The 72,089-nt window shown below is 37.4% G+C and overlaps 3 protein-coding genes, 1 long non-coding RNA gene and 1 pseudogene across 4 annotated transcripts; 3 read left to right on the plus strand and 2 right to left on the minus strand.

The window, feature by feature from the left end:
• Positions 1 to 23,995: 23,995 nt before the first annotated feature.
• On the plus strand, positions 23,996 to 26,132 carry LOC116286324 (uncharacterized; annotated as a pseudogene).
• A 394-nt stretch (positions 26,133 to 26,526) lies between these two features.
• Positions 26,527 to 27,424, minus strand: LOC148909606 (uncharacterized). Its single transcript, XM_089034209.1, has 2 exons — positions 27,248 to 27,424; positions 26,527 to 27,000 (listed from the first exon to the last, which is right to left on the minus strand). Exons 1-2 carry the CDS (start codon positions 27,422 to 27,424, stop codon positions 26,527 to 26,529), a joined length of 651 nt encoding a protein of 216 aa, XP_088890335.1.
• A 2,679-nt stretch (positions 27,425 to 30,103) lies between these two features.
• Positions 30,104 to 38,726, minus strand: LOC116286322 (uncharacterized). Its single transcript, XR_004195951.2, has 3 exons — positions 38,648 to 38,726; positions 31,201 to 31,273; positions 30,104 to 30,199 (listed from the first exon to the last, which is right to left on the minus strand). It is a non-coding gene; the product is annotated as an uncharacterized LOC116286322 (long non-coding RNA).
• A 5,860-nt stretch (positions 38,727 to 44,586) lies between these two features.
• Positions 44,587 to 47,454, plus strand: LOC148909607 (uncharacterized). Its single transcript, XM_089034210.1, has 2 exons — positions 44,587 to 45,154; positions 45,367 to 47,454. Exons 1-2 carry the CDS (start codon positions 44,591 to 44,593, stop codon positions 47,452 to 47,454), a joined length of 2,652 nt encoding a protein of 883 aa, XP_088890336.1. The 5' UTR covers positions 44,587 to 44,590.
• A 2,871-nt stretch (positions 47,455 to 50,325) lies between these two features.
• Positions 50,326 to 57,451, plus strand: LOC148909608 (uncharacterized). The gene is made up of 4 exons (XM_089034211.1): positions 50,326 to 50,437; positions 50,505 to 52,740; positions 53,035 to 57,294; positions 57,362 to 57,451. Exons 2-3 carry the CDS (start codon positions 50,806 to 50,808, stop codon positions 57,019 to 57,021), a joined length of 5,922 nt encoding a protein of 1,973 aa, XP_088890337.1. The 5' UTR covers positions 50,326 to 50,437; positions 50,505 to 50,805; the 3' UTR covers positions 57,022 to 57,294; positions 57,362 to 57,451.
• Positions 57,452 to 72,089: the final 14,638 nt, after the last annotated feature.

Consider the following 72,089-nt stretch of genomic DNA (forward strand, 5'->3'; position numbering starts at 1 on the left):
GTATTTCCTATATTAACTTGTGTAAAAATACTACTTGTATATGTTGTGTTCCAATATAGTGGCACACCAACATCCCATTGGTGATTGTTGCACCTAGAGTAAACATTTCCCCATCCATGGTGAGAACAGTTTCCAAACGAGGCCTCCGAACCTGTGCATTGCATGTTGTCTAACCATACTTTACCCGTCCCTCGTCCATAGTTCCACGTTCCGACAGTTTTAGGGAAACCAAGTTGACGACATGCGACCTTAGTATCAGGCATATCCCAGGGACCACGCGCATGGCACACTGTTCCCCACTGACCTAAGTTTTTACTGATCAAGAATAAATAGTAAATAGCGTACAAATCCAATGCTAAGAAGTAACTAAGATGAAGCTTCGTTGAATACTATGAAACACGATCTGTATCTCTTTATGGTTGGATGCCTTGTAGTGACGTTCTTGTAATCCAAGCTAATCCAAGGATAAAAAAATATATATGCCGAGTCGTGACGTATAGAAAAGTATATGTTCTAAAAGATTTGTATTAGTTACTTACTTTCCTGTTGAACCTTGTACAAGATAGTTTTTGCCCTGCTTCTTGACATCGTCCTAGTAGTAACTTGATATCCCTGTTGTGGAAAAAAATCATTATTCGTCATTATTAATAATTATCTCATTATTCAAGAATTTCGCGTACCATTATATTACGTTCATTCTTGGAAAAGTAAATGAATACATCCTTATAGTGTGCATTGGCACACGAACATCTTGTGTGTAACAATTAAAGTAAAAGTAAACGCTTCTCCATCCAAAACTATTGTGGTGAGACTTGAACCATAATCAGGTGAATGGAAGAATAGACTTATCAGTTATTCAAAAAAGAAATAATGTTTTGTTGCTGTTATAGGTGTAATTGCTGACCTCCTGCATAAAACAAAAACGTGACCACTTCCTTCATCTGAGATCACCGAGATAATATAATTCATGATACTTGTTTATTATGTTTAAATATATATAATGACACACCAACATCCCATGTGTGACCGTTGCACCTAAAGTCAACGCTTCCCCATGTGCCGCGAGAACAACTTCCTAGTGAAAACTCTGAGCCTGTACATCGCATTTCATCTAACCATACTTTACCCGTCCCTCGTCCATAGTACCAATATCCTACAGCTTTGGAATAACCAAGTTGTTGACATGCAACCTTAGCATCTCTTATATCAAACCAACCATATTGACAAATTGTTCCCCATTGACCACTGTGGTAGACTTGTATAATAATCTTTAATGACAATCACACGTCACACAGTGAGTAACTAATCTATACTCTGAAGAAGCTCAACTTATTTTGTTTGTCTTTGCGAGAAAACAATTAGGTTACTAGGTCCCTTAAGTCATAGGATGAAAAACTGTTTTCTAGTGTTGTCTTCCACAAACTGTGGGATGGCTTTTAAGCTATTATGTTAAACATGAGACGTGAAAATAGACTTGCGACGTTCAACCGAGATAACCGGACGTCCATAGAATTAATGCAAAGACTGGAGTCGTGTTAACAAAATGTTGTAAGCCAATGATAGTGACACACCAACATCATATGTGTGACCGTTGCAGCTAGATGAAACACTTCCCCATCCATTGTGAGAACAACTTCCAAGTGAGACCTCTGAGTCTTTACAGTGCATGTTCTCCAGCCATACTTTACCCGTTCCTCGTCCGTAGTACCAATATCCTACAGCTTTGGAAAAACCAAGTTGTCGACACGCAACCTTGGCATCATTCATGTCCCATTCCCAGCTAGAATGACACACTGTTCCCCATTGACCACTGTGGTATACTTGTATATTGTGATTAGTAAATCTATACTATATAGAAGCTGAACTTATGTTCATAATGAATAAATGGTTTACTTTATGAACCCAATGATTGCGTTTTATTATTTGATTTAAGACTTATGTTGTTTGTCTTTGCGAAGAAATAATTAGTTAACTACCTATGTCAAAAGATATTGCTTTTACCAGGCCCTTTAAGTGACAGCTACCATCACAGACTTTTCCCATTATTGTCTTGCACAAACTGTGGCATAACTTTGATTGAATATACATTACAGCGATTTCCACTTGAGCGCGCCGCGCTTCAAATTGGTTGATTTTGAAGCATTTATTAATTAGCGTGTTTGAACTGTCCGACAGTCTGTCTCGGTCGGCCCAACGCTGCTCGATCGTTAAGTGAACGTTGACGTTTGATGGTGGGAACGATTGTGTTGTATCAGCTGAAGTAGGATATTCTCCATAAAAGTTTGTCAAATTCTGTTTGCATGTAGATGTTATCGATGGCCTGTTCGATTAGGCTGCGTTCATATGTATACCACTAGGGGGCCAGAAGAAATTTGGGGGGGTCATAATTTTTTTCAGGTGTTCAAGGGGGGACGTTAAGAGGCTGTCTCTGTAAGAACCTCATAACCATTTTGGGTGAAAAAACAGATTTCTTTCAAACTTTGTGTGTGAGTGTGCCCTTCCAAGGTTACTTCCAAAACACATTTTGTTTTGGGTCTCGGCGCTATTTTTGCAAAGTTTCAGGGAGGGGTCCCCTTGGGGGCCAAATTAGTGATTTTGACTACTTCTCATTCATGAAATTTGGGCGATGTTTAAAAATTCGTACATCCATAAGAAATCATCATAGCACTAAATCCTTCCATATTATAGTAGATATATATCTTATGCAAAGATGAGTTGCCTTAAAGTTAAATATGAACTTATTAATATCTAGATATTTCAATTTTACCGAACATCGATAATCAATTTTGGCCAGTTTGCTAAAATATGGCTTAGGAAAAAAAAATCAAAACTCAAAGTTAGACTTCGTAGGACTATAATATTAGAGTAGTGGAGAGATAAAAGGTAGTTCTTACAAAAAACAAAATAATATTTTGCGGCCAGAAGTGAACAGGTCGACAAACTGTCAGTATTTTGGCAATTTAATGTATTATGTCGAAAAGGATGCAAATAGTTTTGAATGCGATTTTTATTTTCAATGTATATAATTTCACTGTTTAAACTGGTCTTATATATTTTAAAAAACATTTTAACCTCAAATTTTGTAAAACAGGTTTTAGAAAACAGTTTTGGAATCGAAAGACTGATTTCACAACATGCCATAACTTAAGGTAAAATGCTGTACCCTGTCATAAAAAAACAACGATAATTTCCCTCGAAATAGATAACTGTAAATTATTTGAGCGATGCACAAACATCAATTGATGTACAAATCTCAAGATTATTTTTTCATATCTTGCCAACAAACAAGAAAACTCCAAATAATCTAGATAAAACTTGCCTTTGAAAACGAGTCATCACTTGCAGTTCGATACAACTGTCATGTTGATACGTTTAGGCCCAGAAGTATCCACTTTTAGTCTTCAATTTCGTCGTGGTGAGGGAGGGGGGGGGGGGGGGATTTTATGCTATGATATACTTTTTTATTTTATATCATGTTTTATATATGCTGTCCTATTTGATGCTATACAATTCTATACTTTCCCATGTTATTTTCATATATATATATATATACTTTTCATATGTATACTTTTGTATGCTATCCTATGCTATGTTATACTACATCATTCTATCTCAAGTTATGTAATGCCACGCTAACTCATGCTATTCTATTTTACGCTAATCCATGCTTTTCTATGCTATGCTAACAGTTTCATGTTATGCAATTCAGTTTATATCATGTTATGCCATACAATGTTGCCCCATGCTATTCTGTTATATATTAGACTATCCCATATAATGTTATCCCATTCAATGCTACAACATAATATTATAGCCGTAGGAGCACTATAGTTTTAAGAAATTGGTCCTACGTGGGCTGCAGAAGAGGTGGGGCGCACACACACACACTTTTTCCCTTTCCCATACTATTCTCTTATATTTTCCAATCTTAGCTAATTTTCATTTTTCAATAATACTTTCAAACTTAGCCTATCTTCTACTTTAGGTTGCTTCTCAGCCGCTGTGCTATATAAGAAGTTGTAGCCGAACGCTTAATTTTTTGGCTTCAGTACACTGATGTCTCCATATTGTCAACATGCTAAAACCTTTATAACACTTTCAGCCATTTGCTGTCCATGCCGTAAAAAGTTGAATCACCTCATAAAAGCAAATAATTTGGATAACGATCACGACCTACTCGAATCTCCTGGCGCAGCTTCTAAAAGGTATAAGCTCTTATCATTTTCAATTTCTGTACGTTAATTTTATTTTTTATTAGTTTGGTAACTGACTAGGTAATTTTCCTGTTTGCTTTTCTCAGGTCAGCAAAACAAGATGCTGCTGAGTTAATTAAAGACGTTTTCCTCTCGCCATCACCGGCAACACATTATGAAGATTCTGAATGGATGCCAGAGACTTCAGACCTTGGTTTTGCAAATAGAGATGTTTTTCGACTCTTTCTTCTCTACTTCCTAGTTCTTGTGAGTTTATACCTCTCCAATCAAGAATTAAATCAACCTGGGATGAGACATCAAAGAAAGAACAAACTCGGTGTTTAAAGGCAGCTGTGACTACCTGCCAAATGATGTGCGAAGTTATTGCTCCCAAAGCCAGAGACGAACTTCTCGAGTCCCTTGCTAAAGTAAAACAGGATTCAATTTCTGTTTCAAGAGAATTGGAAGCTTTAATGTCTGCATATAAAAATGCGCCATCGAAATCTCTTAAGACTCAGATACTGAGTGTCTACGTCGATTGGTATCCAGTAAAAACTCTTTTTAAATTGAACGAAAAATACGAAAGGATTACCGAATGGCAGGTGCGGAAAGCTAAAGAACATGCAAAAAATGCCGGTCCAGGAATTCCTATTGAAAAAGTAACAAAGCATCGCGTGCGCATAGATATGGAAAAAGTGGATCATTTTCTTGACTTCGTGAACAGACCACACTTTTATCAAGATGTCGCATTTGGTACTCGCAAGCTGGAATTGGAAAGTGGAGAAATACTTTCAATGCCTAACGTTGTACGTACAGTCACTAGATCTACAATGATTAGCCAGTTTTTCAGCTTTTGTGAAGAAGAGGAACTTGAACCCTTAAGTCGATCGATTCTGTTTAGAATCTTAGAAGTAAGAAAGGCGTCACAGCGGAAGTCCCTTCAAGGACTGGATAATACAGCTGCAGATGGTGCAGCCGCCTCTGATGCATTAGAGACAATTGCAGACCAGTTAGAGAAGTTTGGAACTTCAAGTGAGTGGACGAAAACCACAAAATCATCTCTAAGAGACAGACAATGATATCTCAAAACCCAGTACAAAGTGCATTGTAGAGAAAGCAGCTCTTGTGCCGATCACTGTTACACTTTTGCTCTAAGTGACGAGAAGAACAAAGATTTTCAAGAATCTTGTCATGATGATCATAACTTCGTTTGCGGAAATTGCGAAGAACTCAAAAATGTGTTTCAAGAAATTGAAAGTAAAGGTCAGGATAAAACCATACAATGCGATGACCAGAGTCGCGAAGATCTTCTTCATGATATAAAGAATTCAAAGAGACATATTGAAGATTGGAAAGCTCATATACTAAGATCTGAAAACCAAGATCGTGCCAAACAAGATGTCTTAAAATGTGTCGACGAAAAGGTAATTTGGTTCCAAACGGAAGTAAATGGTTTTATGCCATTCGAGGCTTTATTTCCGGTCACGTGATGACCTCCCTGGACTTTGGATGGTGCAATCTAGCGACCTTCCTTTCCCTCGATAGACATCAAGGGAAAACATTCCCTCCTCCTCCCCATTCACCTCCAAGTGGGAGATTAACATGTGAAGGCGTTTATGCCTCACCTTTGCTGTGAACATTTGTAAGAACTGGGTTTAAATCCCAGGTTAGGTTTAACTTTTAATAAACGGCCACAAGAGTGGCCAAAAAGTTCCAACCCTGTCTACTCATCTTCTCTGCTCACAGCAAACACAGCTACGCCCATGCAACTCCCCTTGGCATTCTAGCCCAAAGCTCGTTATATAATGCATGCGTCAGAGGGCATAAATACCATCGTGATCTTAATAGACTGGGCAATGAAATTTACACAAATATGGGAAGAGAGGCTTAAACTGGCATATCAGTAGTGTTGTATCTATGAATAATGCTGGCAAACTACAAATCACCTATTATGCACACCTGTTTAACTCTTGTACGCAAGATTGGTTTGCCATTATTTCAATTCTTTTGGATACGATTAAAGCTGCAAACCCTTCTATAGGCAAGGCATGTATTCGTTCTGACGAAGCAGGTTGTTACCATAACAACTTCATCATTGCCACATTAACGGATGTTTGTCAACGTGTTGGAATCAAAGTACAACGCTATGACTTCTCTGAACCTCAGCATGGAAAAGATTTGTGTGACAGGATATTATTATGTCCAATGAAAGCATCTCTTAGAAAAGTTTGCAATGAAGGAAATGACGTTACAACGGCTATAGAAATGAGAAATGCTCTCAAAGAAAGGCCTGTCAAAGGAACCACAGCTTCGGTGAACACTGTGGATATTAAGGCAAAAGAGCTAGAAGTAACAAAGCTTGAAGGTTTTAGTTTTTTAAATTTTGGTTTCGAAGATGCTGGAGTACGTGTTTGGAAAGCATATGGTATTGGGAACGGAAAGTTAATTCCATACGAAAAATGGCAAAGCAACCCACAGGGTCCTACAATGCTGAGAGTAGAACCGTGACCTCAGCCCTAGCTCAACTCGAATACTGAAATAACCACCTGGCACTAAAGAAGGTAGTACCTATCAGTGTTCTGAAGAGGACTGTTATGCAGTGTTTACAAAGCTAGAAGATCTCGAGTTACATATGGCAATTGGACAGCACACGAAGAAAACAGACCTGGGCCTATATGATCAACTCAAGCTTGATTGGGTATCAAAATTCACAGAATTGACACTTGAAGAACAAAGCACGGGAAGGTCACAACTCCACGAACGGAAAGGAATCACAAATTTGTCAATGGGATGGCAATCCATAAAACAAAGGGTGGCGTTAGAAGATATCCAAAGGATGTTAAAGACTATCTAATTGCTAAGTACGATCAGGGGGAAAAGACCGGCAACAAATGCGATCCTCAGCAAGTGGCAGACGACATGAGGAAAGCAAAGACAGAAAATGGTGAAAGACGATTCGCAAGAGAAGTTTGGCTTAACAAAGCTCAAATAAGAAGCTTCTTTTCTAGGATTGCAGCAGCTAGAAGAAAGCAAAGTCAACAACAACTTGAGATGCCAATTTCTATAGATCCTGAAGATGACGACCTGGATCAGTGGCTAGAAGAAGTAGAGGAAAATGAAGATGTAGACGAGCGAAACACCATAAAGGATCAAATATTAAAAGAAATTGCACTTCAGCATCCTGTAATTTATGATACTTACAACCTATGTGAACTAAACAAAAGAAAAGAGCTAAACATATTCAGTGTCAAGATGCTCAATGAAATCTGCGGCGAGTTAGACAAAACAATCAAGTCTCGAGATAAAAAAAATGCTTATAATTGATAAGCTTACCAAAGAGCTTAGGAAGTGTTTATGCAATAATTAAAAACAGCATTAAACATTAACAGTTATACGTCCATAAAGAACAAATAAACCTCCAAAATTCCTGTGGTAGTCCACTTGTGACCTGTGCTTTATTTAGCTGGTCAGCGGCTTTCACTAATAGGTTACTAGAAAAGAGTATAACTACCAGGTGAACTCAGGAAAATAACTAGACAGTTTTTTTAAATTAATCTCCTCGAAAGAGTTACAAGAATGATGTTTTAGTATGGTACTATATTCAAAGACTTCAATGAGGACCAAATTGAAGACTAAAAGTGGATACTTCTGGGCCTAAACGTATCAACATGACAAGTGTATCGAACTGCAGATGATGACTCGTTTTCAAAGGCAAGTTTTATCTAGATTATTTGGAGTTTTCTTGTTTGTTGGCAAGATATGAAAAAATAATCTTGTGATTTGTTCATCAATTGATGTTTGTGCATCGCTCAAGTAATTTACAGTTATCTATTTCGAGTGAACCTATCGTTGTTTTATGACAGGGTACAGCATTTTACCTTAAGTTATGGCATGTTGTGAAATCAGTCTTTCGATTCCAAAACTGTTTTCTAAAACCTGTTTTACAATTTGTGAGGTTAAAATATGTTTTTAAAATATATAAGACCAGTTTAAACAGTGAAATTATATACATTGAAAGTATTTTTATTATTGAAACTATTTTCATTCTTTTCGACGCATTACATTACATCTCCAAAATACTGAACGTTTGTCGACCTGTTCACTTCTCAAAACCTGCTGGCCGCAAAATATTATTTTGTTTTTTGTAAGAACTACCTTTTATCTCTATACTACTCTAATATTATAGTCCTACGAAGTCTAACTTTTGAGTTTTGATTTTTTCCCCCTAAGCCATATTTTAGCAAACTGGCCAAAGTTAATTATCGACGGTAGGTACAATTGAAAAATCTAGATATAAATAAGTTCATATTTAACTTTAAGGCAACTCATCTTTGCATAAGATATATATCTACTGTAATATAGAAGGATTTAGTGTTGTGATGATTTGTTATGGATTTACGAATTTTTAAACATCGCCCAAATTTCATGAATGAGAAGTAGTCAAAATCACTAATTTGGCCCCCAAGGGGACCCCCCTGAAACTTTGCAAGAAAGCGCCGAGACACACAAAAAAAAGTGTTTTGAAAATAACCTTGGAAGGGCACACTCACACACAAAGTTTGAAAGAAATCTTTTTTTCACCCAAAATGGTTATGAGGTTTTTACAGAGACAGCCTCTTAATTATGTTATGGACATTAAAAAACTGCAATAAAAAGATGTGGTGACCATTTTCGCTTTTTCGCTAGATGCTCTCCAAATATGTCAAATTATGGGTTTTATGTGAAATGCGGAAGCAACCTGAAGCTGTAAACAAGAAATTTAATTCACAGTTAAAAGTACTTTCATAAAACAAAACGTACAGCAGCATCCCTCGTGTGATAATTGCAGTATGAGCTAACACGTCCCAATCCATAGTGAGAACAGCTTCCAAGTGAGGACTCTGAGCCTGAACATCCCATGCCGTACAGCCATACTTTACCCGTTCCATGTCCAAAGTACCAATAGCCTACAGCTTTGGTAAAACCAATTTGTCGGCACGCAACCTTTGCATCTCTCATATCAAAGTAATCGGAACGACCACCTTGACACACTGTTCCCCATTGAACAATGTGGTAGACTTGTATAATGTCAGCGATGCGTTAATCTGTTATGATGAATCTATACTCTAAAGCTGAACTTATATTGATTGTGTGTGTGGAAAAAATTAGTTTACTACCGACAAATAAAAAATTGCAACTTTAGCAGGTCCCTTAACTATTGACTTGCACAAACTATTTGCGGTTTCTAATTATTCCCAATTTGAATATACGTGGACTTTATTAATGATGGTAGTTAAACACAGTGGAGCTCAATTTATGATTGTAATAGGACTGAGTGGAGTCTAATTTGGTTTGTAATTATACGAAGGATAAACTAAATTGGTCATGTTATCGATTTATCATAACTTTTACCATTTCCGAGAAAATTATTTTCACGATAAACAATGCTAACCAGTAAAATGACCAAAAACAATGACAAATTTGATGAAAAAGGGAAGAAAAACTTAGTAAAAAATCTCAAGAGCGCACACTCAATGTCGTATTAATTGCGTGTTCAAGTTATGGGCGGCGGAAGCTAAAAATCTTTGGGAGGGCATGGCAAAAATCTTTGGGGCGGCAATGAAGATTATAATTTAACGCTATGTGATAATGACAATGTTTTGTTTGATTGCAGACGCGTGCACCGCAAAACAATGACTAAGAACCAATATTTTTTGGTGGGGGTGCATGCAGACGGATGCACCGTAAAACAATGCCTAAGAACCAATTTTTTTTGGAGTGGGTGCAAGTCCTATTATTAGAACAATAATCACAGTACTGTTCCCCATTGATGGAATCTTCGAATCCTGGAATGTAATGGTTGTATACACTGAATCCTAAACTTATATAGAAAACTAGGATAGAAATTGCGTTTCCGAGCTCCTAGATTTAAAAATTTCACACCAACATCCAACGTATGTCTGCTGCATATGAATGAGTCAACATGTTCCATTCATTATGCGTAAAGGTTCCAAGAAAGGATTTTAAATCTGTGTATTGCATGTCATCATTCATATTTAAACCGCAATCGGAAAGTAAAAAGTTTTACCATCGCCCTGACTTTGTCGAATATATATATTTTTTTTAGTACAGTGTGATAAGGTTTCAAACTATATCAACACGACACCAGCATCATATGTGTGACCGTTGCAGTAAAAGCTAACACTTCCCCATCTATCGTGAGTACAGCTTCCAAGCGAGGACTCTGAGCCTGTACACCGCATATAGTACAGCCATATTTTACCAGTCCCTCGTCCAAGATCCCAATATCCTACAGTTTTGGTAAAACCAAGTTGTCGACATGCAACTTTCGCATCTCATATCCCAGCTACCATAACTACACACTGTAACCCCCATTGACTACTGTGGTAGACTTGAATAATGCCGCCGACAACTGAATCATTGCACAGAAGGATTCCGTGTGTGACCTTTGCAGCTAGAGTGCAGAGTGCAGCTAGTTTCGGCCTTAAGCCCGGTTCAGACGTCGATCTTTTGCCATGTCGAATTTAATCGGAATTGAAGTCTACTCAAATTTCATTAAAATTCGACGTCCGTTTCAAACTTCGATTTTAATGTTGCCGGTCACAATTGACACAAAAAAAAAAAAAAAAACCGCTGAAATCTTAAGCCTTTTTAATTTATGCATTAGATTCGAATCGACAAAAGATCGACGTTTGAATCAACGCCGGTCTTTTGCCGTTTCGCGCGACTCGAGCAGTCGATTTTAATTTTTTGCCGACTTTAATTAAATCTGTAGATCACAATTGATTCAAACGCCCCCAAACGCCGCTCTTTGCATGCACTAAATGTAAATAATTAGATTCGGCGCGGCAAAAGATCGACGTCTGAACCGGACCTAAGACTGAAAATTAAATAATTTTCTATTCCAAGGATAAGAAGAAATTAAGTTTGCTGCAGGCTTTTAATTCGTGGAATGCTATGAAAATCGAAGTTTCTCTATTTCTTGGTATTGACATTGAACTGATATGCTTGTAATCTGGGACTAATCCAATAATGAAGGAAAGATATGTTGAGAGACAAATGACTAAAAAACATACCAAATCATGCATCAAATTCTACCAAAAATTAAATTCTGAATAAAGTGAAACCACGTACTAGCGCAATCTTTCCATCATATTCTGACACCATTCCATGTTCTTCTCCATCTCCATCTGTGAGAAGTGAGAAAATCTATCTTGGTGAGAAAATAATTAGCTTTCTACCTATGTTTCAACAGGGTGACGTAATACGCATGGCTGTTTATGACTCCCAAAGTCTGGGAGTTTCTATAAATTCAGTCAAAACTGACACAACTAAAGTTACTTCCAAAGATTTTTATAAAGAATTCGCTTCGAAACTATTTGTGGTGTCTACAGCTCAAGAGAGACACAATGCAATTTACTCAAATTATTCTTTTCATTGGGAAAAAAATCTATGCTTTGCCTTTCCGAGTTGCTTTAGACACTCGGACAAGGGAATTTTAATTCAAGATCCTAAATAGGATTTTGTACACAAATATTCAGTTAAAGAAGTTTGGTTATTGTGAATCAGCATAAAAATGACAAATAATAATCAAAAATGTTGAACAACAACAACAGCAAAAAAATCATGTGTGACCATTGCAGCTAGATGAAACACTCCCCCATCCATTATGAGTACAGCTTCCAAGTGAGGATTCTGAACCTGAACAATACATGCCACGCAGCCATACTTTACCCGTCCCTCGTCCGCGGTACGAATATCCAAAAGTCTTGTTAAAACCAAGTTGTCGACATGCAACCTTAGCAGTATTTACATCGCTTGAGCTATAGCTGTAATCACAAACCGTTCCCCATTTACCATTATTAGAGTGTTGTCTTGACCTTCGATTTCCTGCTTATGGTTGCCCTAAGAACTTTAAGAACTAATGAATTAATAAACAAACAATACATCGTCTTTGTATTGAAAAACAAAAACAAGAAAAAGTTGAAAAGTTGAGAAGTTGAGAAGTTAAACTTGATACTGTAAAGTGAGAAAGTCACCCACAGAGCCGTAACCATTTGTACATATTGTGTTGAATATACAGCACCATCAAAATTTTTAAGCCTTTTGTTTCGGTGGTGCTTGAGAGTCCACAACCTACCCGCATGACAAACCAACGAAATGCTAAAATTATCAGCAACAAACTTCGAAGTAGAATATAATCCTTGCAAAAAGGTAAGTTATGGTATTACTGTATATGTTCTGAAAAAATAAAAAATACCCAAAGCACACACCGACGTCATATATGCGACGGTTACAGCTAGAGTGCTCAAGACTGAGTGAATGCTCAAGGTTACTCCAGACTAAATAGTAAATAGCGTCAAAATCCAATGCTAGGAAGTAACTAAGATAAATATTCGTTGAAAACTAAGAGCTAATCCAAGGATAAGAAGGAAAAAATGAACTAAACCCTTCGCAAGATACCAAACAGCAAAGTGTGACTAAGAAAAATAGCTACGATATCGCTGTTTGTACAACAAAGAATGACTTGATTACAGATGACTAAATGCACATTGGAAATGATACTGAATTGAATCTCGAACAAGCAAGAGGTCCAAGTGTCATCACACACTGTTCCACATGCGTCCTCTGGTACTGATAGTATATCTTCTGGGATACTAAAGATTTCTTAATCTGCAATTGCTAAATCCCTAACAGCTATCATCAACAAGATTATTAACGATGGCTGAGGTCCTTCCGATTGGATACGACCTAACGTTTTTAAGAAGGACGATTAGAACGGATAAGACCAACTATTAGAGAAGCTCCGTGTAAGCGCACTAAGCTCACTTTTTATGATAATGAGTCAACTAAATATTCAAATGAGTTTACAAACCACCCAATTTATTCAGCTCATACAAAATATGATATAGTTAGACGGTTTTAAATGTAATTCATTGGAAGGAACGAAACAACGCAATTCTTACTTAACGTGTATGGGTGACTGTCAACAACGATTACTCTTGCGATGTTTACATTGCCTGGAATAATTCTATGTGTCGCTCTGCAAGGAATGTGCAGAGCTCAACAACAAGTGGTTGGAACCAGCGTGGTGGCGCCAAAGAGATCCTATAGCTTTGTACGTCTTTACATGTTTGATTGCATGTTCGACTGTAATACGATAGTGACTAAGGCGTCTGTTGAATTTCCGGGCACGCTGTCGCATGATCACTGCTTCCATTCCCCTGATTTGCTGTTGCCTAAATGGAGTCACAAGTGGCAGTGCATCGGGATATCCTTGATCGGCCAAAAGAATGACCCCAGGAGGTAAATCAAGTGCTTGCCCAGGTCCTACTTGAGTCATAAGTCTGTATGCCATTGAATCAACCATGCTTCCAACAAATCCAGCTTGCAAAAATCTGTTATTTTCATTGTCAGTGATAATTTGAGTACTCATGAGATGGTAATGGCGATGTGCGCTATAAAACTCACGCTGCGGTTCTTGCTCTGGCCTATATATCCTATGGGGCGTTCCATCAATACACCCTACAACATCTGGAAACGATGGCCAATTACCTCGCATAGTATTCCATTCTGCAACCGATGGCCATGTAATTTGGCTTTCGAAATAACTCCAGAGGACAGGAACCACATGATATATAATTGCTGACACAGTCTGTATGCTTATGTAGAATAACAATGCCAGGCTATCCAGATAAGGGCATTTACGGAGCCACATCATCACTAACAACACTTGATTTTTCAAATTTAATTTTCCTCTTCTTTGCCTTTGTCGAATATTCCCATCTCTATTATGACGACGCATTTCCCGTGCAATATCGTACACGAACTGTTCAAGGTTCTCTGGTAATTCGCCGGTATTAAGCCAAAACAAATATCTTTGACGATGGTGCATGGTGAACAAGTCACGCCCATAGAAGGGGAAGTCAGGTTGAAATGGAAGGCGATTTATCAAAGGAACTGTTGAATATGTGAACGGACACCCAAGGAAAAACGGAAGAGTAGCAGAGGGACCAAACATTGTAAAACGTCTTGCAAAGGCATTGACGAACGTACATGAGGGACCATGAGTGGTAGCGTATTTGTCAGTAATAAAGAAATATGAAGTAAACGTCTCTTTTTTCTTGTACCTCTTGGTATATTTCTTCTTTTCGTATTTTTGGTTGAAGCCACACGCGACATGGCGTCAACATATGAGTTAATCAAATCGTTGTTCATACGTCATGATGAATAGTTTCATGGGCTCGTGTGAATAATTGAAAGAACAACCATCAGCCGAGCTTTGGTAAACTGCTTGTTTATTTGCCGCAATACTCTTCCTGCTGTGGGTGCAATTACACTTGGCTGTACCCTAAGGATAAAGCTGAAAACTAGAAGGAAGCAAACCTACGATCAATAAGAACGATAAAGGTATTGTAATCTCGGTATTTTATACTACAGGTCCATCACATGCACAAAGACGTGTACGAATAACTGAACCAGAAAAAGCATTGGTTCTTCAGTGTTGTGAAGAAAATAGCGGACAAAGTTGGGAATATGTTCTTCAACATGTTAAGAAGAATCTTGAATCGCTTCATTGTCTTTTCCAGTTGTAAAGTTTTATCTTGAACAAGAGAGTCAGCAAGCAATTAATCGTATTGGCCGTATCGTAAGAAGTCAACTTAAAGCTGCTAGCGAATCTTCTATTCCTGTGTCAGGACCTATGTCGGGGATTCTGGCATCAAAAATGAGGTATGCGAAAAAGGTGAGCCCCGAAGATCGATGGAAGACCAAGTTGAGTCATATGTCTACTAATATAAGTGGTGAATCAAGCTTGAATGAGGAAAGCGATGTACAGGAAGTCGTGAAGAAAGCTGAAAGCGAAAGTCCAAAAGAAAAGCGAAAACGATTTAAAGGGAAAGGAAAACGAAAGGCTGAAGATGCACATGTGGCAATGTGTAATAAGGCAATGGCTACTTTGGATAAGATGAACTATCTTCTGGACAAATATGCCGCAGACAGTTCGAGTTCAAGTGAATGACAATAGCCGATTGCGTATATCTAAGTCAGGCAATCCTGACGGTATATTAATGTGAATGTTCTTTAGATAATTGGATAAGCCGATAACCAAGAGAAGTTTACTTTTGCCAAAGCCCTAAAATAAATGTCGAAAAATATATGCAAAGACTCACAAAGAAAAGAAAATACAAGTATAATTAGAATTGATATCTCCAGTCGAATTGTAAGCCCTGTATAGAACTGTATATCTAGCATTCATCGTTATTAACTGTGCTGACACTCTATTCGCAGTCACCCACGTTATGTCAGACTTTTGGTTTCGTTCCTTCCAATAAAATACATAAATTTTGTATGAGCTGGATAAATTGGGTGGTTTGTAAACGCATTTGAATATTTAGTTGACTTATTATCATAAATAGTGAGGTAAGTGCGCTTACACGGAACTTCTCTAGTGAGCAATATCTTTACTGCCTAGAACTTCAAAGATCGCCGAATGGGATATGTATGACCAGATGTATAAGTGGGTAAAAGAAGGGCTTAGCAACTCTTTCTCTGCCTTCCTTCCTGTTGCACACAGATTTAATTACAGATTCACTTATTAAAATGACTAAGGACTAGCGTTCCTCCTTTGATCAGAAACAGTGTTGCAGATACTACCATCGATCTTAGCAAAGCCTTTGATTCTATCAGTTATGGATTACTTACTGCCGAGCTATGTGCGTATGGTTTCAAAATGGCGAATTGTTAAAATGGGGTCCTTCAAGGACCAATATATAAGTATTCTTTCATACCCACCATAAATATATAGATGCTCCGCATATTTGCTGTGGGTGTGATGTTTCTCGTATTGCTTCCACGTATTCTCTATGCGTGCTGGCTGTATTGGCGCCGTGTAAATTCGTGGCGGGTGTGTGACGTAATTATAGGATTCGATCTATCTATTTCACATATTTACCATTAGTATTTCTCATAATCACTACGAATAGGTATCTCACAATATTTAATGTCACAGCACGCTAGTTTTTTTCTCAATATCCCCCTATAGAACTTAGATATCTTGACTCCCTTAACTTAATTAATAGCGCCATAATAATAACCAGTAGCACATCGTGCTAATGTAACATTTACCAACATTAAATTGCATTTAGTTATATTCTAGATGTGTCCAACATTTCTTTTTAATAATATGAAGTTTAATATCATCCACCAAGAACTTCTCTATACAAAAACATCTCAGTAATCTATTATGAGTATGAATGTTTCACATAATCGCTGTGGGTTTGCGCGACTCTCATATAGCTACTATATTTATTGTGTGGTGTCTTTGTGGGAGTGGTGTGCACTCGTGGTGCATGTGTGTGGTATTTATATTCAACATATCTATTGCACACCTTTACATATTCACTATGAATACATTATTTATTCACGTAATATTTATATACCTTAGATATCTACCTTGTATCCATAGTAGCAAAATATTTGTATTCATATATTTTTACATTAAATTTTATATCAGTTCAAATGTATTTATAACAAGTCTTTAGCTCATTGTACATATCAACGTTAAATAAAGCCTGTCCAACCGTTTTGGTAAAACCAAGTTGTCGACAAGCAACCTTGGCATCATTCATATCCCCGTACCTATTATAATAATCACATACTGTTCCCCATTGGCCACTGTGATAGAGAAGTATAATACTACCTATACGTCATAATTTCTGAATATTGAATCTTTTCGTTGAAAACGATGCTTTTTCGTAAGTTACTCTTTCTGAGAAAACGATTATGAGGCTTTCATTAGGAGGCTGATCAAAAAAGGTGGGATGTGCCACTCCCGCAAGCAGTTGTTTATGACATTTTTTAAAAGACATTTAGATATTTTCATCGTCAAACCAAATCTAAGATTAATTTATTACCGTTATTTCTCCAAAAATTGACCACAAGCAATCTTTGCATCATTCTTATTCTAGTAATAACCATTGTAATCACATACCTTTATTTCCCACTTGTATAATGCAACCGACACTTGAGTCTCAAAGAAGTGCATCTACATAAAGGACGATTCCTTTTTCCTTCCTTACTTGACATCATTGATTGAATAAAAGTACCGTTATGGTGGCTCTAATAACTCAAGGATTTACAGCCAGAACTGAAAATGTTATCAACATAGAACTTGATATTTGAATTTGTCCTTCACCTGTGTACTAGGTGGTGAAAAGAGCCAAAGTGAACCTAAGTGAAACCGTTTACAGGTAGTTTCTGATAAATGGAAACATAAACTAATTATATATTTTAAAACACCCGAGTGTTATAAGTGTCATTAATGACAGATGTGATCAGTTCAACCACACAAGATTACTAAGCGACAATAGAATGTAGTAATGAGACACCAATGTGTCATCATATGTGTGACTGTATTAGCTAAAAACTATTAATACAGTATAGGGTAATACTACGGCATATTACGAGAAAATTTTAAAATTGAATCCGAAATTTGCTTCATTCGTAAAGAAACGCTAAAATTAGTTTCGGGGGCCATCACACTTTACAACAACATTAGTCTCGGTAGGAAGATGTAATTTTGTTTGGATGGTTATGAATAAATTAAGGTTGAATGGTGATAAAACTGAGATACTGGTACTCTCTTCAACTCATCGTCCATGTCCATCAATTGACTTATTTAACAATTCTGGCTTTGATGTTCGCTCATCCTCTTCTGTTCGTAATATTGGTGTTATTTGTGACGAAAGACTCTCTCTTCAGGCTCATATTACGGCTATCTGTAGATCTTGCTTTTTTCACCTCCATAACATCAGAAAAACCCCGAAGGTCTTAGTGCATGTGAAATCCTTGTGCATGCATTAATTTCTTCTAGACTTGATTTTTGTATCTCTTTACCTTATGGTCTCCCGAAGACTTATCTAAATAAACTAAAGCATGTGCAAAATGCTGCAGCGAGACTTGTTAGCTTCTCTCGCAAGCATGAGCACATTACTCCCATTTCTTTTAATTTACACTGGTTGTCAGTGGAACATCGCATTGAATTCAAAATCCTTTTAATGACGTATAAGGCTTTAAACAACGTACAGTACTCCTTATAAAATTCTATGTTCATATTCGTCCTTTAGAATCTTCATCATTAAACCTGTTATGTAAACCATCTTACAATCTCAATCTTTGTGGAAAAAGAGCTTTCTCTTTTGCTGCTCCTGAATTGTGGAATTCCTTGCCAGTTAAAACCAGGTCTGGTACATCTATCTTTACTTTTGAAACAAAAATTGATGAACTGGCTTTTCAAGAAGGGATATGATTAATCTAGTTGACTTTTATTATTTTATATTAAAGTTTTTACTTGAGTTTTATTATATGATTTTTATTGAATTTGATGAAATGTAAATGTTTTTAATGTTATTAAAGTGTTAATTTTTGTTATATTGCAAAGTGTTTTTTACTATGTATTAATTGAGTCATATTCATTTGTTTATAACATCCTAACAACTTTTTTTAAACATTTTAGAAACAAAGTTGAATGTTCTTATTTAAAAAACTGTAAACCGTTATTGAACTAGCGGATACTAACGCTATAGAAAATTTAAATAATAATAATAATAATAATAATAATATATTATTATTATTATTATTATTATTATTATTATTATTATTATTATTATTATTATTATTATTATTATTATTATTATTTAAACTTCTGGGTCCAGCCTATTTTATCCTTTTTTTTTCTGTATACGTAAGACCCACCTACAACAGATTATTCCCATGCAACACATCAGTTTGTTACTTGAGCGAGACATCTGATTCTAAAAACGACATGGAGTAGCGAGGCATCTGATTCTAAAAACGACATGGAACAGTCCTGTTAAAACAAAATTATCGACAAAACACTTGGCCATCAGTCCAATCATTTGCTCAGGCTAATCATATCATCAAACGTTACTTAAACAGCTTCAATCGCACTTCATTCACACTTCAGAAGAAAAATAAAACTTATATTTGTATTTATAAATGTCCCTTTTAATTAAGGCAGTTGGTGACATGCGTTGGAATCTGGCATATTACCACTGGGGTGCCAAAAATGTATTTAATCGGTCCAATCTTATCGACATTGACCAACATCCCAAGTGTGACTGTTGCACCCAGAATTAACATTTCCCCATCCATCATGAGTACAGCTTCCAAGGGAGGACTCTAAACCAGTACATTGCATGTGGTCTATCCATACTTTACCCGTCCCTCTTCCACCCCACCAATATCCTACAGTTTTGGTAAAACCAAGTTGTCGACATGCAACCTTGGCGTCATTCATGTCCCAGTAATAATGATAATCATCACAAACTGTTCCCCATTTACTATATCTTAGCAACAACAGTATTGGCATACATATTGACCAATAATAATACACAACATAACACCAGCATCATATTGGTGAGTATTGCAGTGAGAGTACAAGTTTCGCCATTCATAAAGGGTGAAAGGCCAAGGATAATATAGAGTGCTTAAAAAAAGTGAAGTCATGGTATTTCTGTATGTTGTGATAAGAATAGCACACCAACATCATATGTTATTCTTGTTAGCTATAGTGAGCGACTAATCAGAAGAAGTGTGTCTCTCATATTTGCCTCTCACCAATGCGACCCGAGTTCGAGCCAAGCCGTGCTCGGTTTCGTATGTGAGTAGAGTTGCTTTTTTGGTTCTCTCCTGTGCTTCGATGGTTTTACTCCGGGTTCTCAGGTTTTCCTCCCTCCGCAAAAATCAACTTCTAGAAATTTCAATTCGATCTTGGGCTTTCACCTAGCATGCATCTGTGGTGCCGTTCGTGAATTTGTTTCTTTATTTGGTTTTAAAGTCATAAAAACTCATTGCGAAATACAAAAAAAACCCACTTATAATAATAGTTATTTCACCATTGTTTATAGAACAGATAAGTTTTTGATAAGACTGAACTGATCAACTTTGTCCTAGGAATATTTCTGGCCATTGGCCTTTGAGTTATGGTCCACACAATTTATAACATCCTATTTTAAGATTAAGATCCTCACTTATCAATTGCATACTTGTTTGCTTAATTTGCTTGTTTTTTTAAGTCTATTTTAGAAGTCTGTTTATTAGATAAAGGTAGAGTATGGCATAGGCAGTTGAATTTAAATCACTAACATTTAAACTGTATGTAACTAAAATGAAGCTATAGAACTAGTCAAAGGTTTAGGAAATGTTTTAAACGCTTTTAACAAAAGAAAAAAATACACATTGACTTACTTTGGCGAAAAAAGAATGGGCTAAAAGAAAAGGTTCTACAAGAATTATATAAGTTACTTACATTCCAGTTGAACCTTAGACCAGATTGTTCTTGGAGCTACTTCCTATCCCTGTCGTTTAAAAAATGTTATTAATCAGCTAGATATAGCGCGTGTTCAAAAATTAAAAAATGACGTTAGCTTTCATATTGGAAAGCCATTAAAACAACAACAACAAAAAAAAGAGGCTAGTAAATAAAATAGCTTTAGCTGTGATCTACACTATAGTTTGTTTCGGCTACTCATCAGTTTTTTAAAGCTGTGCATGCAATCCAAACTTATATGGAAAGAAAGTTATACTAATCAATTTTTCAAAAAACGTAGTGTCGTTGGTGCCACAGGTCGAATCCATGAGCTCCTGCAAAATACACGAATGTGATCAGCTACATCAACTGAGATCATCAAGAGGTATTTCAATTTATGTTATTAATATGTGTTATGTTCAACTATACATAATGACAACCAACATCCCTCGTGTGACTGTTGCACCCAGAGTCAACGTTTCCCCATCCACCGTGAGAACAGCTTCCAAGTGAAGACTCTAAGCCTGAACATCCCATGCTGTACAGCCATATTTTATCCGTTCCTCGTCCAAAGTACCAGTAACCTAGAGTTTTGGTAAAACCAAGTTGTCGGCATGCGACTTTGGCATCTCTCATATCAAAGTCATAAGAACCATATTGACACACTGTTCCCCACTGGCCACTGTGGTAGACTTGTATAATGCCACTGACTAATCATGAAGTAAGACGTGAATCTTTACGCTGAAGCTGAACTTATTTTGTTTGTCTTTGCGAGGAAATATGCGAAAAGATATTGCAACCTTATCAGACCCAGTACATCACAGCTACCATAGAAGATTGTTTGTCATTGTTGTCTTGAGCAAACTTGCTTGACTGTGGTTTCATGCAACACGAAAAAGGTTGTAGCCTTTTGAAAACATGTTTTAATATCGTACGACAATGCTGGGGGAAATCAACATAGCGGATGTGAACATTGCAAAAAAGATATTGCAGTAATTTTAGTAAAATATAATTTGAAAATATGACGAATCGTATTGCTGCAAATATACTACAAATGTTGTTGTATCTTGATAAATCCCCTTACTCGTTCTTCGATGTAAACACTCTTTTTCCCAGACAGATATGGCATGTCACAAACGTTTGTTTCGCCTCAGCACGATTGATGCTGTCCGCCAATTTGTTTGATGTTGTTCCCAGTCTCTCATGTGGCAAACCGAAGGAATTGTACAAGATTTTATGGTGTCGTAAGCTAAAAGTTGCGTGCGAGTAAATAGCCGCTAATCTGTTGGGTGGGATAGTTGTAGGGAAAAGTTGTTCCGTGTAATTATAAATGTGCCTTAAGAATGAAGACATGTTTGAGAAACATGTTACATAAAATAAAATATTTTACTTCCAAGGAGATTTTATGCTGCATATACTAGTAAAGCAGTGGAGTTTAAAATCTAGCATTGGATTACGGGTAATTTCTCTGGTTCAACAGACAAATCTTCCCGTGATTTACACTCTCCATCTCTCCACTTCTTTATGTCAGCACTGGGCGGTTGCTTGCCTTTACCTTCGTATGGCAGTATTACAAGGCACTAAATGAATACAGCTATTTCAAAATACGTTGATTACTTAATACTGCATAATAAACAGCCAAGTTTGTCAAATGCAGGTGGTGTGGGATTTTATATATCTAGTGAATTGAATTATTTTGCTAGAGATGACTTGTCTGCAGTAACAAAAGATTTCGAATCCCTATGGATCGAAATTCAAAGTGACCTGAATCATAATATTATTTGTGGTGTAATCTATAGACATCCAAATAGTAGTATTGATGCATTCATGACTTATCTTAATAGTACCTTAGATAATATTAATAGAGAAAACAAATATTGCACAATAATGGGAGACTTTAACATTAATCTTTTGAACTCAGAAAACCACCCTGCAACAGATGAGTTTCTTAGCAACCTCGGATCTTTCTTTTATAGTCCTCATATATTGAAACCTACACGAATAACCCTTCACTCGGCTACTCTCATTGATAATATATTTTTTTAACTCCCTGGCACATCATAACATAAGTGGTAACTTTATTTATGACTTAAGCGATCACCTCCCAAATTTTTTGATAGTTAATAAATTTTCAACACTTCCCAAAGATTTCAAAATTGCACGTAGAGATTATTCTAAATTTAACGAATCTGATTTTATATCTGAAATAAATTCTATAGATTGGACTGATCAAAGCAACGATATCAACACTAAATTTAGTTCTTTTTATTCTAATTTGACAAAAGTAATTGATAAACACATTCCATATAAGCAATTGAGTAAAAAATCTATCAAAAATTTATCAAAACCATGGATTACCCAAGCTATTAGAAAATCAATTAATATAAAGCATAATTTGTATAAAAAATATTTACCAACTAAATCTATGTATTATTATACCAAATTTAAAATCTATCGTAATATGTTGAAACAATTAATAAAAACTAGTAAGATAGATTACTACAATAAACACTTTAATAGGAATATGAAAAACATTAAGAATGTTTGGAGGGGTATTAGAAGCATTGTTTCTCTTGGACCAATAAGAAACAATATACCATCCAAAATTCTCGTAAATGACAATGAACTAACTGATTGTAAATCTATTGCAAATGCTTTTAATCATTTTTTAATTAACATTAGTCATAATCTTACTTCAACCATTCCTTCAGTCAATAAATCTCCTATGAGTTTCATGCCTTCAAAAATTCAAGATTCATTTTTAAATTAATCCGGTCTCAACCAAAGAAATAGAAAAGAAATAAATAAATTAAATCCTACCAAAGCTGTCGGCCCTTATAGCATACCAGTCTATATACTAAAATTAATAAAAGATAGAATATCTAAACCCCTCCAGTCAATCTTTAATTTTTCTTTTTCAAACTGGCCTGTGTCATCCCTATCTTTAAAAAGGGCTCTCATATTAGCCTTGATAATTATAGACCGATATCTTTATTGTCTGTATTTAATCGCATAATTGAAAGATTAATGTATAAGAGATTATTAAATTTTATTACCAAACATAATTTACTGTATGATAAACAACTGGGTTTCAGAAGTCATCACTCTGCTTTAATGGCAATACTCTTAATCACAGATAAAATCCAGAAATCTATCGATAGCGGATATTATGCATCTGGAATTTTCCTAGACCTTAGTAAAGCCTTCGATACAGTTGACCACAAGATACTACTACAAAAAACTAGAATATTATGGTGTAAGAGGAATAGCATATGACTGGTTTAGATCATACTTGGTTAAAAGGAAACAATATGTTATTATAGGAGATATTAAATCAGACTCGTTACAAATCAATTGTGGGGTTCCACAGAGTTCAATTCTGGGACCTCTTCTCTTTTTACTTTACATTAATGATTTCCACAACTCAACTAGATTGCCCGCTACAAAATCGAGTGGCGCCCTGGGCACTAGAATGGCCGTGTTAGGCCTGGAGAGAGCGTGGGTAGACGGCTTTTACATAAGCATGAACGAAATGGCGTCTTTAACTACTAGTAATGTAAATTTGAGCAATATTCTGACTGAATCAGACATTCCAGGGGCTCTACTACCTCAAAAAAGTCCAGAATTATGTAGTGTTGTGCAGCTGAAAAGGTGGTTGACATGTCGAGGTGCCTGTACAACGGGAAGAAAAGTCGAACTTGTTTCAAGGTTAGTTGAAGCTTTGTTGGCCTCCTTAAATGTTTTGATTGATGAATCACGAACTATTCGCATTATGAATGCTGTTTAATCGATAGTTTATGCTTACATTTTGCTTCATTGATCTTTAGGGTCAAGAATTACATGAAATGTGGACTCGATAAGAAAGAATTACGAGATCCTGATGGTGGCGTGCACCTGGCGCTAAAGAAAGCAGAACTTGGCATTTTAGAGGAGCATACTCCTGATTGTACATCGTTGTTACCAACTACTGGGTTTACTGAATCGCTTGATGGGCTTCCAAATATCACATTTAAGACTGTTTGGACTTATATGGTTACTTGTGTTGGCGCTAAAAAGCAGTTATCCACTGCTAAACCGTTGGTCAAAGGCTTCAATTTTTACAAATCAGGACATGTTTTGACTGTGAAATCATGCAATGGTGAAAATGGAACAAGATACTTTATCAAGCCACAAGTATTGCCATCTATGAAGAAATCATCTGCATATTTATGTCAAATAGTAGTAAGAAGTAATGGTCTTGTGCAGAAAGCATGCTGTGGATGCCCAGCTGGCATAGATGGACGCTGTAACCATGTTGCAGCAACACTGTTCTCCCTAGAGGAGTTCTGTAAAGTCAGGGAGAAGCAAGAAAATGAAGAGGCGTCTACTTCTCAAAAATGCAAATGGAATGTACCTAGGAAGCGCAAAATTGATCTCGTACCGATTGCAAATTTTAAGTTCCGTAAACATGAGCATGGAAAAGAGAAGAAGTTAAGACATCCAGTTATTTCACCTGGACATGATGTGAGACCAGCTAGTCACCACAACACTGACACTAACAAGAATACAAAACTTTATAACATTTACTCTAAAGTTATTGATTTTCAAGACAAGACTGGTAAACTTATTGGTCTTAGTCATATCTTACAAAGACATACAACAGATAACATCAAAGGTGCTGTAAGCTTAGACCATAATTATTCCAAACTGCCCCCTAATGATGATGATGAGCCATTAAGAAGTGATGGTCAACCTACAGATGATAAAGAGTCAATCAGTGATTTCAACTTGATCTCTCCAATTAAAGTCCATCCTGTATCTCTATCAGAAATCCAGAAGAGATGTGAAGCTGTCATTGATAAACTACAAATAACAGAAGAAAAAGTACACAACATTGAGCTTCAAACTAGAAAGCAATCGCAGTGTAGTGAATGGTTTAACCATAGAAAATACAGGATCACTGCCTCTAAGGCTTACCGTTGTGCCTCACTAAAACAATCAACTTCACCAACAAAAGCAGTTGAAGAAGTTTTGGGTTACAAGAAAGGTTATTCCTCAAAAGCAATGGAAGATGGTCTTAAACAAGAGCCAATTATAATCAATGAATACATCAAAGAGAAAGAGAAGAATGGTCTAAGTGTTGCTGTGAAAGATTGTGGCCTTTTTGTTAGTTCAACACATGGTTTCCTTGGGGCAAGTCCCGATAGCTTAATCACTAAACATGATGGTAACTCTGAATCGACTGGTTTGCTGGAAATAAAGTTCATTCAAGTAGATGAGTCCGAAACACTCGCAGATGCACTAGTACGAAAGAGAATTTGTGTCTCTATCAATGATTGTGTTGAAGTTAATACAAAGCACAAATATTATTATCAAGTCCAACATCAGATGTTTGTAACAGGCAAGACATGGAATGATTTTGTTGTAAAGGGCTCATTGGATAGCACACTGTAAATAGAGAGAGCTAAGTTTAATTCTGTTTTTTGGGATGAAGTCCTCCCTAAGCTTTTAAGCTAACTTAAAAGTTATTGTTTGATAAGTACATGCTTCCAGAAATTGTGTATCCTAGTATAAAGTATGGACAGGGACGACGAATTTTAAATATGGAAACAACTTCAAGACAAATCTAGATCTAGTTTCATGATAACTATCCTAATTTACTATGAAACCACTTCTAAACAACTTATTGACACTTATCTGAAAACCATTGGAAAATGTTAGTAATAAACTGTCATGAAGCATTTGTTAATTTTTCATTTGCAACTACTACTTTTGTAATTCATTTATATGCAGTTTCAGTAGAATTGAACTTTGTTTTTATTATAAGGATAGTTTTTACAGTGGAAACTCTGAAACACTCATTCATTGACCTTTTTTATAAGAAAGTACATAGAATGAAATAAAAATAAATTTAAAATGGTTGGAGCGTAAACACTGTTCTTAAAGTCATAAATTCAACACAAAAAAGTTGGAGTGCATTTGCAAGTAAATTGAAAACCCCTCTATTTTGAAAAAATGAATGAATTAAGATATTAAAGGGGGTGAAAAATTGGTGAAAGCTGACAAAACAATAACTATGTCTGAAGCAAGTGGAGCTGAAGTAATGGTAAGTTTCCTGTCTAAGATATGCCAATTCTTAATTCGCTCCATGCACCGTTCGACGTGAACCCGTAGACTTGCAACCTTCTTGTTATGCGCTGCCTCCTCAATGTTAAATTGCTTCTTGCTTTGTAGAAATCTGGGCATAACAAATGTGGCTCCAACAGATGCTAACTCATCCTTAATTGAAAACCCTTTGTCTGCCATGATTTCATCACCAGACTGCAAGGTATCCAGCAAACCACTTCTTTTCACTATCTCCTTATCTGATATGCTTCCTGGGTACATCTCACTGACAAAAGCTGTGGCTCCACTTGGAGTTATACCAATCAAGGCCTTCATAGTTGTTCTTGACTTATATTGGGAATAACATGCAGACTGGTTATCCAGAGAGGATAACTAAAATAGATCATTTAAAAATTGATTGATTTATTGAAATAGCGTATTCCAAGACCGAGATGCATTAATGGTCTTATGTAATATTGTCTAAAGAAAAATAAATAATAATAACTCATTTTAGTTTTGGTGCACTGCATCCGAAACAAGATATTAGATACATACAGAGAGCCAATCGACGACGTAAGTTATCGACAAGACATAAGAAAAATAAAATTAATATTTTTTCGCTTCAGTTAGTACCGCAAACGATCCCAACATCATATGTGTGACTGTTGCATCCAGAGTAAACGTTTCCCCATCCGTTGTGAGAACTTCCAAGTGACGTCTCTGAACCGGAACATCCCATGCGGTACAGCCATACTTTACCCGTTCCTTGTCCATAGATCCAAACTCCTACAGCTTTGGTAAACCAAGTTGTCGACATACAACCTTAACATCTTTCGTATCCCAGTACCAATAACCACCTGCGCAATCACACACAAAGTCCGGAAAAGTTTTAGCGAAAGCAAGTCAACCAAATCCTATTATGCGATTCCTTGCACACTGTTACCAAATGTTACAATCTGTTCCCCAATGACCATGTTTGATTTTATATTTATATTATAATTTTTGTTTTATATTTTAAAATGTATATGGATAATAGGCGTTGAGAAGTCAAACATCCCCAAGTCAACGTTTCCCTAGCCGTTATGCATACAACAAAATCTCCGAAATATGAACACTGCATATAGTTCAGCCATATTCTACCAATATCCCACAGCCTTGGTGAAAGCAAGAAAAAAATAAAAAGGTTCTTGAGGAAATAATTTTAATATATTTATTGGTTGGCTTATTGTGGAAAAAGAACAGGATTCAGCCTTGAACAAAACCTAAGAATGATAGAAATGTGTTGATCATCACAGTGAATGAGCGATCTAAGCGAACGCTGTAAAGAAAGACCTGAAAAAATGATGCGATGACGCGATGCCGGTGCGATGCTCTACCAACCTTAGCTATGAAGCCAATCCTGTTGGCGAACGGTCATTTTTGTTGGGTTCATCAATTCACTATATGTAATAAGTGTGAAACAGTTTGTTGACTCCTGTCTATGAATATTGAGGCGACACCAACGTCACACCAATTCCAATGATACACTGTTCCCAATAGGCAGCGACTGTGGTGGCACAAAACAAATAATAAACTTCGCTCGAACAAGATGAACATACGTACATACTCGCGCAAGTTAATAAGAAAATAAAAATTTCATCTCAGAATGCTAACATATTTTATTTTTTAAAGTTATAATGAAGAGATAAAGTTCAAAGATAATTGTTGTTTAAAATCTCTCAATCGTTTCCTTTATATATTAAGTTCAAGCTTTGATGATAGCATAGGTCGGGTGCCTTGTTATGAGTTGGTCGTAATCAGAGTTTAAACTAAGGATAAAGGAAAAATAAATCGATTTTTCACCAAGAGTCGTGTATTTCACTTTGAAAAAAGTTTAACATTATCGGTAGTTTAGAACAGCTCGCATAACAGAGAATAAGAAAATGATCCTGAACCTCAAAGAATCAATACTCCAATCATAAGACACTATTCTATATGCATCAACCATAATTGTGATATACTAGCTACTTATAGAGAGCCAATCGACGATGTATGTTAACATTTTATTTCGAAACGAGATCAATAATGCTTTTTGGTCTTGGAATGCGCTGTTCTTATACATTATTCAGTATTCAAAATTTTAGCTGCATACTTTAAAGCTCTTGAAAGCATGAATTTTCGAGTAAGCATTCCTAACCGCTATTGTTTCAAATAATCGAAGGAGACCAAATGCTTTTGGCTCTACCATCGTACTTTTGGACTACTCACGGATATCACGAACTCAATTTACATATGTTAAACTTTCACCACTCCTTTAATCTATTTCAACCTATTATTAATCCAACTCGGCACGTTAGATGTCACTTTTTTATATTTGGAACTAAGCACTGACAAACCCGTTGATCTGAAAAGTAAACTTATTCATTTCAGTCATTCAATGGACTAAGTGCTGTTAATGTCCTAAATCTAACCATGATTTCACTAATTTACAACCGTTAGGACTGAAAAAATAGTCATTATACCACTTTAGCTTTATTCACTTAGGTTTTGTAAATCATAAATTGTACGACACCAACATCCCATTGGTGATTGTTGCACCCAGAGTAAACGTTTCCCCATCCATCGTGAGTACAGCTTCCAATTGAGGATTCTGAGCCTGTGCATTGCATGTCGTCTAGCCATACTTTACCCGTCCCTTGTCCATAGACCCAATATCCTACAGTTTTGGCAAAACCAAGTTGACGACATGCGACCTTTGCATCATTCATATCCCAGTGACCACTGTAATGACACACTGTTCCCCATTGACCACTGTGGTACACATTGCGCTGACACCGAAACTTTGAATATGTCATATGTATATTAAGATGAAATACTGTTGTTTGTCTTTTCTAATTAAAATGTCTTGATTGATTGCATTACTGACGGCCACTGTGGTGCACATTGCTCTGGCACCGAAACTTTGAATATGTAATATTATGTTAAGATGAAATACTGTTGTTTGTCTTTTCTAATTAAAATGTCTTGATTGATTGCATAACTGATAGTTGTGGTAAGGCTTTGTTTTGAGCGATATAGTTATGAAATAATAAAACTACAAATAAAAGATCAGACCTAAAACTAATAATCAAACATACATTGCCTAGTTAAGCATATTAGTAAACACTATAACAAAGGGTAACATATCAGTGAACAATAATTAAATATTTGAAACTTAGCGATTTGAACCCTTGCGCCGTTTGGAAATTTGGAGTTAAAGATAAATGGGGTCGTAATCTAATAAGTTATTCAATAAACTGAGTGATGGTACCTGTTACAAAGCGGGTCAAATTACTAACCTTCCTAGTAACAGAAATGCAACCGAGATGACGGAGTGACAATGAAAAGTGTGCAATTTACATATGTTGTGTTCAAATACATATAGTGATACACCAGCATCCAACGTGTGACCGTTGCAGCGGTCCATTCCACCAATATCCTACAGCTTTGGTAAAACCAAGTTGACGGCATGCGACCTTGGAATCATTCATATCAAAGTGATAAGAATAATATGCACACACGGTTCCCCACTGATTACTGTGGTACACTTGCATAATGCCACCCAAACCTAAATCTAAGAAAAGGGAATATATATGTTGAAGAATCAGAAGCTTATTTTGTTTGTCGTTGCGAGAAAAGAATTAGTTTACTCTCTATGAAAAAGATATTGCAACCTTAGCAGGTCCCCTATATCACAGGCACCATGGCAGACTGTTTCCCGTTAATGTCTCGCTCAAAGAGAGGGATAACTTCGTTCTCCTTCCCAGAGTTACCGCTGCTATGTACTGCAAGGTCAAAACATTTGCTAGAATATCTCAGAATTAAAACTGTGATCACGGAAAATTGCTTATAAATTGTTTCAATTGTTTAATGCCTGTCGAAAATACAATAAAAGTGCCTATTAATCCTTGCAGTACTCTTTAAAACACATAGCTGTTTGCGGGACAAGATTTCAGTTCATCTGGAGATTTTCTATGTTAAATAATCTCTTGCAGTAATATAGTTGCTACTGTTTCAAATTAAACATTCGAAGTAATCCAAAAGGCTTTTTGCTAACTCTACTATCGTGCTCTGCGACTACTATGTATATTAAGAAATTGATTAATATATAATATGCCTCGACTACTTCTTGAGTCTATTTCGATATCCAATTATTAATTTCGATATCCAATTATTAATAGTAAACTATAAAGTACAAAATACAAACTTTTAAAACTAATTAACTAGGTTAAGCTTCGTGCAATCAGTTCTATGAAGAACAGTTTTTCTTTTTCGTTCTTTGTTGTTGGTTGTACGTTTGTTGTTGAGAATAAACCAAGAATGAAGCAAATATATGTTTAGTGGCACTTTGAGGCCATAAAAGTCCATAGCAAAATTGTTAGATAAAGATGGGGTTTTGTCAAAGGTAGCTGGATTTAAATAGTCATTAACATTTCAAACTTTATATGATCAAAACAAAGCTTTTAAACTAATCAAAGGTCCTGCACACCTTCTAATAAAATATTACGCAGTCTTAACTTGGCGGGTTGAGAATGGAATAAAAGAAAAGGTTTTTAAAATAATTATGTTACTTACTTTCCTGTTGAACCTTTTACAGGATACTTTTTGTGTTGCTTCATGACATCTTCCTAGCAGAACCTTTCTATCACTGTTAGGAAGAAAAAGGCATTAAGGATGTGAAAAAAGGCGTCAAGGATGAGTAAAAAGGGGTGAAAGAAAAATTAAATCCATTCAGTTACATCTCCAATATAGCTTAGCTGATTATAGATGAATAAAGATATGGAGTACAGTAAAAACCTGAAAAGAACAAGTGGGTTAAGAACACCCAGCCTGAATTTGGGCGTTTTAAGTACCATATAAATAAGAACACAATCAGCCTGAAAAATTAGAAAGTGTCCTTTTAAAAAAACAAGATCAATATTTATGCCTCCTCATCAGTACTGTTGTATACGCTGATGGGGGGGGGGGGATGGAGACGGTTTCGATTACAGTATTATCAGTAGCAGACTCCAAGCCTGACCCGACAATATTTCTTTTTCTACTGTTTTGGTACAGTTATTATTGCAGTCAAGATTTTTTAAAATAACATTTTTGAACTTACACATTGATATCATCTACATATTGGTAGTCTATATAGTAATACTGTAATATATATTTTAGAAACATTTATTTTTAGAACACCTTAAGAACACCTTCAGGCTGATTTTTCAGTAAACACCAGTTAAATAAGAACAAAATCAGCCTCAACTCCAAAAATGGGTGTTCTTTTATGTGGGTTTTTACTGTAACTATAAAGTTATATTATTTTTGTATAGATTGTTTTTGTATATATACATCATAGTACAAAGACATCCCATTTGTGATTGTTGCAGTAAGAGTTCACATTTCCCCATACACTGTCAAAACAGATTCAAAGTAAAGGCTTCTGAGCCATAATAAAACAATAATGAGATTATGAATATAAAATAACAAATATATGTACAAATTACTTATTTATCGATGAAAACATATTTGTAAAATAAGTTAATAGCTCAAAACACGAGTCCAGCTCTTCACACTGATATAACATTATATCAAAATATAAAAAGACTCGGGCAAACATTGAGCGACATATATATCTATATATCTATTTCTAGATAGGCAGACAACAGGATTTTGAGACATTGCACTTAATATTTATTGTGATATTTTTTATAGAATTTCTTAATATTTCTTATTTTTGATTATTTTAACTCAGTAAGTTTTAGTTAAGAGTTTATTAGGTTTTGTTTAAAGAGATTCCAGTGACTGGCCACGTGACCTCAGGCCCAGTCACTGCAGTAACCTAGGCATTCGTGCGTAATATACTGCCATAATAATAATATTAATAATAATAATAATACGTACAATAAAGTATTACGCATACTGAAAGTTTAAATAAACGAAGATAATAATAATAATAATATTATTATTATTATTATTATTATTATTATCATTATTTTTTTATGAAATTTATATACACTTTAAAGCGCTTTACAATTCAGAAAGCCGAAACAATTATTGAAATTTTAGATCAGTACGACACAAAAAAGAAATTGACATTAACATTCCTTAAAAAACTCATTAATAATTCATAAAGGAAACAATAGAAATCATGACCGTGAAGGAGGTTTTATATCTGATATAGTATTCATTTGCATAAGTTTTAACTTGGATTTTCTCTATCAAACTTGGTTCATTTCTTAAAGAATTCGGTACAATATGAGAACTTACATCATGAGTTTTTTAAGCCGTTCAATAAGCTCGCAGATCGTGTTTTATCGGGTATAAAACTACTGGGCTACGCCTCGTGCTTTATACCCGATAAAACACTCCTGCTCTTTTATTAAACATTACATAAAGCAAAAACAGTATCTAGCAATGTAAAACAAATTTTTAAAAAAAGTTCAAATTGAGGTCTTTCAACCTGAACAAAATATGGCATACCAAAATCTTGTTAGATTTTCCGTAAAACTTGTCTACATGCTATCTTGCATTCAACCACGAAACCTAACATCGTCTTTAATGTCCATGGTATTTGTTAGTATTATACAATTAACTCCAGTATTAATCTTTTCACCCATAAATAATCTTCCCTGCAAACTTCCATTTCGGTAATTCGTATAATATAAACATATATATAAACTACTATAACTGCAATATTGATTAATGCATTTAAAATGCCCAACACAACACCAACATCATATGTGTGACCATTACAGCCAGACCAAACGTTTCCCCATCCATTGTGAGTACAGCTTCCAAGTGTGGACTCTGAGCCTGTACATCTCATATAGTACAGCCATACTTTACCCGTCCCTCGTCCATACCACCAGTATCCTACAGTTTTGGTAAAACCAAGTTGACGGCATGCGACCTTCGCATCATTCATATCGAAGTAACCATAATCACACACTGTACCCCACTGACCACTGTGGTAGACTTGTATAATGCCGCCGACACCTTTATCTGCAAAAAACTCTGGGTTTGCCCCGAGTTCTTCTTTTGAGTATACATAATGGATTGCATTAAAACATCGGTATATGGTTGCTCAAATAATTGAAAAGGATTAACAGCCAGAAAATATGTTATCAATATATTTTTCTGAGTCAAGCATATCAAAAAACAAGAAAAATTTTACACATCAGGTAGCACTACTTGCCATCTGTGTATTACGTGATTAAAAGAGCCAAAGGTAGGTCATTTGCAGAATTACAGTTTCACAAAGCATAAACTAAACAGTTATTCAAAAAAGGGCGTTATTACTACAGATTGTAATCAGTTCAACTGGTAGATGACCAAGCGAGAATATTATAAAGTAATAAGACGCCAACATCATATGTGTGACCGTTGCAGCTAGAGTCAACACTTCCCCATCCATTGTGAGGACAGCTTCCTAGAGAGGACTCAGAGCCTGAGCACTGCATGCTGTACAGCCATACTTTACCCGTCCCTCGTCCGTAGAGCCAACGTCCTACAGATTTGGTAAAACCAAATTGACGACAAGCAACCTTGGCATCATCCATATCCCAGTTATTCCAGTCACCACAAACTGTTCCCCATTGACCCTGGACGTTCTCGTGCAATGTCAACTCTTCAAAAAACACACTCCTGCAAATTAATCCCAAATTGAACTCGAAACCGTGTTATTACCTATACTAATAATCACAGTACTGTTCCCAATTTGAGGGAATCACTGAATCCCCGAATAATGGTTGCATACCCTGAAGCCTAAACTAATATATTAATAGCAACTCCGTGCTTCTATATTTCAAATTTCCACATCACCATCCAACGTATGAGTGTTGCATATGAATATGAGTTATCATTTTCCGTCCATTATGCGTACACGTTTCCAGAAAGGATTCTAAACCTGTGGGTTGCATGGCAACATTCATATTAAAGCGGCAATAACAAATAAACACTTTCCACATCGCCCTGTCTATGTAGACTATATCACTTTTTTTTAGCCATGATTGAGCTTCATTAATACAGTGTGATAAGGTTTGATACAATACCAGCACGACACCAACATCATATGTGTGACCGTTGCAGTAAGAGCTAACACTTCCCCATCCATTGTGAGTACAACCTCCTAGTGAGGCCTCTGAGCCGGAACAATGCATGCCATGCAACCATACAACCTTCGTAGTATTCAGATCAATTGATCTCCAACTGCCATCACAGACAGTTCCCCATAGGCGATTTACTTCCTAGTGAGGACTCTGATCCTGAACAATACACGCCGTGCAACCATACTTTACCTGTTCCTCGTCCGCGGTACTAATATCCAACAGCTTTGGTAAAACCCAGCTGCCTACATACAATCTTAGCTGTATTCAGATCATTTGAACTCCAAATGCCATCACAGACAGTTCCCCATTGGCGATTTACCGGTCTAGCCACTGGGAATTGGTTTGATGCATATGGTTGCCCTAAGAAACAGGGATGAACAACCAAACAGCATATGGTCAACGTTATAGAGAAAAACGTTGAGGTAAAGAAAAACAAAAAGGAAAAGAAAAAGAAAAGAACAAAGAAGAGAAAAGAGTAGAATTTGCCATTTGAAAATTATATGGCCAGAGGAATTACATTCTAACTTCGTGGTTAAAAGAGAAAAAAAATGAGCGATGGAAGAGCGATACAAAAACTCATCGCGAGATCAATATCATATGTGTGACCATTGCAGCTAGAGTGAACATTTCCCCATCCATTGTGAGTGCAGCTTCCAAGCGAGGCCTCTGAGCCTGTACATTGCATATTGGTTAACCATACTTTACCGGTCCCTCGTCCATAGTACCAAGCTCCTACAGCTTTAGTAAAGCCAAGTTGACGGCATGCGACCTTAGCATCAGGCATATCCCAGTTACCATACGCATGACACACCGTTCCCCACTGACCTACGTTTTGGCTGCTCAACACGAGGAGCTTAGGCCAGTATAAAAATTCTAGGTAGGGGTTCTTCTAATCCATCTCAAAGGCGTTTGGTTCGCGTGAAATTTTAATTTGGCTTGTCAAGTATTAGATGAACATAGCTTGTCATCAGATCATGATTGAAATACAATACTAGCATGAAGATATAGGCACAAGAAATTAATTGTCTTACTTCAGGCGGAATTGGCTATTTTTAATTACTGTAACAGCACTCAAGAATATTCATAAACCCTGTGATTGTTGCAAGGGTTTCTTGTTCTCGACATTTTCCCGGTACTAATAGTTGTATTAGTGGTTTCGAAGAAATTATTATCCATTTCATGATATATACAAACCAAACTTTGGGAATATTTATCTAGAAAATATGATACAAATAAGTTGCATCCTTACTACAGTATGTATTCTCCGCTTTTCAACCACGAAATCCAGTTATCGTTTAACCAGCTACCAAATGAGTATTCCTGACAGACTTCATTCTCAGTCATTCACCATTTGACCCTGGCTGTAGTTGTTTTAAGAATTTTAAAGAAATTGGCCATGGTTAGTCAAGTTTTAAATATTTACCAGCCCAGTACATCTAGAAAGAAGAAAGGCGGAAACAACGAAAGAATAAGAGCAATGAGAAGAGAAAACTTTGGAGAAAGAGAAAATATGAAAATGTTAGACTGCAGAATCGCAGAGATCGAGAGCAGCGACTTGACAATATCATACCATTACAAGCCCTAGTCCATTTTATTGTGCATGAGCTTGATATGTTTTTTAATATTCAAGACAACCCAAGGAAGCACCAGGAGAATTTCTTCTCACGGGACGAACAGCCAACAATTGCAAGCCAAGTTGTCCTGCTGCCGCCAGGTTGTTTTATATGCAAGACAACCCAAGGAAGCACCAGGAGAATTTCTTCTCACAGGACGAACAGCCAACAATTGCAAGCCAAGTTGTCCTGCTGCCGCCAGGCTGTTTTATATGCAAGGCAACCCAAGGAAGCACCAGGAGAATTGTTCTCACAGAACGAACAGCCCTCAATTGCAAGCTAAGTTGTCCTGCTGCCGCCAGGCTGTTTTATATGCAAGGCAATCCAAGGAAGCACCAGGGGAATTTCTTTTCACATTCGGGCTAAAAGAGAGTTCAAGAACAGGCTATTAAAAAAAAAAAGTCATACATGCATACTTACTCCACCACGGCCGAGTTGTGTGATATTTAGCATGTATTGTCAGGCATTCTGCCTCTTAGCCTTCCTTGATTCCTTTTTGTTCTGCAACAATATCGACTACTTCATCTAAATTGTTGAGAACGCTTTCATCGTCAACAAGGATTCGGTGTCCAAGGATACTACCAATCGACTCGCGATGGCCTTCACAAATATTTTGAACCTCTTCGGAAATACGGACTTTGTACGGTTTTCAACATTTCTTCTTTTTTGTATAGGCCGAAGTTCCTTACTGTTATAGATTTCATTAAGGTTAGGCGACAAATCACTTTTCTGCAAATTAAGATCAGATTTTTCAGATTCTGTAGTTGGCTGGAAATTGATTGAATGATTAGGCGCGCTCGGCAAAGTTTTACCAGTGATGATGGGGTCTGCGTTCTTCCCCTTTAGAGCTGCCGTCGCTACTTCATACTTTGAAGTACAGTCTTTGAGAGAATTGATTTCGTCCTTAAGCTTCACCAACTGCGTTTCGAGATTATTGATGTATCTTGTTCAATCGTAACATGTTGTTGACATCAGTGGCCTTGAAACCCAAATGTGCTAGATCGCACGAATTAATGTGGTCCACGATGGTGGTCTTAATTTAATTTCTTTTTTTCTGCCAAATCCCTACATATCTCGCTGCCTGAGCCATCCTTTGACTATCCCAAATGTTGTGGCGAACTGAATACGTGTTCTTTAGATCGCCATTTTCATCCAGCAAGTCGTGCCAGGAAGTCTTACGATTTCGTCTAGAAATTGCGTTTGAAGCGATGTTTTACGTGTTCCACCACCTATTTCATCTGTGACTGACGTACTAGCGCTTTCCAGGGTTATTAAAGAACACGATCAACGAGGAGCAAGAAGCACTCCTGCTGCCTCATCACACAGCGGTTTTTTCCCCGTGACCTTTGAATTGAGCGCGCTTTCACTGTTTTTATCATTATTAACTCGAACATGGACTTAAATTTCACGATTCGTGTTGACAAGATTCGATAGGTAGTACCAAGTTTCAGGGTTCGTGTTGACAAGACTATAAACATTGGCCGGCATCGTATTCGTTAATCCTTTTTACGCATATAAATAAAACAATAGGAAAGTAGATCACATTTCATCACATGCTGCGATTTACCGGACTTTCAAAGTCCGTTATTTCATCTTTAAGTCGCCTAAAGCTCCTCGTGCTCAATAGTAAATAGCGTTCAATTCAATTCTAAGAAGTAACTAAGATTAAGCTTCGTTGAATACTTTTAAACAACATCTATATCTCCTCATAGTTTATAATCCAAGGTAACCCAAGAATGAAGAAAGTGTTTGTCGATCGTGTATTTCACTTTAAGGTCATAGCAAGGCTATATTGCTCTTAAAGCAATGATGTTTCGGCTATTTTGCTTCTCGTGCGTTTTTTGTTTTGTTTTAGGAGTGTGCTTAATTAGGAACTTAGGTGTGAGTCACTATTGTTTTGTGGGGGTGAATAATTCATATTCTTGGCTAGGTTAACTTTACAGTGTGCACTGAAATGGTGTTCATATTTCTTTCACAGAGCGCCTGCGTTTTCATCTAGAAGCATTTTCTTTACGGTTTGTGCTGAAAAAATATATCCTTCATAATTGTTGATAAACTAGGCTTAAAAACTCTCTACTGAAGAAGGCGCCTGGTCCTTCATCATTCCGTCGCCTTATTTCATTGGATGTTTACGATAACAGCCAATTGACACCAATTTTGAATATTGTGGGTTAGCAAAGTGGATAAAGTAATAACAAAAAACCCATCGCGAGATTTAAAAAAAATCTGAATCATTATTTAACCACCGTTATACATTAGCGGGTTGTGAAAGGATATAAAATAATAGGTTCTAAAATAGTTATATTAGTTACTTACTTTCCTGTTGAACCTTGTAATATAACAGATAGTTGTTGCCCTGCTTCATGACATCTTCCTACAAGCATCTTTCTATCCCTGTTGTGGAAGAAAATATCATTAAAAAAAGGATGTTTAATGTGTAATATTAAATTACGTTTATTCTTCGCGACGTAAATAAATACATTCCTCTATAATGTGTATCTATAAATGTGTATCATGGCAAACGAAAATCCTGTGTGTATCAATTTCAGTAATATCAAAATCTGCTTGAAAGAATTGTGCACTCTCAGCTAGTTAAGAGAATCATTCACTGAGTCCTTATCAATGTGGATTTCGAAAACAGCACTCTACCACTCTTGCAGCGCTGTCTTTCGCTGATACAATCAGGCGTAATATTGACCAGGTTCACTTGACTGGTGCAGTAAATTGTAGACTTGCGTAAAGTATTTGACTCCATAGAACACTCTATTTTGCTGACGAAACTGTGTGCTATTGGGAGTAAAGTTAAAGAGTTGAAATGGTTTGAGGATTATTTAAATAACCATACTCAAGTCGTGGGTGTTGGTGGAGTATCGTCCGACCCACTGTGAACAACTGCTGGTGTCGCTCAGGCTCCATTCTGGGGCCTCTTCTCTTTGTTCTACACATCAACGATCTACCCTACAGCATCAAACACTGCAATGTATTGATGTACGCAGATGATACAGTGCTGGTTTTTGCCGAACCAAATACTTCTGTCATCCAAGAGAATCTGAATCAAGACTTATCCAACTTAGGTGCTTGACTCCAGGTCCTTTTCTAAACACTACCAAAACTTAAACCATGTTGTTTGGGACTCATGCAAAACCATCTAAATTCAAAGACTTTAATGTTAATTTTAATGGTCAAAGTCCGAAGATGTTAATAAACTTGTATCTTGGCGTAACATTTAAGGACACTATTTCTTGGACTTTTCATATTAAATACATTATATCTAGAACAGGTAAAAGACTTGGTATGCTGTCTCGCTTACGTACAATTTAACTTCATATGCTGCTAATACTATATACCTATCGTACATTCGCCCAATTTTTGACTACTGCGACACTGTATGGAATTGTTCTTGGGATAGCAATGCCACTCTATTAGATCATTTCCAAAGTAGGGCATCTAAAATAGTCACTCGATCTAAGGACAGTGATCAAGCTTTATGTAAACTTAAATGGCGTGCTCTGCAGACTAGAAGGAATGATCACATTTTAAAATTAGTTCAGAAAAGTATTTTTTTAGGTAATTCCCCTACTTTTATTAAAGAATATTTTCTTTTTAATAAGGGTAGGGTTACCAGACAGTCTAAATTACTACATTTGGCACGTGTTAGAACCGAAACTGTCAAAAAGTCTTTTTATTATTATGGCTGCATTTTAAATAAATTTATTTCCTAGAAATAATACACTTATCTTATATATAATATTTTGTAAATAGTATTTTAAATATAGTCATGTAGATTTTTGATGTACTACGGGACACTTTGCGGTTCGGGAGTCGTCTTCGGTGCGCGTGCGGGTTTCTCCCGAATTTCTCACCTTTCTTCGTTACTAGGGAGGGTGGGGGATTCGGGATGGGGTGGTTTGCGGGCTGGAGGCGATTCTAAAGCCGTAGAGTGGCTTATTATATATATATATTTACACATATTTATAGTATTTAACTCATATATCTATTTATATTTATCTATTCCATTTATTTATTTTTTTTTTTTTCTTTTAAAATTTTTGTTATCTAATATATTATACTTATATTAGTTTTTTATGTATATGTTTTAAAGCGTTTCTATTGCGGCACGCCCCTAATGGAAACCAGCATTTGTCGATTTAGGCTAGCGTGTGTAAATAAAGTTGACCTTACCTTACCCTTATAAGTATTTCTATTTATTTGTACTTGTATTTTATGCCAGGGCTCCCATTGATGGCAGAGCTTTTTATTAGTTCTGAAGGAACTACCCTGGTGTTATCTTTTTTAAATAAAGGTTTCATTCATTCATACGTTTCCCCATCCAAAACGAGCCATATTCAGGTGCAAGGAAGCACAAACTAATCAGTTATTCAAAAACAACCAATGCTTTGATTGACCTCCAGCATAAAATACGAATGTGAACAGTTCCAACAACTGAGATCACTGAAAGGTAAGAGAATTCATGATATTTATATATGTTTTGTGTAAGCTCATATAATGGCACACCAACATCCCATGTGTGACCGTTGCACCTAGAGTCAACGCTTCCCCACCCGCCGTGAGAACAACTTCCAAGTGAAGATTCTGAGCCTGTACATCCCATGTAATCCAGCCATACTTTACCCGTACCACGTCCATAGTACCAATATCCTACAGCTTTGGAATAACCAAGTTGTCGACATGCAACCTTTGCATCTCTCATATCAAACCAACCATATTGATAAATTGTTCCCCATTGACCACTGTGGTAGACTTGTATAATGATCTTTAATGCCAATCATAACTCAATCTGTGATTAGTTAAGCTATGCCTTGAAGAAGCTGAGATTTGTTTGTCTTTGTGAGGAAATAATTAGTTTACTACCTATGAAAAAAGATCTTACAACCTTTGCAGGTCCCTTAAAACATAGCCACCGGGGCAAACTGTTTCCTATTGTTGTCTTGCACCAACTGTGGTTTAGCTGCAGAAACTTGTGACACTCGCTCCTTGCTTTTCTTTACTCAAATAACGTTGATTACATTGATTACCATTCTTTCGATCTTACACGGCTCTAAAGAGGACTGAATTTACTCTAAACAGGTTTCAAGTGGCGGTTCACAAGAAGTATATAATGGAAAAATGGAACGTAAGTGTCGATATACCGTGATAAAGATATGAAAGGCTAAAAAAAACTTACAATTTTTTTCCTAAAATAGATTCTAAACCTCTGGAAAGCCGCAATAAGAAAGTAAACACTTTCCCCATCGCCGTGACTATGTAGAAAATCCCCTTTTTAGCTATGATAGAGCTTCATTAATACAGTGCGATAAGGTTTCAAACGATACCAACACAACACCAACATCATATGTGTGACCGTTGCAGTAAGAGCTAACACTTCCCCATCCATTGTGAGTACAGCTTCCAAGTGAGGACTCTGTGCCTCAACACTGCATGTTGTACAGCCATACTTTGCCCGTCCCTCGTCCATACCACCAAAAACCTACAGTTTTGGTAAAACCAAGTTGACGGCATGCGACCTTTGCATCAGGCATATCAAAGTAATAGGAAGAACCATAATAAGAACACACTGTTCCCCATTCCCCATTGACCAAAATACTCATTTTTTGAATAACCATACCGACATCCCCGTCCATTGTGGGTACGGCATGTATTAGACCCATATTCTGCTCGTCCCTCGTACCCGGTACTATTTAAGAGTGGTTGTCAGCAAAAATCAGACATTTTGGCAAATCCGCGGCAAGGGTCGAAAATTTGATTTTGCTAATATTTTAAACTTAGGTAGGCCTTAGTGTAAGTAAAACCACTGTGTAGTTTGTTTGGTAAAATAGCGCTTAGTTTTCGAGAAAATCGAAGAAAAGAGTTTTGGACTAAATTCGCTAATTTTCGGCCGATAATTTACATCAACTTTAACAGCTTATCGCGACCAAACAAAGCAACCTAGCACTGTAATAAGACTAAATAGTAGTTAATTGGTATCTTAAGAAACAATTGGTAGAGTGTTAGTAATTTTGGTGAAATTTTTCGATTTTTACTTAATTTATTTTTGGAGCACATATAAAACTCCTCTTAAAATGGGGTCAAAATAATCAGATTTTTTTTCATGTGCGACGAAAAATTTTTACCAAAAAGACAACCTGAATTAAAGTTGAAATAATGATTTCCACGAATCATGCAAAATTTTCTTGGGGAAATTATTTTGCGCGTTGCACCACAGCCTGTAAGTTGTAAGAAACTCACGGATTTTATCTGTCGGCGAGTTCAATCAATTTACATTTTGTTTACTAATGTAAACGAATTCATGTTGACTTTCTAAGAAATAAAAAAAAAAAAGAAACGATTTTAAAGAAAAAATAAAAGCTCTTGGACTTATTCTGAAAGAAGTTGAAACAGTAAACTCAAACTATGAATTAAATTTGCTCAAAATTCACTCGACTAACCCAAAATAGTATTGCACGTCTCTGGCCTTAAAATGATAACATGATTATTTTTATCAAAACATACAAAATATTTGCTACAACCTGCCAGATTCCATAAAATAGTTGATTAAAGTTTAAATTTTAAGAATTCTTGCTATGATATATTTTTTACTATGATTTTGGGTTTATATAACAAGACACCCTCCAAAATAACAACAAAAGAAAGTTTTAAAAACGTCATGGTTCCGGTCGGCACCAATTAACGTTGCACGCATGAAATTGACAAGTAATTGTTGTCCAATCATGCTTATGTTTTTTAAATGCAACATAATTCCTTTAGTTGGTTACTGCGTTGCTTTTAAGTACACTGAATAGAATGGAGATTTGCTGTTCATTTAAAACGATTGTTGGAGGAACCTGTGGATTCGACAGAAAAGATCGAAAGCAAGACACCACAGTTATACCTTTACAAGCATGTAAAAAAGAAATCAATGCGCATAGATCCGCATTTCAGTTTACGGGCATCGAGAATGAGATAGATCTAATTCTTAGCCGAGCAGCCATATTTACTTCGCCGGAAGATATCCATAGTTGGACTGTTTGTCCCCTGCATCGATCCAAACTTGGGCTAGGATGGGCTAGAGGTAATAACGCCAGGTGTAGAGTACCCCCTGCTCTCTCTAATCACAGTGAAATCAAGGGAAAGTGGCCAAAGTGCGATAGGGGTATTAGTAAGGACGATTCGCAGCTGATACTAAAGAAGACTGGCATTTTCCTGCAAGTTGGATCAGGTAAGAAATATGTAATGAATATTTAATTTCTGTTAATTGATTGTATCTGAATGTTTGATATGCTTTTTTTTTGTCAGGTATCTGTTCATCTTGTCGTAAGACGTTGAAGACATTTGGGCCAATTACTCCAAATAAAGCAGAAAGTCTTCTCGATCAGATGAGTGCATTAACACTTGTAAGTTAGAACTAGTAGTTCACTACTGAGGTTTTCCATATTCTGTGAACTCAGACATTTCATTGGCTTGTTGTGAAATTGGTTTTTCACTGCCGCCAGTCAAGAACAAAGAAGGTACGGACTGATTATTTTTGATTGATGGCAGCGAAAAACTAAATTTGAGTGTGCTGCTCACTACCGAGTTACTGTGCGATGCAATCGATTATTTAATGAATTCAACGAATATGAGAAACTTTTTATTTACATTTTTGGCGGGAAATGGCTCACCTGCGGCATTTGTATGTACTGCGCTAATAATGTTGTTTAATACTAAATAAATAAATGAAAAGAAGAAAAAAGCAAATAGTTGTTTTATTTCCACTAAATACTTACTACTACTATGTACTTTCTATTTCCAGAATAGTGATAATGAGGATGAGAAAGTAAAGTTTTGCCCACAATTTACCACCCCAACGTTTCAAGCATCAGCGGGTGTTGTTACGGAAACCCCTATGAGCCTATATCAACCTGACGAGACATCTTTTGCTTCCACCATCTCAGAAGATGAATCTACCACTCTAACCACACCGAGGGAAAAACTGAATGCATTTCTCATTTCAAGGGATGTAAGTCCGATCAGATACGCTCTTTCAGCGCCAATGGAACAGCTTTCAGACCGTACAAAACGTTTCCACATGCGTAAAGCTCGCCAAGTTGTTACTAATTGCCTGGAAGAAATCGCGCCTGGCCAGTCGACCGCTCTGCTTGAAGGCTTAACATGTGACAAGTTCGATAAAGATGAAAAAAAAGATATTTCTCTGTTGGATGCTTTGGCAGAATGCTATAGAAATACCAGTCACTGGAGCACCCGAAGGCAGATTTGTCTATTATGGCTGATAAGGTTACCTTTAAGGAACTTCAGAAATGGATACCAGACTTGACCAGATACCGTTTCAACATCGCTAAACATCATCTATTGCTACATGGTAGGGGCTCTGTACTCCCTCCTTTAAAAAACACAAGAGTTTGTGTTGAGCCAGAAAAAATTGACCACTTTGTTACCTTTATATCAAGTTCTCATGTCATACAGGACTTGCCATTCGGAGAAAAAACATTAAAACTTTCTACTGACAGAGATATAAAAATCCCAAATGTTGTACGAAATCTTATCCCAGAGCAATGTATTCAACAGTACGAAAGATATTGCAAGGAGATGAATTTCCAACCGATGAGCCGCAGCACATTGCGCAGAGTTCTTAACGTCTGCTCTGCTTCAGTCCGTAAATCCTTACAAGGACTTGATTATATCTCAGCCATGGGCGGAAAAGCCTTCGATGACTTGGAGAAAGTCGTTGATAAGCTTGGAGATTGCTATGAAAGGGGTTTGACGTGGGCCAAACAAAGAAACCAAAAACTCAAAGATGCCAAACGCTACTTAAAGGGTGACTATAAGGTAAGAACAGGTGGAAGGTATATGCATGATCAATTCCATGAACATGCGAATCTCACCTTGTTATAATTGAAATATAATAAGTCTTTCCAAAACAGGAAATAAAGTACGCTAGGGCATGTTTTGATAAACTACCAAACTGTTGAGTGGCATCGTTAGTTCATGTAAGAATACAGCAGGACTAATTGTTGTTTTTTGTTCATTCATTTTTCCAGATTCATATTTCTAGTCATTCTGAAGTTGCCGATCACTGTAGGGCATATGCTCTTAGTCTTTCAAACGATTACAATTATACTGCCGTCTGTGATCATGAACACAATGCGAAATGTGACAGATGCCGCTTATTTCCCGATGTTTTGACTGAAATTCGCGCAGCTTTGGATGAAGTACATTGCTCTTCCGAGGAAAAAGAAGCTATGGAGTACGTAACTACACAGGCAGCCCAATACATTGAGTCTTGGAAAGCACATATTTTAAGATCAATCAATCAGGACGCTGCACGACACGACATTTTAGAAGAGTTGGATTCTCATTGCGCCTTTATTGTGTTAGACTGGGCGATGAAATTCGTACCTCGTAAATACCGTGAAAGCCAGAGAGACTGGTTCGGGAAACGGGGACTTCCGTGGCACATAACGGTATTAACCAGGAAGAAGGATGATGGTGAGGTACAAATGCTTACTTTTGTACATGTGTTCAAATCCTGCAGCCAGGATAGTACTACTGTTGTGGCAATCATTGACGATGTCTTAAGGCAGCTCCCATCGATTGCACCCGAGATAAATACCGTATATCTGCGACAGGACAATGCAGGGTGTTATCACTCTGCATTAACTCTGCTGTCTTTACCAATGATAGCGAAAGCAACTGGGATCAAAATCCGACGTATCGATTTTTCAGATCCTCAAGGGGGAAAAGGGGCGTGTGACCGCAAGGCAGCCCATCTCAAAAATCACATGAATAAATATTTGAACTCCGGGAAAGATATCGAGAATCCAAAGCAAATGAAGGCAGCGATCGAGTCCTTTGGAGGCATCCCTGGAGTGAAAGTAATAGTGTGTGATTTACAAGCTAGCCCTGAGGGCGTGGCTGGGAAATGGGAGGGTGTGAGCCATATTAACAACATAGAGTATAAACGCGAGTCCATGACAGTGTGGATGGCTTACGATACTGGTCCAGGAAAAGTCTTGTCTTTGAGTAATTTTTGTCTGCCCTCATCCTTACCAAAGCTAATCCATAACAAAGATACCACGGACCAGAATCAAATATCGTTCACTACAGTGAAAGCAAGGGTACAACCAAAGAAATCTCTTCTAAAACGTGATGCTGAAAATGACGAAACTGAAAGTGACGACGAAACTGAAAGTGACGACGAAACTGAAAGTGACGACGAAACTGAAAGTGACGACGAAACTGAGAGTAAAGAAAACAGTGATCAAAGACCCGACACTTCCAGCAAATTGTTTTTTTGTCCCGAACAAGGCTGCACTAAGTCATTCCAGAGGTACTCTTCCCTAGAAAAACATTTGGATTGTGAAAACCATAAATACGCATTAGAACATGAAACACTTTATGACAAGGCAATGAAATTATATGCAACAAAACTTGAAAAAGGAACCAGTAAAAACCCGGAATCAACAAAAAGTAACAATTTGCCACAGCTTGATATTGGTCCTGAGCTTCATATGGGCTGGGCCTTAAAATCATCTGCTAAGAAAAAACGGTTTTCTGATACACAGAAAAAGTACCTAGTTGATGTGTTCGATGCCGGGGAGCAAACAGGTCAAAAAGCCGATCCAGCTGATGTATCGAGAGAGATGAGATCGGCCAGACACATCGACGGTTCACGTCTTTTTAACAAGAGCGACTTTCTAACATCACAGCAGATCGCTAGCTTTTTCTCGCGCTTAGCGAAAAAGAGGAGGACAACAGCAGCCGAAGATGAATATAATGATGATGATGACGGTGCTGATGATGATAATGATGACGATGACAAGGACAATGATGACGATGACAAGGACAATGACGATATAAATAACAACGATTTCGAAAAGCAAAAGCAAAAAGAAATCCAAGAATTGACGAAAATCTTAATGGGCACGATAGGCTTGAAACATCCAATAATGTTCGCAAAGCATAATATTTGTGAATTAACTACTCAAAGGAAACTTTCGAAATTCTCTGTTCACATATTACGAGAAATCTGTACTTCCCTTGAACTTGATACATCTGACATCAAGGTAAAGCGCAAAAAGCCTTACATGGATTTACTGGAAAAACTGGTTATCAGTTGCACTTGCTGAACAAAATAATAATGGTATTGGACATCAAAAGGTAAATAAAGTAAAATTGCGTTAGGATTCTATTGCGTAATTACTTGTCAATTTCATGCGTGCAACGTTAATTGGTGCCGACCGGAACCATGACATTTTTAAAACTTTCTTTTGTTGTTATTTTGGAGGGCGTCTTGTTATATAAACCCAAAATCATAGTAAAAAATATATCATAGCAAGAATTCTTAAAATTTAAACTTTAATCAACTATTTTATGGAATCTGGCAGGTTGTAGCAAATATTTTGTATGTTTTGATAAAAATAATCATGTTATCATTTTAAGGCCAGAGACGTGCAATACTATTTTGGGTTAGTCGAGTGAATTTTGAGCAAATTTAATTCATAGTTTGAGTTTACTGTTTCAACTTCTTTCAGAATAAGTCCAAGAGCTTTTATTTTTTCTTTAAAATCGTTTCTTTTTTTTTATTTTATTTCTTAGAAAGTCAACATGAATTCGTTTACATTAGTAAACAAAATGTAAATTGATTGAACTCGCCGACAGATAAAATCCGTGAGTTTCTTACAACTTACAGGCTGTGGTGCAACGCGCAAAATAATTTCCCCAAGAAAATTTTGCATGATTCGTGGAAATCATTATTTCAACTTTAATTCAGGTTGTCTTTTTGGTAAAAATTTTTCGTCGCACATGAAAAAAAATCTGATTATTTTGACCCCATTTTAAGAGGAGTTTTATATGTGCTCCAAAAATAAATTAAGTAAAAATCGAAAAATTTCACCAAAATTACTAACACTCTACCAATTGTTTCTTAAGATACCAATTAACTACTATTTAGTCTTATTACAGTGCTAGGTTGCTTTGTTTGGTCGCGATAAGCTGTTAAAGTTGATGTAAATTATCGGCCGAAAATTAGCGAATTTAGTCCAAAACTCTTTTCTTCGATTTTCTCGAAAACTAAGCGCTATTTTACCAAACAAACTACACAGTGGTTTTACTTACACTAAGGCCTAAGTTTAAAATATTAGCAAAATCAAATTTTTCACCCTTGCCGCCCGATGTTTGATTTTTGCTGACATGCTCTCTTAACAGTTTTTAAAAATGCCGAGTTGCCGACATGTAAACTCAGCAGCATTTAGATATTTTAAACAGTAGGTGATAACACATTGCCATTTATATAAGTATAGTCTTGAAAACTACAGTTAATTGTGGTTGATTTTCGATTTGCCGCAAATTGATGATTTAACAATCCATATAATAACAACAAAACAGAATATCGTCAACGTTACTTGATGTGTTGTCCATAACATCAAAAACGAAAGAAAAAGGAAAAAGTTAAACTTAATATCTAGACACGACTACCTTTTCTTTACGAGAGTCTAAATCCAATTATTTGCAAATTCCACGACATACCTGCATAACAAAGCAACGCCATGCTCAATTGATATTCATAAAAACTGGAGATGACAATCCTTGGTATTTTAGCATGCTGTGTTAAAGTATCCGTAAAGTGACCGTTGCGGTCAGATCGAAAACCTCTTCATCCGTTGTGAGAGAACAGCTCCTCCGTGAGGAACCCCCAAAAATCCCACAGTTTTGGTTAAATCAAGTTGGCTACATTTAACCTTGGCATCTGGCATATCTCAGTAATGAGGAAAACTACATCGACAAACTGTTCCCCATTATATTATTACTACTCTTCTATACACTTTTAATGAAACACTTTCCAAAAAACAAATTAGTACACAACCTTGTTGGCAAAGCTAAAAGGCATATCTCTTGCCTAAAAAGAAAGAAAGAGTGTTTTAGCTTGACAACTGGAAGTCGTGGTAACAGACAAAGTAAAAAAAAGAAACCCAGGCACCTTATTTCAATATATATTACTCTTAAATAAATAACAATGAAAAAATATAGCATACCGACATCCAATGTGTGACCGTTGCAGTTAGAGTGAACACTTCCCCATCCATTGTGATTACAGCTTCCAATTGAGGACTCCGAGCCTGAACACTGCATATTGTACAGCCATATTTTACCCGTCCCTCGTCCAAGACGCCAATATCCCACAGTTTTGGTAAAACCAAGTTGTCGACATGTAACCTTCGCATCTCGTATATCCCAGTTACCATAATAATTGCACACTGTTCCCCATTGACCATATCTTAGCAACAACAGTTTTAACATACATGTTGATATTAATAATAATAATAATAATAATAATAATAATAATAATAATAATAATAATAATAATACACAAAATGACACAAGCATCATATTGGTGAGTATTGCAGTCAGAGTACACGTTTCTCCATCCATAGTGAGGACCTAACATTGGCTTTCATCCCCAATTCATTTGTTAGTATTATAAATTTAACTCCAGCATTAATCTTTTTACCTATATATAATATTCCCAATTTTTGGTAACATATAAAATAAACCAAGGCATGAACTATTATAACTGCAATATTATCTACTGCATTTAAAATGCACAACACAACACCAACATCATACGTGTGACTGTTGCAGTGAGAGCCAACGTTTCCCCATCCATTGTGAGTACAGCTTCCAAGTGAGGACTCTGAGCCTGTACACCGCATATAATACAGCCATACTTTACCCGTCCCTCGTCCACCCCACCAGTATCCTACAGTTTTGGTAAAACCGAGTTGTCGACAAGCAACCTTGGCATCCCTCATGTCAAAGTCATAATCATCACACACTGTTCCCCACTGACCACTGTGGTAGACTTGTATAATGCCGCCGACACCTTGATCTGCAAAAAGGTCTGGGCTTTAGACATAATGGATCGCATTAAAACATCGGTATATAGTTGCTCAAATAATTGAAAAGGATTAACAGCCAGAAAATATGCTATCAATATGTAGACGACAACTATTTGATTTCCTAATTAGCGTAGGTTATTAATATTCATAAGTTGAAATTATGGGATGTAAGCCGGGACAGGCAGCAAGACGATCGTAATACGTACACCATATGGTATGTCAAGATTATATTTGATTTTCCGTAAGATATAGGCTTTTAATTTGTAACTTTTTATTTCTAGTGAACCTCGTAATTATAAATCTGTCTATTGTGAATGAAATAACTGAAGAACATCAAGATTATCGAGAATTAAATCGCTGATATAATCGACGAGCGTTTTGCGTTGTGTACCCATTACCGAATTAGATGTCCCCACTGAACGAAAGAAGATGTCCGCTACATTATTGTTCACATATGTCATTCACCGACTGATGGACATTTATTAAGCTTGATTCTGCAGTTATCCAGCGTTTATTTCATCTCCGAAGAGTGTTTACAAGAATCGTACGGCTTGTGAATTCCTCGAATTTCCATGTGCAGCGATGGATGATGACACAGGAAGCCCGCCGGCAAGACGCAAGAAGCCCGCTGATCGTGAAAGTTGTGACGGAGTGAGAGAAGAGAGAGCTGAAGCTCTAAGACGCTCAAGATCGGGATATATTGGCCAATTGACAAAGAATTATCGAAATATAAAAGAAGTGATGAAATCAGAGAATTTCAATGATATTGATACCGTTCTGAGGATAAGGCAGAAAATATTGAACACATTTGATAACTTCGAACGGTGTTGTCAACAGCACTTAGAATGCTTGAAGGAACAGTTGGATATTGAAGAAGCTGAAGGCATTTACAGTAGAGAGCTAGAAGCTAAAAAAGACATTGAGGGAGAAATTGATGCGTGGACCCACCGGAACAAAAGACCGTTCATTGACTTTGATCTGCCTCTTGTCGAACCCTGCGATTCTAGTAGCCAAGCAGGCTCTAACGAAAGTTCCCAATCAAGTACAGCAACGAAGTTAAAGTTGAAAGCGAGGGCAGATCAAGCTGTTGCCGAGCTTAAGATTAGACAGTTGAAGGAAGAGCAAGAATTGCAAGAAAGAATTGAAGAGATGACGATGAAATTGCGGTTAGAGGAGGCAATTCAAGTCAATAAAATAAAACGTCGACACACATTACTAAAAGCTCAACACGAAATGGAACAAAGAAACACTGAACTAAAAATCTATGAAAGGGCCGAACGAGTTGAGCTATACAATTTTTACGACGACGACGACGACGTGTTACCTGGTTCAAACCCCTTTGGCTCCACACCAAGAAGTGCCCCAAAGGAATCGACTAGAGTTGCAGACTTTAGACAGCGCCTCCCTGTGAACCCGTTTGCAACTCCGATAACACCGATCTCCACTAACCCATTCGCAGCCCCGATGGCCCAGACGCCTGGCAGTTCGTTAGCAACACCGACAAGGGGAAGCTCAAGTAACCCGTTTACGACGACAGAATGGCCTGATGTAGTACACAGGAAGCCCAAACCGAAGTTTGTTCATGCTGCACATGCACCGACACCACAGGCATGGCTGGACCTGAACACACCCGAGTTCTACGTCGCTGATTATGATAACCGTCTAAGCGACACTGCCAATAACGATGAACCACCTAAGCCAGCAGTCCATGAGAAGGTCCTCAGTCAACTGATAAAGCAGCAAGAAAGGATCACCAGCGCCATGACCAACGCTTTAATGCTTCCTAAACCAGAGCTATTAACCTTTGATGGAAACCCATTACACTACTGGAGGTTTATTCGCAACTACGAACAGAACATTGAAGCAAAGACTGAGGATAACGGAGAACGATTGAATTATTTACTGCAATGTTGTACGGGCAAGGCGAAAGAAGTGATCAAGAACTGTGTAGTATTGGACTCTACCGACGGCTACCTCACAGCACGAACGTTATTGCTTGAAAGATTCGGCGAACCTTATGTCATAGCCACGGCCTACATTGATCTTGTAACTGAGGGACCCCCGCTGAGGGCGTCTGATAGACAAGGCCTGCAAGTTTTCGCCGATAAGTTAAAGGACTGTGAATTAACTCTACGTGCCGTTGGATATTATGACGACTTGAACAATGCTGACAACTTGAAGAAAATAGCAGAACGTTTCCCTGTCCACCTAAAGGCTAGGTGGCTCGAGAAGGCTAGAGTGATACGAAGCGGAGGAGGAAAACCCAGCATAGACCATATGTCCGAATTTTTGTCTGAGAGAGCAAAGGCCGCAAATGATCCTGTTTTCGGACAGATTATGGACTCAAAGGACACGTCCAGGGACAGAATGCGACCCCGAAGTAAACCGTTTCAGAACACGCCAAGGCCGCCAAGAGCTACCACCCTAGCGACACACCAAGCAGAAACGCCGAAAGTGACGGCAACAACAAAGGATTCACAATTAGCTTCGAGGGCCGCATATACTTTAAACGACCAGGTAAAGTGTGGTCTTTGTGCCCAAGCACATCTTCTCACAAGCTGCGATGAATTTAAGAAGAAGACGCAAGGTGAAAGAATGAAGTTTGTTCGAGACAAAGGGTTATGTGACAACTGCCTTAAGCGAGGACATAGAGCAAAGAATTGCTATCAGAAAAAACAGTGTGAAGTGGATTCCTGTGAGGGAAAACACCACACGTTGCTGCATCCACCGAACAGCTCTAACCTTAATCAACAGCCGAGCCAGGATTAAAGTAACAATACGAACAGTGCTAAAAATTATAATGTCGTCAAGGCTGATAGCGTAAACAGCGTCGATGTTCTTGCCAAGGAGAAAAGAGTATGTCTTCCAATCGTGCCCGTAAAGGTTCGTGGAAAGAAAGGTCAGAGATCTGTTGTCACCTACGCTCTTTTGGACCAAGGATCCGACACGACATTGTGCGAGAAACGCCTAATAGAACAGCTGGGAATCGAAGGCGCCGAACGAACATTCTCGTTGACAACTATCGAAAAGGCAAACGTTCAGCGAAAGGGATTAACCGCGAGTTTGGAAGTTACAGCTCTTGACTCAGACAATGTCGTCGAGATACCGACCGTATGGACAGTCAAAAAATTGCACATCACTACAGAAGGTGCACCCAGAGATGAAGACATTCGTAGGTGGCCACATGTAGCAGAAATACAAATACCTGAAATAGACACTGATGAAGTTACTTTACTCATCGGCAATGATACGCCTGAAGCCTTTTGGGCGTTAGAAGAGAAACGAGGACAACGGAAGGAACCGTATGCGGTCAAGACACTCCTTGGATGGACCATCGTAGGACCGATGACTGAGTCTAGGCATCAACAAAGCTTGAACGCACACTACATATCTTCCCATGGTGATGAGCTTAAGGCTCAAGTTGAAAGATTCTGGAGGACCGATTTCGGAGATGCAGTACTAAGTTCCGAAGAATGCATGTCAGCAGAAGATAAAAGAGCGTTGTCTATCATGCAGGAAAGCACGGTTTTATCTGAGGGTCACTACCAAATGGCCCTGCCGTGGAGAAACAGCAGTTATTGTACATTGAACAATCGACCGATGGCTGAGTTTAGACTTGCAACATTAAAACAAAGATTCCTGAACGATCCTGGACTTTATGAGAAATACAAAGAAGTTATAGATGACCATCTGACTAAGGGCTATGCCCGTCGCCTTCCCAACGAGAATTTTGACCAGAAGAGAGTGTGGTACCTACCCCACCATGCTGTGATTACCCCCAAGAAGCTACGCGTGGTATTCGACTGCGCCGCCAAATGGAAAGGCATGTCATTAAATGACCAACTATTGCAAGGACCTGATCAAACGAACAATCTCGTAGGCGTCCTTACTAGATTTCGCGAAGAGCCCATAGCACTAGCAGCAGATATCGAAGCTATGTTTTTGCAAGTCAAGGTTGAGCCCAAGGACTGTGACATGCTTAGATTCCTTTGGTGGCCTGATGGAGATCTTAGTCAACAGCCAGCAAATTTTCAAATGCTAGTCCACATTTTCGGTGCAACGTCTTCGCCAAGTTGTGCGAATTTTGCACTCAGAAAAACAGCTGACGACAATCAAACCGAATTTAATGATGAGATTGTGAACATCGTGCATAGGAACTTCTATGTGGATGATATGCTGAAGTCGACAAGTACTGTTGAAGGCGCTATACGAACTGCATCTGAAGTGACTGAACTGCTACGACGAGGAGGATTTCGTCTCACAAAGTGGATGAGCAATAGTAAAGAAGTCCTCAAGTCGATACCTGAATCTGAAAGAGCTAAGGCTGTAAAGGAACTAGACTTTGAACGATTTCCGACGGAAAGAGCCTTAGGAGTTGAATGGAATGTCGAGAAAGATTGCATCGGATTTAAGACACAGGTAAAGGAAAGGTCTCTTACAAGACGTGGGATGTTATCCATAACGAGTTCTGGCTATGATCCATTGGGTATCGCTGCTCCATTCGTCCTGTTAGCCAAGCTAATCTTGCAAGAACTTTGTAGACAGCAACTAAAATGGGATGACCCAATCCCTGAACATAACCTCGTTGAGTGGAAGAGATGGCTTGAAGACCTACCAAGACTGTCAAATATGAAGCTACCGAGATGCTTGAAGTCACCTGACCTTGGAGACATCGTCACCTATGAATTGCACCATTTCGCAGATGCTTCCCAGTCAGCTTATGGCACCGTATCGTACCTGCGGATGGTTGACATTAATGGGGAAGTACATTGTTCGTTCCTGAACGGGAAGTCAAGGCTCGCTCCTGTAAAACCAGTGACCATTCCTCGCTTAGAACTATCGGCGGCCGTTGTAGCAGTCAAAATTGATAAGATGTTAACAGCCGAGCTAGATCTGCCGCTGACTGAGTCGACGTTCTGGACTGACTCTACAACAGTGCTTCAATACATCAACAACTTCTCAAGACGATTCAACATCTTCGTGGCACATCGGATTGCTATCATTCACGAATTTTCTACCCCCAAGCAGTGGAGATATGTGAATACCAAAGGCAATCCTGCGGATGATGCGTCCAGAGGTTTGACCGCGGAGAAAATTACAGGAGACGAAGGAAGGCGATGGTTGTGCGGCCCTGAGTTTTTATGGAAAGGCCAAGATTCGTGGCCAGCACCAGTTCTCAAGATATCTGAGGTACCAAGTGACGACCCAGAAGTGAAGAGAGAGAGACAGGTCTATATGGCACAGCAAAGGGACTCAAAGAACTTCCTGCAACGAATGTACGAGCATTACTCTGATTGGTATCGCTTAAAGGTGGCCATTGCCTGGATGCTGAGATTCAGAAACTACTTCGTAAACAAGTTAAGAAGTTCAAAGCATGATATTGAAGTTAAGCCTGCTACAAGAGGAAGAATAACTGTGAAAGAGATTCGAGAAGCAGAAGTTGCGATTATCAAGGATGTACAAGGCCAAGGCTTCACAAGGGAAGTGAATATCTTGAGCAAACAGATTGAGAAGTCGAAAGTCAAAGTTTCCACAAGAGAGAAACCCCTACCAAAGGCAAGTTGCATTTTCAAGCTAGCCCCCGTGCTTAAAGGAGGAGTTTTATTAGTTGGAGGCCGCTTAGAGAACGCCCCAATTTCGGATGCAGCCAAACATCCACCAATTCTACCGAAGAACCACCCTGTCTGCGAGCTTGTTATTAGACATTATCACCAACTGTACGGCCACGCTGGAAGAGAACACCTACTGGCCCTTGTAAGACAGCGATATTGGATAGTAAGCGCAAGATCCCTAATTAGACGTGTGCTGACGACATGCTTTGACTGCCGAAGACGTAAGGCCCCGCCTATATCCCAACAGATGGCAAACTTGCCAGTTGACAGGCTCACCCCTGACGAACCACCATTTTCATTTGTTGGAACAGACTTCTTTGGTCCATTCTTAGTGAAAAGAGGTCGGAGCACAGAGAAACGGTACGGATGCATTTTCACTTGTTTAACATCACGAGCCGTACATCTAGAGGTTGCTCATAGCTTGGAAGCAGATTCCTTCATCAATGCGTTGCAGCGGTTCATGAATCGCAGAGGAAGACCCATCGAAATCAGAAGCGACAATGGTACTAACTATAAGGGTGGTGAGAGAGAGCTACGCAAATCTTTACAAGAATGGAATGTTCAGAAGATCGAGAGTTTCCTAAAACAGAGAGAAATCGTCTGGAAGTTTAATCCCCCAGGAGCCAGCAGCATGGGTGGAATATGGGAGAGAATCATAAGATCTGTAAGGTCCATTTTAAGGGCCCTGTTGAGGGAGCAAGTTACTACAGACGAAGTCCTGTTGACTTTAATGACGCAAGTGGAGGCCATTCTTAACAGTAGGCCGTTGACAACTTGCAGTGATGATCCCAAGGACGACTCCCCTTTAACGCCTAACCATATCCTGTTACTGCGTCCAGGAGCGAGTATGCCTCTAGGTGTATTCACGGCTTCTGATAACTATGGCAGACGTCGATGGAGACAGTGTCAATATCTAGCCAATCTGTTCTGGCGCCGTTGGCTCAAAGAGTACCTACCAACTTTACAATTGAGGCAGAAATGGATCTCCCCACAAAGGAACCTAGCGAAAGGTGATGTTGTTTTGGTGGTGGACGAGACCGTTAAACGGGGCCAGTGGCCTCTGGCATGTGTACTAGAAGTTTACAAGGCAAGGGAGGGACTTGTACGCTCCGCAAGAGTCAAGACGTCTAAGACAGAGTTGGTCCGTCCCATTCACAAATTGTGCTTGCTGGAAGGAGTTGATTAAAGCCTCAAGAATCAAGGAAGCACTGTTAGCGAATTACACAAGAACATTGTTGAGTTAATTGATAATTGTGCTATGAAACCAAATTAATTTGTTATTGTCGTCAGGACAATGATTTAAGAAATGATCCATAAGAAATGCCTCATTTGGGGCCAGTAATGTAGACGACAACTATTTGATTTCCTAATTAGCGTAGGTTATTAATATTCATAAGTTGAAATTATGGGATGTAAGCCGGGACAGGCAGCAAGACGATCGTAATACGTACACCATATGGTATGTCAAGATTATATTTGATTTTCCGTAAGATATAGGCTTTTAATTTGTAACTTTTTATTTCTAGTGAACCTCGTAATTATAAATCTGTCTATTGTGAATGAAATAACTGAAGAACATCAAGATTATCGAGAATTAAATCGCTGATATAATCGACGAGCGTTTTGCGTTGTGTACCCATTACCGAATTAGATGTCCCCACTGAACGAAAGAAGATGTCCGCTACACAATATATTTTGCTAAGTCAAGCATATCAAAAAACAATATGGAAAAGTTTACACATCTGGTAGCACTACTTGCCATCTGTGTATTACGTGATAAAAAGAGCCAAAGTTAGGCCAATTGCATAATTGCAGTTTCAGATGAATTGAAGCATAAACTAAACAGTTTTTCAAAAAAGAGCGTTATTATTACAGATTGTGATCAGTTCAACTGTTAGATGACCAAGCGACAATAAGATAAAGTAATGAGACGCCAACATCCCATGTGTGACCATTGCAACTAGAGTCAACGTTTCCCTATCCATTGTGAGTACAACTTCCAAGTGAGGACTCTGAACCTGTGCATCGCATGTAGTCTAACCATACTTTACCCGTTCCTCGTCCAAAGTACCAATATCCTACAGTTTTTGCATATCCGAGTTTACGACATGCGACCTTTGCATCTCTCATATCAAACCAACCATATTGACAAATTGTTCCCCATTGACCACTGTGGTAGACCAAGATTTTACAACCTTTGCAGGTCCCTCAAATCATAGCCACCGTGGCAAACTGTTCCCTATTGTGGTCGTGCACCAACTGTGGGATAGCTTTCAAACCAATATGTCAAACATGAGACGTGAAAATGGACTTGCGACGTTCAACCGAGGGAACCGGACGTCAATAGAATTAATGCAAAAACTGGAGACATGTATTAACAATATGTTGTGAGTCAATGAATATAAAAACACTCCAACATCATATGTGTGACTGTTGCAGCTAGATGAAACACTTCCCCATCCATTGTGAGTACAGCTTCCAAGTGAGGCCTCTGAGCCTGTACACCGCATGTAGTACAGCCATACTTTACCCGTTCCTCGTCCCCAGTACCAATATCCTACAGTTTTGGTAAAACCAAGTTGTCGACATGCAACCTTGGCATCATTCATGTCCCAGTAATTATAAGGATAACTACCTTGACAAACTGTTCCTCAACTCCAATTTGTTATTACGTTCCAATACAACTTTAATAGAAATACTTTGATAAAACAAACTACGTTTTCGACATGCAGCCTTAGCCTGTTCCCAATTGGCCACTGCAGTAGAATTTCGATAAATACTTTACATGTTAAGCCAACTTCTGAGGCTGTAACTCCATTAATCCATTTGTTGATGATGCAAAACACACAAAGCAAGTTGTCGACATGTAACGTTCGCATTAATCATATCTCAGTATAAGCACCGCCCACTCTGAAGATATCTTCCAATTGAATACTATGAGTATGATTACTGCGTGTCCCACATCCAGTTTTTCCAATTCCTCTTCCAACGTACGAATATTCAACAGCTTTGGTAAAATCTATAAGCATTCTTAGCAGTTTTCAGACTATCAAAGCACCTGTGAATCTTTGTTTTGCCGATGTGACCCGCGATAGGAGGCGAACAAAGCTACATTTTTCTTGAACGAAAAACAACGAAATTGTTAAAGATTTACAAAGCTAAATAAAGGCCAAACATTTGTTGTAATATGCTCTTCGTGTTATATTTCATCCAGCATTAAAATAAATTAAGTTTATCTATACAAATATCAAAAGTTTGAGAGAAAGTCCTTTGATTAGTCGATTCGTGGAGAAAAATACAAAATGACGCCGAAATTCTTTGTCAGTAAATTGGTATTTGCAAATGCTTTTGAATATTTTGTTTTAGCTTTTTCAAGTGAAATTCTTGGTTTTTATACAATAACATCTCTCAACAACAAAAATTTAAGCTCATTTTTGTAATCATACTAGCTCGAACAGCTTATAAACAGTTGAATATTTGATATAAAATTCTTGAATGAAAGTCTTATTTGTTTTGCCGATGGGACCCGCGATAGGAGGCGAACAAAGCTAAATTTTTCTTGAACGAAAAACAACGAAATTGTTAATGATTTACAAAGCTAAATAAAGGAGGAATGTTTGCCGTAATATGCTCTCAGTGTTATATTTTCTCCAGCATTAACATATATTAAGCTTATCTATAGAAATATTTTAAAAGTTTTGAGAGAAAGTTATTGATTTGTCGATTCGTCGAGAAAAATACTTGTCAAAATATATATGTATGCAATTGTTTGCTAAAAATAAAAACCCTGAATTCTTGATCCATATTTGACTAAATGAAAGTTTTTTAAAAATTGTTTTTGGTCTATAACTTGTCCTAAAGCAATTTGTTCTGTGCATTTGAGAGCCGCATTTGTGAGAAGTGTTGCTTTGACATCGAGCGAGATTCCTGTGTTGTGTACACGGTAGACGGAAAAATCAACCTGATGGTTTACCATTTTTTCTTAAGAGCGACTGTCTGTAAAAATCAAACAAAATCGGAAATATGTGGAAAGGCTCAAATTTTCGTAATTCGCTCTACTTTTGGATTTTAGTAGTGTATGATGAAGTAAGAAACGCTGTGTGGTTAGTTTTGAAAAATACTTTTTTGTTTTCGAGAAATAGGGAAAAATCGGTTTGAGCTCCAAGGACGATTTTCGCTGCCAAAAGATGGCTGAAAATTGCTTACTTTCGCTTGGTCCGTGTATCAAAACTATTGATCCAAATAGCCTTCTAATACTTTCTACCAAAAGTACAACTCTTATTTGCTAAATTAAGAGTAGTTTCATAAAAATCGAACAACTCTGAATTATTTTACACAATAAAAAGCAAAGGACACTGAGTTACAATGCTAGTCAGTGCATCTCGAAAACTGCGAGTTTCCCTATGTGCCATCCTTCCAAATCTTATGAGATTACAGTCAACAACTATTGGGAAACTGCTCTTTTGAAAAATGCATTTTTTATTTTGGGGAAATATCTGTGCTCTTTTTGCGAGAGCTTTAATTTTGACTAATTAAATATGCAGAAATCATATTGTTTGGCGATTGCGTGACTAAAGACTTCTCGAAATAAATTCCCTTGAAACATCATTGTTTTTCAAATCTAGTCTATACAAATAAAAGAAAACATTAACATTCTAACCTTCAACACGAAAAGGTCTTTTCTGTTGCTCCATTCATCGGGGTTATCAAGAAATTAGAATTGGCAACCGTGGCGTTGGCTTGTTTTATGCAACCGATTTCCGAAAATACCATCTATCAGTACCAGTCGACATGCACAGTTCGTGTTTCTTTACAAACAACTAGTCAGATTTCAATAAGAAATATACAGAATAGTATACTAAATTCGATTCCTACAGAGTCAGTAGGTTATTCTAGCTTCACTGGCAAGTTGCTTAGTGTCTCTAATTTGCATATTGTCGGAAAAGTCACAGTGGGCGCGGGAAAAGACCGTACCGTAGTTTCTTCCGGTTCTGTCCATACCCTAGTGGTCTTGGAATTTTATGTATTATCCTTGGCAAAAAAAAAAGAGTCGAGATATACATTATTATGCCATTTTAACATTAAAAGCCCTTTGTGAGCAATTTTAAAAGTGGTTCTCTCAATAGAGTATGGTGGAGCCAGCTAGGGGCACCTGTGCGAACTACTATGCCATACTGCTCCGTTTTGATATATTTCATTAGATAATTTTGTTTCCTGTGATTAGTCCCTGCACTAGATTTCTCTTTAAGAAGCCAGCTTGTTGCAAGACAAATTCCTGTTTTCTTTCTTTCTCCTCCGTTAAAGAACAGTGGTCGGTGCACTATGGTCCCACAACACGATCTGCAAGCTGGAATGCTGTCTCGGTATAAGTTTATGACAGTCACTCGCAAACAATTGCCGATCGATCTGTTAAATATTACAGACCAATTTATCAACGCGCTACTGACTAGTAGTTCTTGGAAGAAATAGCCAAAGGTGGATCCCTGGCCTTATACTGTTTTGTATATTTGTCATTGAAATCTGACAAGTTACTGATAGATAGAATTTTCGGAAATCGGTTGCATAAAACAAGCCAACGCCACGGTTGCCAATTCTAATTTCTTGATAACTCAGAAGAGTGGAGCAACGGAAAAGACCTTTTCGTGTCGAAGGTTAGTATATTAATGTTTTCTTTTATTTGTATAGACTAGATTTGAAAACAATGATATTTCAAGGGAATTTATTTCGAGAAGTCTTTAGTCACGCATTCGCCAAACAATGATTTCTGCATATTTAATGAGTCAAAATAAAAGCTCTCGCAAAAAGCGCACAATTATTTCCCCAAAATACAAAATACATTTTTCAAAAGAGCAGTTTCCCAATATTTGTTGACTGTAATCTCATAAGATTTGGAAGGATGGCACATAGGGAAACTCGCAGTTTTCGAGATGCACTGACTAGCATTGTAACTCAGTGTCCTTTGCTTTTTATTGTGTAAAATAATTCAGAGTTGTTCGATTTTTATGAAACTACTCTTAATTTAGCAAATAAGAGTTGTACTTTTGGCAGAAAGTATTAGAAGGCTATTTGGATCAATAGTTTTGATACACGGACCAAGCGAAAGTAAGCAATTTTCAGCCATCTTTTGGCAGCGAAAATCGTCCTTGGAGCTCAAACCGATTTTCCCCTATTTCTCGAAAACAAAAAAGTATTTTTCAAAACTAACCACACAGCGTTTCTTACTTCATCGTACACTACTAAAATCCAAAAGTAGAGCGAATTCGAAAATTTGAGCCTTTCCGCCGTATGTTTGATTTTTACAGACAGTCGCTCTTAAGTATGGTGCTCCACTAATATCCTACAATTTTGGTTAAGCCAAGCTGTCCCATTTCATTCCCAGTTACCATAACACACTGTTGCCCATTGACCATTGTGTCAAACTTGTATTATGCTACCGACCGAATTTATGATTAGTAAATGTATACTCTGAAGAAGGTTTACTTTATGGACCCAAGGATTGCGTTTTATTATTTGGTTTTAGACTTATGTTGTTTATTTTTGCGAAGAAAGAATTAGTTAACTACTTATTTCAAAGGAATTTCAACTTTACAGGGCCCATTAAGTCACACCTACCATCGCAGACTGTTCCTTATTGTTGCCTTGCACAAAATGTGGCATAGCTTTGATTTGATGTACATTACAGCAATTTGTTGACTTTGAAACATTTACTGATTAGCGGGTTTGACATTCTGTCCTGTTCGGCCCAACACTGCTCGATCGTTAAGTGAAAGTAGACGTTTGAACGTTTGAACAATGGTGTTGTATCAGCTAAGAAGCCTACCCAAGCTTCGAAAAAAACTTGCCAGCCACTGTCCAAGTATTGGCGTGTTTTCTCCACAGTCTCCCAAAGCGTCAAGAATATCGTAAATCTCTGACAGTGATATGGAACTTTTTTTGTTTAACCCCATTCAGCTCCACATCTTCTAGTGAGGTGTTCCTTGGGTCCCCGTAAAAATGAGAGCATCTTCACTTCTTCCATTTTTCAGTCATTATCGTCACCAGCGCTTACGTTTTTCGAAATATATATATATACATACGATACTAGTTATATTTATATTATCTGATTAATTTTCAACATTTCCCCATCCATTGTGAGTACAGCTTCCTCGTCCATATCCCGAAAGTCCTATAGTTTTAGCAAAACCCATTTGCCGACATGCAACATTGGCTTCTGTCATATACCAGTAGTTCCAGTTACCATAATGACACACTGTTCCCCATTGAATATGATCAAATGAAAGAGAATGAAAACAAATCCTTTCAAATTCCTTTGGAACGTCTATGGATCGATAATGTGTCGATAAGAACACATATATAGTAGTTTGCAGTTGATATGACAGCTAAAGAAAGTAATTAGGTGACCCCCTTTTTGAGATCATTATTTTAATTCTTACTTTGATTCTTGTTTTGATTAAGCAAAATTTTAAAAAAGTTAGACGAGTTTATATTTTTCCACTCACGTCCTTATAGCTTCGAATTGAGAGCATATTACTCTTACTTCTTCCATTTTTCACTCATAATCGTAACCAGCGTTTACGTTACGTTTACGATACTATTTATGATTAAATTACCTGATTAATTGATATCTTAATTCAACAACGCGATACCTACTTCATACGTGTGACGATTGCAGAAAGAGTCAACGTTTCCCCATCCATTGTGATTGCAGCTTCCTAGTGAGGACTCTGAGCCTGAACAATACATGCCATTCAGCCATACTTTACCCGTCCCTCGTCCGAGGTACGAATATCCAACAGTTTTGGTAAAACCCAGTTGTCTACATGCAACCTTAGCAGTATTCAGATCATTTGAGCTCCAACTGCCATCACAGACAGTTCCCCATTGGCCATTATCATTGTTTAGGCATACATACTGGTAATTGTTGTTAACTTTAACATTGAAATGCTACATATGGTTGCCCTTAGAAAAATGAATGAAAAACCAGAGCCAGTTCATGACCCCTTGCCACTTAACAAATTAATGCGATAATAGCAAAATCAGAAAACAAGATTCAAGGTTCAAGGTTTTTTATTTCCCAGAATGAGAATTTTATACTTTACATCACTATTAAGAAATTTAACTGGTAGGAGCAGAAGAAATCCCAAAAGGGTTAAGAGAATAATTCTGCACCTTGAAACTATACAATACTTTTGAATAAGAACTTACAAGGGGAAAAGTAGCTGTACAAACCCATAAAAATGAGATAATAGAGTATTAAAGGTCAAAGCATGGGCGGGTTGTCCGGCGTCCCCAGAGATTTGACTAATTCTAATTTATTCCAATGTATAAAAGGAAGAGTTAGTTTTTATGCAAGCCAGTAAGTTACTGGTGAAGCAAACAGTGAAGACAATAAAATATAACTTACTCGAAGACTACAAGCTTGAAGTTATCTTCTTATATGGGCCCGAACATTTGGTAGCAGAGCAAGGTTAAGAAGTCTAAACAGAAGTAAAGCCAGTCTTATCAATTCAGCGAAGCATAATTATAAATTTGGAAGAGGCAATGAAAGCCAAAGTCATTTCATCAATGACAGCCGCAGATTTTAGAAATGAACTGGAAGCTAATGGACTATCTACAATTGGAACAAAAATCGAACTTGTCCAACGACTATATTCATTTCGAAAAGGTAAGCATACACCTTCGATAGAATTGGGCCAGTTTTCAACAAGAAATAATAAGAATTTCAAGAAAAGCAGAGAATTACATTTCCATACGAAATACAGAAGAAGGTCAGTTTTCTCACATATCTCAAGTGGTGGAGCACATGGCACACAAGACGTGTTCCGGAGTTGGTCATCTACGATTACCTAAGTTCACTCTTCCAGAGTTCAATGGTGGTATTATGGAATGGGTTCCGTGGTGGGATCAATTCAAGACCTGCATCCACGAAAACGAAACTCTTGGAGACAGAGAGAAATTTAATTATCTACGAATGTACGTCACAGGTACTGCAAAGAGAGCCATAGAATACATCGAAGTTTCTAGTGAAAATTATTCAAGACCAATTGGAGAGCTACAAAGAAGGTATGGAGGAAAACTTGTTGTTGAACACCTAGTAGAATCAATGTTAAGTAATAGAGAGGAAGGAGAAAGTCAATGCGAAGTCATTACGCTACATGTATGACGTCATAGTAAACCGTTATCACACATTAGAATCTTACGATCCCAATCTGAAGTACTGTCATCGCATCTTGGTTCCTATATTCAAGTCGAAATTACCACAATAAGTACGAAGAAAATGGGAATATGAGCTGTCCAAAATTGAAAATGAAGAGGAAGATAAGAAAATAACTGTTGAATACTTTTTTGATTTTCTAAGATCTCATGTTATGTCAGAGGAAGCATCAGAGACGTCCAGTTCAGTATTTCCAGTCAGAGAAACCGAAGAAAGAAATACACGACGAAAAAGGCATTCAGGAAGAATTTCTACACATAAGTATATTTTCCCATCATCAGCTACATCACTGACAGGTAACTCAAAGCAAGAAGACTTCAAACAAAGAAACCAGTCTATTATATGTGTTTTCTGTGGAAAGTCCCATGATTCATCTAACTGCTACATGGTGCAGAAGAAATCGGTAGAAGAAAGACTGCAGATTATCAAAGAGAAGAAGCTGTGCTTTAACTGCCTACGCCCAAATGGATTGAGCCACACAAGTGCCACCTGTAAACGTCCTGGTTGTTTAATTGAAGGTTGCAGCAAGAAACATGTACTTCTACATCGTGCCCAAAAGGAAAGTGATGAACAGAAAGCATCGACGACAACTAGTGAAAGTCAAGGCTCATTGTCCAATCAAGTAAAAGGCCATTCAGGGTTACTTACTGGTGTCTTTTGAGCTGATGTCAACAATCAGATCAGGTTTCTGCCTACAGCGTCAGCAAGACTCCATTGCAATGGTAAAGAGCTAATAGTTCGTGTGCTAGTGGATAGTGGAAGTGATGAACGTGTGAACGATGGTGTTGTATCAGCTTAGGGTGGAGTATTCTCCATAAAAGTTAAATTATATTTTCATGTAGATATTTTCGATTGCCTGTTTGATTATTCCTACCCAAGACTCGTAAAACACTTTCCAGCAACTGTCCAAGTGTTGACGGGTTATCTCTACAGTCTCCCAAAGCGTCAAAAATATCGTAAATCTCTCACAGTGATATGGAACCTTTTGTTGTTCTTTTAACCTCGTTCAGCTCCACATCTTCTAGTGAGGGGTTACTTGGGTCCCAGTCAAAAAGAGAGCATATTCACTTCTTTCATCTTTCAGTCATAATCGTCACCAGCGCTTACGTTTTTCGAAATATATATACATACGATACTAGTTATATTTATATTATCTGATTAATCGATATCTTATCTTATTCCACAACACGACACCTACATCATACGTGTGTCCATTGCAGTAAGAGGCAACGTTTCCCCATCGATTGTGAGTACAGCTTCCTAGTGAGGACTCTGAGCCTGAACAATACATGCCATTCAGCCATACTTTACCCGTCCCTCGTCCGAGGTACGAATATCCAACAGTTTTGGTAAAACCCAGTTGTCTACATGCAACCTTAGCAGCATTCAGATCATTGGGGCTTCAACTGCGATCACAGACAGTTCCCCATTACCACGTTTAGATTAACTTTAGATTAGTTTATTATATTTTTATAGTTTGCTGCTATCGTGCAGGATGGAAGAGGATGACGCCAGATTTTAATGTGGACTGTGGGCCGTCTACAGCCCTGTTGCCAGTAGAACATAGGCTTACCCCTTTAGCGGCGCTTGTGAAAAATACTAGATAGCCCTATTCCAGCTGGAAATTTCTTGTTGAAAATAAATCACCTATCGAATAGAGTCAAGAAATTTCAGTTTTGCAGTGGAAATCAAGAAGCGAAAGAAATTATCAAAACCCCTGCCTGCTACCTGAATCTCTTGTTTATAAACTTTTTTGTGCAGATATGGAATGTAAGTGTAATAAAAATCAATAAACACAATACGTGTAATGTGATTTTAATTTTCATTATTTTGTTTATTTTATTGTTATTTATTTTTGCTATCTTTTTTTTAAATTGCTCATTTAGTGTATTAGATATATTTGGACATGAATCAACTAAAGTGACCAAAACAAACTGGAGTAAATACTGTTTGTGTCAACTACAAGACAAAAAAAAAACTTAAGTCACCTGCTACAAACCCAGTCAGAAGGGGAAACAATGGTTACCATAATATTGCGCAGAATATACCTTTATTTGCTGCTGTTAATAAATTGCCAGTTGCATTAGATCCTGACTCGACGAAGGTGATGGCATCCAACAAACAATAGTAAATAACAATGCAGTGTATCACCAGTCATGTAGGCTATTATTCAGTAACTCAAAGAAAGAGCCAGGAAAAGGACTGCTGCTGATGAATCAGACTCTAGCATTCAAACGATGACAGAAAAAAAAGCAAAGAACAACTTCAGCCAAGGAAGTATATGTTTCCTATGTGAGAAAGACGGTGATTTAAGAAGAGCATTGACGATGAAACTAAATGATCCATTAAACCACTGTGCAAGGATACTAAATGATGGAAACTTACTTGCAAGACTCAGCGGAGGAGATGTTGTTACGCAGGAGCTTAAGTATCATCCAACCTGTCTGGCTTCATTATACAATAGAGTACACTCTTATATGTGTGCTCAAGAGGGCCCCACAAACAGTGACGATGCAGATAAACAAAGTTTTGCTATTGCATTTTCTGAGCTTATCACCTATATAATTGAGTCGTGTAATTCAATAGCAGGTCCGCACACATTCCGGCTTGCTGATTTAGTGTCACTTTACAAACAAATAGTTGAAGAACTGGGCGTTGACGCTGGAGTGCTGAATTCAACAAGGTTGAAAGAGCAATTGCTACTACACTTGCTTGAACTAGAAGCGTACCCCAAAGGCCGAGATGTTGCTAGCTTTTTACAGTGACAGTCATTTTATGGAGAAGGCAAGTAAAACATGTGATGCTGTTCATCTTGCAAAGTCCTCTGCTATTTTACGCAAGGAAATGCTTTGTCACAAATGGAGCTTCATAACAAGACGATGGACAGTAATAGAATGGAAGAATCCATTCCTCCTTCTCTTTTAGAATTTGTCTGCATGATTTAGGATGGAGCGGATATTAAGTCGCAAATAAACAACGTTGCATCTAAATCAAAATTAGCTTTAGCACAGCTTCTACAATTTAATTGTTTTTCAAAGTACAAATAAGATGCCACTTCTCACAGACACACAAAAGCTCGTGCTATTGATCAAGCCCACGAACAGAATAATGCAGTTATCAAAGGTATTGATATTTATGTATGTAAAACATGAGTGTCATCATCTTAAATTACCATACAAAAAAGTCCTGTAGTAAACAAACAATTATTCTATTTTTGAGTCTTGCATCACATTTATATATCATTTTCTAAAACAATACCAATCACCAAATACCAATATTTTAAGGTGATGGTGATGCTATTGGCCTTACAGAGAATGAATCAGCTCTTAGAAGATGGATGGTAGCTTGGCCAGAAGTGAGCAGTCTCGTTTCCAACTTTGAATCAAAAGATGAACGTAGCAGGCACTATGAAGAAACCAGTAGCAGTCAAAAGGTTTTCTTACAAAGAATAGGAAGGTTGTATACTGTACTAGAAGAAATGGGCAACCCATTTGAAGAAACCTCATCTGATCTATTGGCTCATTGCTGATCCCAGCAAAGCAGATATGGCATTTACGCACCACGCACGTGGCAAAGAACAGTTCAAGTTATTCGTGGAAGGTTTAAAGAAAGAAAATAGTTCCATTTTCCATGAGCCAATAAGAAAGAATAAGATAGATTTCTTCAGCCATGAGCAAGAGCATAGCAAATCTAAAGAGAAGATCATCAAAGGAGACTGCCAGTTGTTCTCGCGCCTTTTTATTTCACGCCAGAGCAGAGAAAGTGACCTTCGCGAGTTTTTCCAATACGAGAATCAGTCTACCCCTGCAACACTGAGTGATGGTGGAAAACTCTATTCTTGCCAAAAGTCTCAACTGGTCGATATCCTTAAGAACAAAATTACTTTGCCAGATTCCGAACCAAATGCAGGCTCCATAATTTTAGATGGTACAGCAATACTCAATGCATCTGTTCCAAATAGATCAATAACCTTTGACGAATATGCCACTGAAGATATACTTACTAAGGTCAAGTTTTACTCTTCCAAGTACAGAAGAACAGACATTGTATTCGATGTCTACCGACAACCAAGTCTGAAAACCGAGACAAGATCCAAAAGTGGTAGTGGAGTTAGAAGAACTATGCATGACCGCTTAAGTACACCGACAACTGTCAATGAGGCAAGACGTGACCTATTTGCTTGAAAGCAGAGGCCATACATGTCTATTCCATACGCCCAAGCATCTCTGAAGCAACATTCAAAGCGGGCTGTCTACCAGGGAGGGATAATCTGGGGTCAGACCATGGATTCCAGCCCTAGTTTACCAAGTCCTGTAGATTGTGTATGGTGCGAGAAGAACGGAAAATGGGAAACCCATTGGACTGATCTTCCTCCAATTGCAAAAAGCTGCCAAGAACTAACCAAGTGCGGATGTAAGAAAGGATGCAATGGCTGATGTAGGAGCTATCGGTGTGGACTTCTCTGTACTGCACTTTGTTGTTGCACGTGCCAAAATTTGTAAATGACAGGGACAAACCTTAGCTGCTAGTGTCGTAGTAAACTTATTCGTTTTCATTGGATCGTAATAATAACTCTAGCTTTTTACAATTCAGCAATTTCCAAGCACATTTGTTTTCAACTTCATGTTACTATCACAGATAGAAATCGACTTAATCAAAGCAAAATGAAGCAATAGCATAATAAACCGTGGCGGCATATTGAAATATGACATCATCGTACAAATAAGATACGAGAACAAGCAGATAATCATATTAATGTGTAGTAATAAGTATAACACATATTTGTCTTAAGTCAGAAGAACGATGTAAACAAAAATAATAGCAAAGTTCCCTATGGAGGCCATCTTGAAAAATGACGTCATCAAAAATCGCGCCAAAGTTAAAAAATCGCTTGGCTCATCGATTGCATGTGTATTAAATAGTCTGATGTGTGTTTGTGCCAAGTTTCATGCTCGTATCACAAAACGAACGATTTAGCTGAAATTTGCTGTTAGCTGCCCACTACTAGAAAACTCCCCAGTTTATTTAGGCTCTGGGCATAATTTACATGTATCGTAAAATAATAATAATTACCTTGTAATATTTAAATGTAATAATATTTCATTTTTGTAAATATAATTAATTGTAAAATTGTGCAAAAATTGATTGAATTGAATTGAGTTTCTGTATTTCCATACATCTATTTGTCTGTCTGTAAGTTTTGTTGGATAAACATGGATGTATATAAATTAAAGACATTCATTTCAGACATTTCAACCTGTAATATAATTATACTTAAGTTGTAGAAACAATGAACGTTCTATAAAAAGTATAATAATTTGCAATATTGGCTAATGAATTTAGCCATTGCAGCTAGATAACACACTTCTCCATCCATTGTCAGTACAGTGAGTACTTTATACACACACAGCGTGCGCGCGCGTTTTTTTTTTTACTTCTTCAATATTTGTTGTGTTCCAACTTAGTATAGAAATTGCATTGCCTAGGTTCTACAATTCAAAATTTCACACCAACATCCACAAATGACTGTTTCATGTAAATGAGTCAACGTTTTCCATCCATTATACGTACAGTTTCCCAGAAAGGATTATCAAATTATGGATTGCATGGCCTCATTCATATCAAGGCCAGCATAAGAAAGTGAGGACTCTGAGCCTGAACATCGCATGTTCTGCAGCCATATCTTGCCCGTTCCTCGTCCATACCACCAATATCCTACAGTATTAGTAAAACCAAGTTGTCGGCATGCAACCTTGGCATCCGGCATGCATATCAAAGTAAGAGGAAGAACCATCAAAACACACTGTTCCCTATTGACCTTAAAATATAATTCTCAATTTCGAAATATATACTAACACCAACATCATAGTATGACAGCTACTTCTCCGTCCATTCTGACTACAGGATATCATAGAGTCATTCTATAAGTATCGGGACAAATATGCACCAGTTTTGTGCATATTTTCCCCAATAAATAGCTTGCCAACAAGCAACCATAACAGTATTTCGATAGTTTGACCTCCAAGCGTGATCAAAAACTGTTGCCGATTGACCATTATTAAAATGTGCCTAAAACACCATAGTTAAATATGGTAAACCTTCGGTTTGTTGTTAAGAATTAACAACCAAACAGTATTTCGTCATCGTTACTTGTGGAGTCATCTATGATAATGAATACCGCAAAACAAGAAAGAGTTTGACTTGATATTCAGAGTTGACACACAAAAATACCTGAGTACGTCAGAGCCCCGGCGTTGATCAAACCATTTGCATATATTTTTATTGGAACTTCTACCCAACTATTTCGATTGAACTCAACTACTTTAACCTTTGGGGAATATAATCTTCGAAGAAGGCAAACGCAAGACAAACATTCTCTTTCTGACTTCATTGTTTTCGGTCTTTCTTTGATTAATGGCAACAATGATTGTCGCAAGACCAAAGAAATGCGGCTTATTCACCTATTGGGCACTCTTAGTTCCAACGGGATCAATGAACGCTTTACTTTCAACTAACCTTTTCTTTTGTGTTATAATTGTTTGTTTTTGTTTCCTTGCCTACCTTGTTCTCATTGGTTCTCTTGTCTTATTCTATCTTATATACACTTCTTGTACCACTTCTTTCTCTTTTACTCCGACAAAGGACTGGCGTCCGAAACGTCAGTAAGTTTTTTCATCTTTTCACGTTGTATTAATTTACCTTTTTATCATTACTGTTTCATTAGAAACACCGACGCAGCTCACACTAGTTTTTAGCTAGTTAAATCTTCTAGCTATCATAGTAGACTGTTTCCCAATTTTGCCTTGCACAAAATGTGGGGTAGCTTTGAATTAAAGCATATTGTTTTTCCTAACAATCCGGCATGCATTACTAAATAAGAACATAAAATTCTTATCTCTTGTTGAGTTAGCCATTAATATCAAAAAAGAGACGTGGAAGAGGACTTGCAAGGTAATCGGAGATAACCTGGCGTCAATACGATTAATATAAAAACTGAAAACATGTAATTATATATTCTAAGCCAATGCATATAATAACAC

This window comes from Actinia tenebrosa, unplaced genomic scaffold, assembly GCF_029948245.1.
Source record: "Actinia tenebrosa isolate PJP-AT-01 unplaced genomic scaffold, QUT_ActTen_1.0 PGA_scaffold2__45_contigs__length_23673736, whole genome shotgun sequence".
NCBI classification, from domain to species: domain Eukaryota; kingdom Metazoa; phylum Cnidaria; class Anthozoa; order Actiniaria; family Actiniidae; genus Actinia; species Actinia tenebrosa.

Excerpts from the sequence above, each read along its gene's own strand:
- LOC148909607 (XM_089034210.1), top strand. The coding sequence starts at position 44,591 with ATGGCTGATAAGGTTACCTTTAAGGAACTTCAGAAATGGATACCAGAC. Across the intron at positions 45,155-45,366 it reads ACTTAAAGGGTGACTATAAG|ATTCATATTTCTAGTCATTC; the intron begins GTAAGAACAGGT and ends TCATTTTTCCAG.
- LOC148909606 (XM_089034209.1), bottom strand. The coding sequence starts at position 27,424 with ATGTCGACAACTTGGTTTACCAAAGCTGTAGGAGTTTGGATCTATGGA. Across the intron at positions 27,001-27,247 it reads ACACATATGATGTTGGGATC|TTATCCTCTCTGGATAACCA; the intron begins GTTTGCGGTACT and ends GATCTATTTTAG.
- LOC148909608 (XM_089034211.1), top strand. The coding sequence starts at position 50,806 with ATGGATGATGACACAGGAAGCCCGCCGGCAAGACGCAAGAAGCCCGCT. Across the intron at positions 52,741-53,034 it reads CATATACTTTAAACGACCAG|GCTGATAGCGTAAACAGCGT; the intron begins GTAAAGTGTGGT and ends AATGTCGTCAAG.